This window comes from Notothenia coriiceps, unplaced genomic scaffold, assembly GCF_000735185.1.
Source record: "Notothenia coriiceps isolate Sejong01 unplaced genomic scaffold, NC01 NC01_scaffold00020839, whole genome shotgun sequence".
In the NCBI taxonomy this organism is placed as follows: domain Eukaryota; kingdom Metazoa; phylum Chordata; class Actinopteri; order Perciformes; family Nototheniidae; genus Notothenia; species Notothenia coriiceps.
In genome coordinates, this window is record NW_011353540.1 from 1 (window position 1) to 51,958 (window position 51,958).

At 40.4% G+C, this 51,958-nt stretch overlaps 1 protein-coding gene across 3 annotated transcripts; it reads right to left on the minus strand.

Annotated features, from left to right (window-relative positions):
• Positions 1 to 2,979: 2,979 nt before the first annotated feature.
• On the minus strand, positions 2,980 to 44,363 carry sobpa (sine oculis binding protein homolog (Drosophila) a). 3 transcript variants are annotated; one of them, XM_010779847.1, is made up of 8 exons: positions 44,044 to 44,363; positions 33,017 to 33,137; positions 31,874 to 32,083; positions 27,322 to 27,473; positions 25,737 to 25,760; positions 17,325 to 17,420; positions 10,672 to 12,718; positions 2,980 to 8,339 (listed from the first exon to the last, which is right to left on the minus strand). In XM_010779847.1, the coding sequence occupies exons 1-7, from the start codon at positions 44,137 to 44,139 to the stop codon at positions 10,673 to 10,675; spliced, it is 2,745 nt and encodes a 914-aa protein (XP_010778149.1). In that variant the 5' UTR covers positions 44,140 to 44,363; the 3' UTR covers positions 2,980 to 8,339; position 10,672. The 3 variants fall into 3 exon arrangements, with proteins under 3 accessions (XP_010778149.1, XP_010778150.1, XP_010778151.1); XM_010779848.1 differs by lacking the exon at positions 25,737 to 25,760; XM_010779849.1 differs by lacking the exons at positions 17,325 to 17,420; positions 25,737 to 25,760.
• Positions 44,364 to 51,958: the final 7,595 nt, after the last annotated feature.

Here is a 51,958-nt window from a genome sequence, read left to right on the forward strand (position 1 = left end):
TTTGTAAACATTGTCATATAACGAAAGGTTAAAATATCCAGCAGTATCTAAAGTATTTCAAATGAGCCCCACTTCTATCAGTTGTGATGAACACAATAATGCATCAATCCAGTAATTTACCGTACGTATGATATATGAAGGCTCCGTTAGCATCACAATCACTTTTGGTATTTTAAAGGTAGGGTGGGTAAGCATGGAGAAATCAGCTCGAGTGCGCTAGAATTTGAAAGTACGCAGCCGGAAGAAATCTGCCTCTTCCTTCAGACTTCCTTACAGAGCCCCTCCTCCAACACACACAAACACGCACATGACCAATGAGGGCACGAGATAAGTTTGTGCACAGATGGAAGGCTGACAGGCAGGTAGGCCATCCAGTTATTTTAGCCGGGCCTGCTCAGATGATTCGTGCTTTTTACAGTACTACGGCTTCCACAGATGACATTTTTTTATGTATTTTTTGTCAAAGCACTTCAGATATCCATTGCTATCGGGATGTTAAGAGCATTCCATGGAATATAACAAAAAGTGTTTCTGAAATAAATTACATACCCCACCTTTAATGTATATTATTCTGAAATAGGCTGTTATACAGAATGAGTACTTCACTTTTCTACTTTTCATACATTTTGATTCTAATGCTTTTTTTTTTTAACTTAAATTATATTTTGAATGTATGACTTTAATTTCTTTGCTATGGTATTGCTTCTTTTCCTTTAGTTAAATAACAGAATACTTTATTCAACATCTGCTGAGAAGGGGCTAGCCTTCTGTTTGACATCCTGTCACGGTGCAGGGTAACTTGCATTATTTGAATGTTCTCACACAGGGATCATTTTCCAAAACAGCAATCAGAGGTGAGAGAAAGACAGAAACAGCCCCCCCGCTGACTGTGCTCACGCCTCAGGAACATCTCTTTATTTTGCCCACTAGCTTTTTGTTAAATGTGTGTATTGGCTGGATCAGTCTAAATACATCACTTTACATTGAAACAAGTGTATGAGTTTAAACTTTCATTTTTATTTCTGTGCATGTGGGATTGCTCATACACTTGTAAAAGCATCTGTTTGTGTTAATAGGACTTTTTTGAAACATACATCTTGATGATAGTGACAGTGAGCCAGCATGCAGTGCCAGACATCTGAAACTGAAGCAGCTTAATGCAGCCATCATTCAAATGGATCACTATCACCAATGCCTTTACTATATGTCAACATGTTGTCTGTAAGGCCTATGGATATAACTCTGTTTTATCGTGTCTTCTTTTTTAATTCATTAAAATGTACGATGAGAATTGCAACAATAAAAAACTATTACTTTTAGCAGTGTATCAATTAAGTATTCCTAATATAGCAATATGATGATGAATGTTTTCCTGAAATCAATTCAATGTTTTGAGGGGAAAAAACAGCAGAATGACTGAAATAAGTTAAGGACTTTAAAGTTGTCTGATATTTGTTTGTTTTTTAAGAATAGGTGAAATTGCAATATCACCTTTTCTTTAATACATTTTCTTTTAAAACTGCCAATGTCACCCAACAAAAAGCTTTCAAAAACCTAGAAATTCTATAAAAATACATTGTAAGAAAATGCTCACCAAATTCCAGTGTGCATGCGATGAAGGTGGTAAGCAGTACCATGAAGAGCAATAATCCAAAGTAGATCTAATTATATTGGATGCACAGTTATAGTTGATTCAATGGTGTTTCCATATAAAGAACATTTCATTTCCATTCTTTTCATTACCTTCCTACTGAGGAGCGTGCCAATACTCTGAGGTGCCACTAGATGAAGCTAGAGACCATAACATCCAACTTCTCATTGAGCTGTGACCTGAAAGTCAGATTATATTATTATGAATATTTTTGTTGAATATATATACATATTAACAGGAACATTTTTGTGAATATACAAATATTATTATGAATAATGCCCCTTTTTATCTTGGAATAAAGCACAGAATGACCTGGAATGTTCAAAGCGGATTCATGTTGGAGAGTCTAGTCCAATTAAAAATAATGGGATAATAGCAATCCTGGTCGATGTAATTGCTCTTTAATCTTTCACTGAAATGGTTTTCAAACTGTGCCTTGTGTGCATTGTAACAGTGTGTTATAACGCACATTAACTGGATATTGTGCTCATTCATCTGTAGTGACTCACAGTTGTGGTTATGTTTGTATTTATTGTAAAAAAAAAATCATTCTGCCCTTTTCGCAAGGTTACTAATGAAAAATAACTTGATCTCAATGAGATGTCAACTTAGTCAAATAATTATATATATATATATATCATGCTCTGATTGTGTATGATGAAATTATTTCTTAACAATCGGGACATTTTATTGGTCCATATTAACCAATTCACATATAGTTTTGTTGTTACCACTTATAACTAATTACTTGACTCATAAGTGTGTTTTTATTTTCACTCCACTCCATCTTATCCATTAATATTTAAATGATATAACCAAAGCCTAAGTTATACATGATTCAATATTCTAAAATGTGTTTAAACACGTAATCTTGTGTGCATTAATTATAAATAACATTCACAAGCTGTTAGCGTCATTTTATTTGACGGGTCAATTCTGTGATATCCTAGAGTAACTCTTGCTTTTCATCTCAAACTCTATTGTATGAAAATATGCAGCACAGTATTTGATGTTGAGGGTATCTATGGATTACAACGCATTGTATTTATGAACTTCTCATGTTTCCATTGAGCTGCACTGCTTGTTCTTTTTTATTCAAAAGGATTACTGTCAAACATTTTGACTCTGAAAAGTGATATTTTACAATTTAAACGTAAGTTATGATTGTGATTTGTCACCGTTTTCACTGATCCTGAATGGCTCTCTGCTATGTTGCATTTGAACTGATACTTAAGTCATCCTTCACAGTATAAAGCTAATATCTTTTGCGTGCAGGATCCATAAAATGAGCAGATAGGAACAATTATGAAACAGATTTGTGTGTGCCTCTTGTTTATTTGTCTTCATGAGCAATTCACTGGATAAAACAAATACTGTTACAACACAAAAAATTATTATTTTCCAAAGCAACTTTGGCCACATGTTATGTACATGTTACAAGGTCATAATAAAAAGACAGAAGGTCATCTTCTCATATCACTGTTTTCTCCATTTTAATAATTAAAAAAGCTTTTCACTGTTCACCAGGCATTTACATTGGAATAGAATGCTCCGGTCAACTTCACTTTTTTTTATTATTTGCAAATGCAAAACTTGTAAACAATAAATAATACTATAAAATGTACACAAAAAGATTGACAGTCCACCACGAGTTAAAACGTTGAACAGATTGGATGGTTACGGACAGGAAGTTGGGAGGAGGGTTTCTTCTTAGCAAAAATGTGACGGTCCATCCAAGTTACAGAAAAAAAGCTGATCATCTATACATTTACACTAGCAAGATAACAAAGTTGTTGTTTCTGGTATATTTCATTTTGTACAAAGAAGGGAGTCTTCTTTACAAGCGAGCATCATTGTCTTAACTGTGGAGATTATACACGCAAGAGTTAAGGCAACTTCTCTGTTGTTTTTGAAAGGTAACATGAAGTCATGTCATGTTTTATTTTGTCTGTGGACCACTCGTCTACATTAGGGTTGGAGTAAGTTGTCATTGCATAATTCAGGCTGTTGACCAGGCCTGTAGTCCATCATCAAAAAAAGGAATGCAGGAGATTTGTCACGAGTCTGTTTGCCATCACAAAGACTGAATAAGTGGTCCAGAATTTTTCCACATGAGATTTAGGCTTTCATATCTTGAATATCTGTCTCAGACATGGACAGTGTATCGTTTGCAACGTCAACACAACATTGTGGAGATTAGAGTCAGACAGACCATGCATGTTGTTTTTTCTGTGTGTGTCTGAATGTGTGTGTAACGGTGTCAGGCAGGAGAAAAAGCAGAGATAGTAAAAGATTTTGGTTAGTTCCTCATCAACCTCTGGTAAAGACAATGACATAGGCCTACTTGGAGTTCTTAGAGACTAGAGGTAAGTTGTCATTTTAGCTTGATGTTGTGACTGTGAGAAGGGTCACAAAAAGGTAGGAAGGAACAATCAACATTTTTGCGAAATGTCTTTGTGAAGCTATAGCTAGCAGCCGGTTAGCTAAGCTTAGCATAAAGACTGGAAACAGACCAAATACACTTTAGTATTTTGTAGGATTTAGAGGTGCTGGTGGACCGATTTTTTTTAAACCTTTGGACAAAGCAAGGCTAGCTTCTTCCCCGTTACTATTATTTGCGTTGAGCTATGCTAACTAAAAGCTTGCTGAAGCTGGGACTACAGTTGGAGGCTTAAGTTTAGTCTGATGGTTGCATGAACAATGTCACAGGAAAAGGTAGCCAACATTTTTTAACATTTGCCCTCAGGGGAAGAAACATTTTGGGAAATCCGATTATGGAGCTACATCCAGCTTTAAGCATTAATACTTGAAAACAAACAGTTATATTGTGTTGATAAGTAAGACTTCGAGGTTGCTGGTAAGCAGATCTTTTAAACCTTTGTACAGAGCAAACCCATTTACTATCTCAATGCTGTGTTATGCTAAGCTAAGCCAGAGAGGTGACAATCTTTTGATTTAACTCTCAAATAGAAATATATCAAATAATCATATATTCTTTGCAATGACTTATGGCCATATGCTTCAGATATTTCATGTTGAAAGTATATATTCTGTCCCGGGTGGCACTTGATGACAGCTACGCGCGAGTCCAAAATGGATTCATCTTTCTTTGATTTACCGGTCGATATTCCTGTTTTGGAATATGCTAGCAGACAGTAAAGAGTTAGCTCGGAGCAGTTAGCTTACATCAGTAACCAAAGTAACTAACCAGAACATATAGGTCATTTTAAAAACTGTGTTCTCCTTACCTGACACAATTGCCTTCCTACTTATATTGAACCGAATGGTGCAGGCCCATACAGTAACTATGGACAGAGCTGTAGCAGTGGCTCAGATTTGTACATGGTTGGGGATACTGAGGTAATGCCCTCTGTTTTTTTGCATCCTGGGGGGACTTTACAATCTAAAAATCTACAGACTGCTGTACATTTGATAAAATATAAGATTTACAGAAAGTAACAATTGAAAAGATTTAAAAGTTGACGTATTAAAAAAGATTAGAAACCTCCTCTTTGTTTTTTGGTCAAAACAGTAAGCGGGATGTTTTGGGGCTGTGGCCTTGGCTTTGTATTACTCCCATATTACAGACAATAAAAACAACAGTGTCCAGTTACATTGTTGTTTCTGGATTCTGTACAAGAAAACTGCCCGCTATCTCTGAAATAATAACAGCAAGGGGTATCTCTACTTATGGACAAATACAGCAGAAGGTAGACGAGACAGAAACAAGCAGCTTAGAGAGAGCATTTTAACTGCCTTTGATTGCAAATAAATTAAACGGGGGCATGGAACTGCTTAAAGTGACACCAAAGCTGGGCCTTGGCAAGCATCAAGCTAAGCCTAAATGCCTGACTAACAGGCAACAGATAAAGTTGCACACTGCTTACTCTGAGTCAACACTTTATAATCTCAACTGTGTTCTCTGATTGCACCTGCCTCACAAACACGTACACACAGTTACATGTATGTGTGCATTGTGTGTAAGTGATATGATTGCTGCATGTATGCTTGTGACATGTAAGTATGAGTTAATGTTGGGCCTCACTTGGACACAGAACAAATCAGACAGAAAAAAACCAAAGGCTACTACAAAAACAGTCAGATGGGATGGGATTATATATTTTTACTTTTACCTGCAGAGCTATTCTTCACCATTTATTGACATCAGCTGTTAAGATGTCTGCCTTCTCTTTCTGTATTTATTTGGAGTGCAATCTGGTTCCATTATATTGAAGAGAAGGCAGGCGTCTCTACAGATGCTATCTCCAACACTAAAGGGATAAATAGTGCTACAAGTTAGAGATAAAATAGGTATTTTAGATTTTGGGGTGAAATGTCCTTTTAAAGATCATTCAAGTTGTTAAATTAATCCAGAGTTGTATTTCATCTTCCATGAAGTGTGACATACCTTTTTAATTGGTTAAATAAACCATGAAGAGACAAAAGAGGGTAATACTGTTTTTGACATCCACGTGTGTACTCTTTCTTTCGTTTTGAAAGTGCTTGTTATCTTGGCAACTATAAATTATCTGGTCAAATCTTCAGTTTGCAAATCCAATTTCCACTGAAAACTAGGCGACATGTTTTGTTTCATCCCACTGGAGGCCTTTGGCATATGATAATACCTTGTCTCGTACATTTACAATGTACCTCCTACATAAGGGTGTAAACTAAATGCTCATTTTTAGTTTGATGTCCCAGCTCACCGTCTTAAACTGCAGTGTAAGTGGATCCAATCAAACTGAACGTTGACAGTTGTATTTCATTCACTTAAAGGGGACATATCACGCTCATTTTTATGTTCATACTTTTACTATGGGTTTTGACTAGAACATGTTTACAAGCTTTAATGTTCAAAAACCCGTTATTTATCTCATTCTGCTTTCCTGAATATATGTTTATTCAACCTCTCCTTCAAATGATCCGTTTTAGCACCTGTCTCTTTAAGACCCGGAAAAGCCTGGTCTGCTGTGATTGGCCGGCAAGAAAGATAAATTGAATCTTTGCAAAGGCAGTTCTGGTGCCTTGAGAGGAGATGCTCAGATAGGGGGCATTATATTTTGAATGGCTTTGTTAAATCCCATTTTTTATGAACTTGACAGAAAACTGTCCTAATGTATGTTCACAAGCACAAAAAAAAGTGACTTTTTTATGATATGTCCCCTTTAAATTGCACAAAGACATACACAGAGCATGCTAAGGAAAACATTGGCTTTACAATTAAAACTTAAAACTAAAGATAATTGGCAAAAATTAAGAAACTTGGCAGGATTGATGGACAAGCAAGAAGCAATATTTTAAATATCTCTAAAATATTTAAAACATAACATTTGTCTTGAGTGTGTTTATTGTAGAAAAGAACGTGTGGTGTTACTTTAAGTCCCACAATAATTATTTATGAAAGAGCTGGCTTTCCTCTGCCCCCTCTAAATTCAGTGCAGTCAGTTTCAAACCAGCCCATTACAGGAACATCACTGGTAATGTATTGTAAAAAAGATGAAGTACTAGCCTGCGGTAGCAAGTAACCACTGCAGCTTGGCAGAGTTTTTATATTGCCATGCAAACCAGGTTCTTTTTCGAGGCGCATTAAGCCTTGAAACGTTCTAAAAACAGCAGGGGGGCCCATTACGGTTACTGGTATGGCGTACTGTTTAAGCACTCAGGCGAGATTCCAAAGGGCGTGAAAATGTCAATGGTAGGAATGCTTTTCATGGCAACTGTGTATCATTCTTTTGTTACAACATACAGTATATCAATTAAGTGGAGTTTAATACCAAACAAACTGATGCTACAGGACATATCAGAGATTGTATGATTCTGCTCACACACCATTCCTGGCTGGTGAAGGTTAATCATTTATCTTCCAGTATGCTCATTCAGAAGGAATAATTATCCACAAAATTTGTGATTTAATGTCCAAGGACACTTTTAAAGCCTTCTGATTGAAAGATCTCTTTTAATTGTCCTTCAGTCACATCCTATTAACCGTGTTTATGTTTCGCCCCTCAAAATCACCCAGAACACTTTGACAAGTACATTTTTGCTGGTTAGAATTTCTGTTATTTCTGCCATCTCTATGGCTCTATAATCTACACTTTGTAAAATCAGTATATACCTTAGTGACAAGGTGTGAGAGAAAAAAACAAACACTTACTGGATCAGAGATTTACTTGTGGTGTGGCACCATGTTGGATAAAATGGTAGAATTTTATTAAAAGAAGGTAGTCACTCTTTGGGGCTCCTTCATTAATCACTCTGGTGCGTTCTGTAGTTACAGATAATGTGAAGAGCTCTTGCTTTGATGGTGACGCTGGATTAGGTGTAAGGGGCAGTGTGGGCTGAGAGCCTCTAAATAAGGAGAGAAGCAGTGGGGTGAAGTCCTCTTGTTGCAGTAGTATACTGTCTGCAGTACAAAGTCTGTAGTTCATTCCGTCAGAGCGTCTGTCACACGGACCAAATGAGTCCAGAGCGCTCTGCTGTGATACTCATCAACATGTTTGGTTGGACTCTCATCAGTCGTCGAAGGCGATTTGTGGTGCTGGTAGACTGGGCGATGAACGAGGACGAGAAAAAAGTGTATGTGTGTGCGTGTACATGTGCGGTAGTGGCGCTGGGAGGGGTGGGGTTTGGAGGTGGGGGGTGGACAAGTGAGTGTCGTTGATGGCACTGTGGTCCTCAGAGCGTCCATCTGTGAAACACAGTGGGAGGAGAGTTAGACTGAGTCACCCACAAGGCTGGTTTTTCTTAAGTCGGTGCATGTGTCCAAGCACATTGCTCTTGAATGCAATTTTGTTTAATTAAAAACTTGAGGAGTGTATCATAACATGTGTACTGTATTGAATAAGACCCTTGACATGATAGATGTGCTAATCCCATACTGAAGTTCATATAAGCAACACAAAGAAAAAATAAAATATAATTTTTCTATAAAATGGGAATAACACTCTCACACAGCTAAACTGCAATTGCGATTATTTTTCAAGGGAAACACGCAAAACTACTTGTTTTTCTTTACACGATGAAACAACTTGGTTAGGTTTAGTATAACAACACATTTTGGCTTCAAATTAGTCTGTTTGATTTATCATTTTTAAGAGGCCCTATTATGCTTTTTTGGGTTTTCCCTTTCCTATAGTGTGTTATATAGGTTTTGGTCGGTAAAAGCTAAAATCCTAAATTCTCTCCAGAGGGAGTTTCTCTCCAACACAATCCCACCACTGCCTAAATTGCCTCCATCTCATTTGTTTACTTCCGTAACATAACTATGTAACACTCACACTTCTCTTGGCTAGCCTTCCAAAAATATTTACGTGATGGGCTAAGGGGCGGGACATCTCTCAGCAGTTGACCAATCACAACAGAGCCAGCTAACCAATCAGAGCAGACTGGGCTCTGGTTTCAGACAGAGGGTGAAAAGAGGTGCTGCAGCACAGGCAGTATGAGAAAAATAAAGAGCTTTTTGAACATTACAGCATGGAGACATGTCACAGTAGAGGCACAAAATACAAATATGAACTTTAAAATTAGCATAATAAGTCCTCTTTAAGTACAGACGTAAATTAAAATAAGTAAACTTGGACTTAGGATTTACTGGGGGACACAAACATGGTCCTTTTGTGGGAGGGTCCTCTGTTTTATCAATCCACCCATGCTCTGCAGACTTTGATAAGAAATGTATTTCTGATGTGTCAAATACACATTGGTGAAAAAATGTGTTTCTTTTGAAACGTAAATGACAATGAGGAGACCAAACTCACGAGGAACAGTGGAAAATGCAAATATTCAGAAGGGCTTCCTAATGTTCTGTTGATTCTCTACAGAGCGTGCAATCAGTATCAGCTTGAGGGCACTTTGGGGCAAATAAAGAATTGAATATTCAGTGCTCCTCTGGTGCCATACATTTGACATAGTGTTTTAGATCATTCATAACAAATGCCTTATATGGCAGAAGAGTGAATAAGGTGAGATAGAGCATATCTTTTTGCATTCGTTAATATCACTTATCAAATGTTGTGTATCTTCAGTTACCTGAAGGTCATGTTACATTTTGCTCAGCTGCTGGTTTGGTTTTAGCAGTACTTACTTACTGTGCATGGAGCTTGACTTCCGTCTTTTGTCGTTATTAATTACTCTAATTCAGAGCGCTCGCCTCGTGTTACCATAACTTCAATTGCTCTTGAATACAATCTCATTTAATTACCAATTCGAGGAGTGCATCATTAAATATTGAATTAATGTGTTGAATAAATCCTGTTTCATGATAGACTTCCCTATATTCTGAGGCTCATAATAATAATAATAATAATAAATTAATAACTTAAATGTATATAGCGCCTTTCAGGGGACCCGGGTCGCTTTACAGAAAAAACAGGAGTAAAACTCTGCCAGTAAAAGTAAAGCGACAAATAAAATGGGAGCACCTCTTTTCACCCTCTGTCTCAAACCACAGCCCAGTCTGTTCTGATTGGTTTGCTGGCCGATTAAGTACAATGTGTTGGAGCGCTAGCTAATAGAAGCGCAAATGATACGTAGTGATGTCACTATGTTCTGGAAGTAAACAAAGGAGTCCAATGGAGGCGTTTCAGGCAGGGGGGGAGTTCGTGGGAGAGAAACGCAACTTTAGGATTTTAGCCTTTGCAGACCATTTTCATGCATAAAAACCTATATAACACACTACAGGAGAGGGAAAACCCCAACAAACATAATAGGGCTTATTTAATTTCTAAAAGTGTATTTATTATTGCATATGTAATATTTTGATTTAGTGTCGGCTTCTAGTCATGTTTTCTACTGGACCTTGATCCTTTTATTCCCTGCACTACATCAGATGGTAAGATTTTGGAACTAAATGAGATCATTTTCTTCAACGACACACGCTGGGGAGACATTTGAAACAACACATTGTCTGATTATTTAAAGGGTACCCTACTGTGAATTCCAAAATGTCAATGAATATTTTTTGATAACAGACTGCACAATTACATAAGACTGCTTGTGGAAGCCCAGTGGAGTGAACCCACCTCATTTGTTTTGATTGCGGATTCGCAGACACCTCCTCTTTAGCGGCGGCTCCAGCTCGGGGCTCCCGTCCACTGATAAAGGGGCACTGATGGAGCAGGACAGGATGGCCGTCTTCTCAGCGCCGGGCTTTGGCACAGGCTGGATGACCACACAGCCTCCGGTGGACAGCAGCGGCAGGGAGTAGGCATGCTCACCCTCCTCTGCGTTGGAGTCAGGATCCGGCTTACCCTCCACCGTGTCCGTCATCTCGTCTTGCAATGAGCCCCGCTTCCCCGGCTCCCAATCTCCAACTCCAACCGAGCAATTGTTCTCTTTTAGTGCCTCAAGCTCTAGGTCACCGTTGGCTGGCTGTGCCTCCCCTTCTCCTGCAACACTGTCTCGCTCAGGGTAAGACTCGAAGGCAGGAGGGAGAAGCGGAAGCCACCCCGAACCATTGACTATGACATTACACAGGGCAGCAGGGTTAGTTTGGAGGTGGGGCGGGGTTTGGGATTGGGGTTGGGTCCGTGCTGTGCTTGGCAATGATGGTGGGGTATGGTTAGAGATACAGGGATTTAGCTGGCTCACTGATGGGTCATCATGGCAAGAAGGGCTGCTATAGCTGGAGGGAGGACCTGATGATTCCAGTGTGTTTGGTTGTGTGGCCCCTTCTAGCTCCATAGCACTGAGGAAGCCCTGTGAGAGGGCCCCTTCTCCCCCGTCACAACTCCCCTTCCCTTCCCAACTCAGCCCAGCAGCTGGTGGAGATCTTGAATCAGTCTCTGCCTCTACTTTGACCTGGACCCCTGGTAGCATCCTCTGAATGACCTGCTGTTGGTAAGTCCTCTGGCCCACAGTTAGATCAATCACCCCGTCCATGGGTCCGGGGCAGCTGGTTGGACACAGGTTGCCCGAATTGTCCTCTGCCTTCACAGTCAAGTCCACCATCCCTGTCCTGCTCCTCTCTGAGTGTGCAGGAGAGAGACGCTCTAGAACTGATGGCTCTACTTTCTGCTCCCCTCTGTGCCCTCCAGAGGAACCTGGAGAGTGGGGTCCCGAAGCTGAAAATTCGGATGACTCTGGAGCACTGCGGAAGGGGCCACTCCTCTCCGGCTTGTCCCAAGAAGCCTGAGGGTTGTAGGGAATAGGGATTGGAATAGGGATTGGGACTGGTAAGGGTACAATGACAGGGTAGGGGATCAACAGAGTTGCCGGGGGTACTAATGGGGACAAAGATGGCATGCCATAGTTCATCATTGGGGGCATAGGAATGCGTCCATTGGGCATCATATTGACTGGGGGAAAATGGGGGAGGCCTGGCATGGAGAAACCGGGGTAGGGTGGCATCATACCAGGGTTGGGGTTAGATGAGGGGTAAACATGTGGAGACATCTGAGGCCTGTGCATGGGGCTCGATGCTGGACCCATGGTCCTCGGAGGTGGACCAATACCAGGGATCATAGGGTTTGACAGGGGGCTATGGGGCCCACCTGGGTGGGCAGAGGGCCGAAGATATGGTGAACGCATCTGCTGCATCATTTGATGCTCCATGAACAGGGGCAGGGGCATGGGTCCTCGTGGTGTCATCACCATTGGAGGGCTACCAGGAGGAACCCCGACAGGGGGGTGCAAAGTGGGAACAGGCGGAGGGTGGAGCGTGGGGCTCTCGTGGAGTCTGGGTGTGGGGATCTTGGACGAGGACGACGGGGAGTAGACAGCTGCAGAGTCTGAGGGGGAGGTGGCAGAAGAAGTGGAAGGGGCCATTGCAGAGGTTGTTGATGGCCCCCCTGGCGAGGGAGCTTTACGCCGGAGGTCCGTTAACGGCGTTCCCCAAGATTCAGGAGTGAGCAGCTGTACCCCCCCGCCGCACTCCATCTTACCCTCACCTCCTCCCCCGTGTCCTGGGTTACAGAACCCTCCCGGCAGCGCAGCCTGGGTCTCCTTGTAGAAAATGTCCATCTTATATTGGTTCAGGCATTTGGCACTGCAGAACTGCAGCCTCCGCTCACCAGCACCAAAGTCCAGGTACTCCTTAGTGTGGCGGATATGTTTGCACCAGTCACACACCTGTAGCAGAAAACACACACAGGACACACACTGCATCAGCACCTGTCTCTCTGCAAACAAAATACAATTTAATCTCCTCTGAATTACAATGGTAAGCAAATGCTTAGCCTCCAAACCATCTGTAGATTACAAAAATATAAAATACTTTTAAACAAAACTAATGCTGTTTCAAAATACTTAGAATTTACAGTATGTCAAGAGCAAACACTTGTGGGTGTGTGTTTGTACATTTCTGAAAAATGTTCCTTACAGAGAGCTAAATGTGCAAAATACCATTCTGCTGCTAAGTGGTATTAAAGTGACTTTGTGTTTATCTTCCTGTCTTAACAAGGAATTCCCATTTACGCCTTATGTTGGCAATAAAAGCACTTCCAGTCTCATTTAACCACAACCCAAGCCCAACAAGACATAAAGGCATTTCAAAAAGTGAAAAGTCTGTAAGTGTATGGTATTGTGTTGTTGGTTAGCAATGTAACAATCTTTTAAATATAGTATAGTCTCAAAAAACCAGAATGCAATGCAGCCATCTTTTTGTAATCTCGTCATACATGTACTTAGAAGCTGTGTTAGAAAATGATAATTTGTTTACCTGCATAAAAAACAAGTCTGGACAACAGTAACAATACCTAACACCTAACAATATAACATTATGCAACACAATATCACAATGTATTCCTCAACAAATGAAACTGTCTTTTTTTACACTTCTAACTTTTTCTGCATCTACATTCCTGACAATTGTGTGATTAAAAGCTTATGAATGCCTTAATTTTCACTGCTCATCCAGCATAAAAGTAACTGGTTATTCTTGGAAAATTTTACTGTACGTTATACTAATAAAGTTCTGTAGCAGCATGTTATTTCTTAAACTATACCCAATAAGTCACATTCATGATTTCAAAACAGGATCATAAATTCAGTATCAAACTAGGTCTCTCATCTTACCTTGTGATTTAAGGCAGAATCTCTTCTGTATGCAGAGAGCAAACAAGAGGAGGCTAAATTGAAAAGTTGTCTTTCTGGTAGTGGCAAAGATCCCAAAACATCCGGCTGCACTGTTTCATCACTGTTATACACCTTTGCATTACAAAAAATGCACATTTTCCCTCGGGAGGCAAATGAATGTGACCCTGGTAGAGCAGATAAGAGTGGGCGAGCCCCGAACACGGCGTTACTCGTCAGGCCACACACAGCTCACTCTGTCAGCTCTAGGAGGAGTGGCAGGTCCTCGCCGGAGATAATTAAGGCATTAATCAGTTGTCAGACCCCTCAACGACATCCATCTATCACACGGACTATTAAGCCCCCCTGCTGAATCTTAATAAGTTGCAACTGGAAGGTGGATAAACTCCTTTTTTGCACACTGCATAGCAACATTGGTTAATTTGGCAGGATCCTGTCTGGCAGCAGCTGAAAGACAGTGGACTCACATGCGCTGTTCGGGCAGATGCACTGTAACACTGGCCAGGATTTCAAAGGCATACATAGCATGCTGTCCTGCAGCTGTTACGCATGTAAAACATCAGGTTCCTTGCTATATTATGTGTTAAAAATCTGATTGTCGGCTGGATTTAATCAGCTCTAAAAGTTAGTAAAAAGAGTGCTGCATTTGTTATAAGCCATTATGCAGTGTCACTCAGGACGGGTAACTTGCACAAATGCAATAGAATCTGACAGATGAAGGGAGCTCAGGGCAAGCAGCTGGAGAACATAAGGAATCAAAGACACATCAGAGACTGGACTACATAGCAACTGCTCAAACAGCACGCTCCAGCATCTCTTCTACACGTTTTAACTGCCCATTTAGTACTGGCTAATTCAATGAGCCATGACTGAGTAAAAGTCAAAAAGGGGCTCTCGCAAGTTGAGTTTGGCCCAGGATATTTTCAATAATAAATGTGCTGAAATCTTTCCTCGACTCAGAATGACAGATGGAGAGCACTTAACGACTTTCCGCACCGCAAGTGAAATTTCACTGCGCATTACGCTAATGGAGTTTTGCTTTCGCTCATGCGCTCTCTCCATCCACCACCACACAGATGTTTGCAGTCGAATGTAATTACGGTCATTTATTTTGATCGTGGCCAACGAAGCGGCATCGACGTTGCAGTTTAACCGGTTGCATTACAGCAATTATCGTGCTTGCAAACAAGTGCAACCACCAATCGTTTTTCTTCCTCTTCTCAAAGGACCAGTGACGACGCCGGTGACATTTAAGTTAATGCAACAGCTAGTTTTATTGTGGGTTTAAATAAACAATTAAGGTAAGATGATGATCTGAGACATTTTAGGGGTTAATGGATTGGATGAAAGAGTCTTAAATTGAATGAGCAGGTTCTAGACCAACAGGTTGCAGATGAGGATGAAAAAGTTTCCGGCACTGAAGATGTGCAGATGTTAAAGAGATTACAGAGGATGTGGACGATTTAGATAATGAAGAGGAAGAAGAGGAGGCGGTTGCTGAGGGTTAAGAGGCTGGAGGGTTTCAGGCGGCGCAGAGATTGTAAGGTTTCCCCAAGAGTGCCTGAAGTGGTTTTATATGTAGAATGAAGAGGTTTAAGCAACAGAAGTGCATAAAGGGAAAGGCTTGTATATCCCCCCTCCCAATTAAGGTTGATATGTGATTCTTTTGACCCTTCTCAGATTGATGCTATAATCACATAACACAGGGATTAAACCCCAGGAAAATGAAGCAGGTGCTTTGAGTGAGCCAGTCGCTTCTTTTTCAGTCAAATTGTCTCACACTCCAAAGAATCTGTGGCAAAGTATCCACTCTTGACAATTCTAGTCCGTCAATGATGGCAAACGGTAACACAGGGCTTGTGGATTGAGTCCAAACAAAACTAGATTATGTAGCGAGAGGCTGCCATCTTAAAGCACCTGGTCCATTGGAAAAAAAACTGAATAAAGCTTCCACTTACACAAGAAAATTAAAGTTTGGCAGAGCTTAACAGACCATCTGCAACATGTGGACTTACTATGATTAGCCAAGATATCAGTTTGCATTGTCCTCATTTATTGGAATATCTATCATGGTGGTTATAATTACCTGGCTTACAAAAAGGGGAAACATATCTGGTTTTCCAGTGTTTTTTTTTTTTTTTAATTGGCTACACTACCTGATGTCTTCATTAAAACCTGAGTTGAGCATGAAAAGTTTAAACTGCAGATAAAAGCCAAAGAAGAAGAAAGCTGCACTCCGTGTTAGGCCGTTCTTATCACAGGCAGCCATCACCATCGGTCATTATAGATGTGACATACAAAGGCCATTCTCACTCTGCCAAGTCAAGTTCTGTCGCGCTATATTTAAACAGCACACACTCACGCACGCAACGTGAGAAAAATATTTCCCCTGTAAGAAAGATAAAACAGACAGTGGATTGTGTTTGAATGTCACTGCAGCCGACAGACTAAATATTTGTGTTAGCGTGTGGCTGCCGTGTACATGTTTGCTTTTACATGTGGGACATCTTTACCCAAAGCAAACGTTTGACATTTTGGGAAATATGGAAATTCCTTTTCTTCTAGATCCGGTCTGTAGATGAGAAAATCAATAGCACTCTAAATATCTATATATGAGGCTACGGCCTATGTTAGTTTGTTTTTAGCATATTAGCATTGAGACTGAAAAGAGTTAGCCTGTCCAGATATGATCAAATCTGCTTACAAGCGCCTGTAAAGCTCACTTGCTGTTTGTCTGGCAATCAGAATCAGTTAGTTACATTTATTTGTCCGGTACCATACAGAAAAAACAACAAAACAAGGATATAAGCTACTTTAGATTTTGCGACTAGATTATTTATTTCTAAAGTCGCTGGCTTGCTGTTTCCCGCCATTTTCAGTCTTTGTTTAGTCAAGCTAACCTACTGCTGTCTGAAGCTTAATATTCAATTTACGTTTAGGTTACATATCCAGTACAAGCGCTATTTATCTTCTAATCTGACTTTGAACAACAGGAAATAATCGCAATTCCTAAAATGTCTTTGGGTCTTTTTCTGTAGATCTTGACACTATTTGTCAGATGTGATAACCCCCATTATTTTCAGAGTCTGAAACCAGAAAACACAAAACAATGCTAAAACATAAAAGTCTATTATATATACTTATCAAGAATCATCCCTGGGATATACATTTGAAGCACATGTTAGTGGTATAATATTCCATTGAATTTCCGTTGTGATGAAGGGTTCACCAACTTTTCTTTTTTTCTGCAATCTATGTAAAATATTACATTGCTCAAAAATACCTAAATAAATTGCATATCAATTAATTAAGATTCCTTGTATGATAACTACTAACTCCCAACACAAGTCACTGAATACAATGTATAATGAAAATGAGCAAAACAAATGATTACATATGAAAAAAGTTCAACTTAAATGTGTGCAAACTTTATGTAAAACATGAGTTGTGTACTGTGTGTTAATTCTTGGTCTGATTTGAATCTGATGGTCTACTTTTACAGATGTGCCTAAGATCTATTAACATGTCAAGAATAAATTAGTTGAAACTGATACACTTTTAACAAAGAACAACATCAAAACATATTTCTGCAGTAGCCATCAAGCTTAAACTCTATCTGGTGTTAAATGTTTATGGTCCTTACAAGCACATCGCTGTTTGTCTTGAAGACAAGCCTGGGCGTGTCCTGAGTAAAGCTGTGCTGGGGTAATTTCCCACCGAGGCCATCGTCGTCTCTTGCCTGGGGGGGAAGAAATAATGGCTGCTTTTTACGAATGGACAAAATAAACAGGTGAACAGAGGCAACAAGGAAACTCAGAAATGGAAAACAACAGTGAGAAAGATGAACAGAAATGGTGACTTTAAAATGGTTGAGCAGTCATTGGTTTGTGGTCAAACCAATCAACAGAGTTCTCTGAAACAAAAATGTGTGTGTGTGTGTGTGTGTGTGTGTGTGTGTGTGTGTGTGTGTGTGTGTGTGTGTGTGTGTGTGTGTGTGTGTGTGTGTGTGTGTGTGTGTGTGTGTGTGTATGCATGTGCAGGTTGAGGAGTGTGCAAGACATTTACTTTTTACATTCAAATTGCTGCCTACTTTCAAAGCTGTGTGTGTTCATTGAAACAGATTTATTTCAGATAAAAATGGAAAATTAAACACATATAAAATAAAAAATAAAAACGTAGTGATCACGCTAAGTGAACTACTCTTCAGTAATGCTTGTTTACGTGTCTTGTATTTCCCCCAAAAACTCAATTGGACGTTAGATCCATATTTAAATGTCCTGCAAACCAACAGTTACACTTTTCTAAGATAATATGTGATTGTTTTCTCACAAGTGGAATACGTCGTTCGTGTGAGACATTTCCAATATATCATATAACAGTTCAGAGGCTCCCTCCAACTCTGTGCTTCTAATAAATACCATAGACTGTATGTAAAGGTAAATATGGTCTAAAAGCCATGAATGAGTGTGAGATTGTACTGAAGTGTAGTTGTTTACATCCAGCTTTACCTTCTGTTACATGTCAAAATGTATTTGAAAAAGGTAGAAAAGAGAAAAGTTAAACATACTTCTCCTCGTCATACACTTCCATCATAATGTTCTACACCCTTTAAACCCTTTTTAACTTCTAACATTTGAATAAGCACTCTACAAAATGACAATGTGTCTGACTCAGTTGAATAGTCAGTACCTATCTGGTTGGTTTGGATGAATGTAACATTGTTGTAAAAGAATAACACACTGTGGTTGACTTGAATTGCCAAATGGGGAGTATTTGGCTGGAGTGGGAGAGAAACTCCCTCTGGAGGGAACCTTGGAATTGCAGCCTTTGCAGACCATTTACATGCACACAAACCCATATAACACACTACAGGAAAGGGAAACCCCCCAAAAGCATAATAGGGCCTCTTTAATACATTTTTGTTGAAATAAAAGTTGTAGCTTAACTAAGATAATGTATAATTTGCTTAAACAGTAGGTGTTGCTGGTTTAATTGTCCATGTTCTCATAATAGAATACTAAACTCTAAACATTCAAACAATCTGAAAAGGAGCCACCTTCTCTTGCGCTGTGAGACATTCATTACGCACAGTGTGAAAACTGTTATGCCAGGTGTGAGCAAGGAAGTTATTGGAGAAGCTTTGTCTGGCTCTACGCCAAATCACTCCATTGTGTTCCATTGAATGAAATACACTTACACACAACACATACCTCAGTGTGAGGTGATTGGTTCATACTTGATGGCCACGGGGCACTGAGGAACAGCTATCAGAAATTAACATCAATTTGACATGTTCATCGTGCTGTTTGCAGCCCAGAGCTGACACTTCATACTGAGCTCATGCCACTGACAGGTGAGTCTCTTTGAGTCTTTCTTTGTTATAATATTCACTATCAATTGCTCGCTGCAACCTTTCACTTGTAATTTGCCCTCAAGCTCTGTTCAATTCTCGATACCACCAAAAGACGATATAGTCTACATTTCTTTGTCCAACGACTGATTAAGTTAGCCTCTGCTAGCCTCTGCTTGCCTCTGCTTCCATCTGCTTCCATCTGCTTCCCTCTGCTTCCCTCTGCTTCCCTCACTTCCAGCTAGGGTGTCCCATTCCAAGCATGGCATAAATCAAATGTGGAGATTCACACATGAACATCACTGACATTTAAAATTGAAAAGGTTTTTTTTTTACTTTGTCACAAAAAAGGCAGAACCGAAGATTATGAAGTCATGTTATCTAGAAGCTGTCTAAATGAACAGTTAGTTTAGGCCGACCTATTTCAGCTATTGTCTTTCACCCTCACACACACAAGCACATACACACCATGTCTCCTCAGTTTGAGCACTCAAAGACAGGTAAACGCACATAAACATACATGAATCTGGGCATGGATTTGCGGACACACAAAGATGCACCATTGTGCTATTATTCTGTCTCCAGTTTGTGCTCTGACCCTCTGGCCCTGTGCCAGTTCATTTGCATATTGTACTAATGAGGTGTTGGCACTGTGAACACGGCGTGAGGCACACAGGGAGCCACACACAGATAAAGGAGATGGCAAAGACCGACCGACAGACCGACCGACAGACCGACCGACAGACCGACCGACCGACCGACCGACCGACCGACAGACAGACAGACAGACAGACAGACAGACAGACAGACAGACAGACAGACAGACGGGAAATTCTCGATTTGGCCATAACATTTCCTCTGAGATTCCTTATATGAACGTCAGAGCGGGGCACCGTCCGGAGTCCGCCTCACTCCCCTCCGGCGGCTCCTCCGTCCTGAGGGGAAGTCACACCAGCTGCCACCGCTCCAGCTTCCATCTGGGCACGGATACATGTCCAGGTGTGTGTGCCCGTCACCTGCCAAAAGAGTTGCTTTTCCCAAAGAAAGATGCTCATAGGCAGGCTTTCAAAATCCAAAGACAAACACAGCTGAGCTCAGCCCAGATCCTGAAACCAAGGTGCAGACCTGGCACTACGTGTATGACAGGCGAGAAAACAACAACCTTACTAAAAAGGACAAATGTGTCTCTACTTCCCATGTCTAAAAGCCATTACAAATTCAATTTGATTTTGGTTAAAGAAACAGTTACAATGCACTGCGTAGATGTTCACACATGCACAGGAAGATTACTAAGGCATGATCTATGAGTTGTTTGCACAGAAAAAACTGTGCTGTACTATGATAAATATATGTATGACTCTTTCTTTGTAAAACTGGTCAAATCAGACTACTAAATATGTTTTTGGTGTAGCAAAGTTTTTTTTTAATAGAAACCACAATGAAATATCGTCATCTTGGCATACTTTAGATTGCAAAGAGAATGTTAAGTCATTTGAGGCGGCTCTCAATCAAAACGAACAAAAGACGGAGTTTGGTTGTAGCTCCGTCATTCGGTCAGTTTCTCTCAGTTAGAGTTTATTCAATGTTTATGGTTCAGGAGGGTTTAATCAGTAGATGTCTCCCCTCCAAAAAAAACAGATGCATTAAACTGCTCAAGACACTGATTAAATTAGATTCACTTTAAAAGTGGTTGTTTCTGCGTTTTCTGCAGGTCAATGACTAACATTTGATCAGTTTGTTTCTCTGATCACTTTAGATCCAGATGCTGGATGACTAAATCCTTCAAGTGGCTTAAACTTTTAGGGGTTGTCTTTCCTGAAGTGTGTTATATAGGTTTTTGTGCATGTAAATGGTCTGCAAAGGCTACAATCCCTGTGTTCCCTCCAGAAGGAGTTTCTCTCCCAAAACTGGCAACCACTGAAGCACGTACAAAGGGGATATGAATGTATACAGGCGGCCAAATGAAAATGATCTGGGTTGGAAAATGGGCGAAAGCATTTGGGATAATGTAAATATACAACCCATGCATCATTTTCTTTAGAATTTAAAATCCAGAAATGTTACATATTCTATTATAAAAATGAAAACACACCTGCAAATTCAAATACGAGATGTAAGTTTTTACTGCACTTGTTGTCTTATTCTAGTTTATGACACCTATACGTTTAAGAAAAGACAAAGGAATGTGTTCATGTGCTTGGCTCCACTTTAACAATATCTACGCCTAGTTATCCGGGGGAACTTTCTGTCTTTATTTGCGCTGGATGGCTGGCAGCTATGAGATAATCACCTTCCTCTCTGTGCCCTGAAGCTGTGTCAGGCAGGCCTCAAGGCTGCTTCACCTGAGCGGCAATATGCAGACACATTTCTTCACACACAAACACACACAATTTTCCGCGAGCACATTCACACAAATACACAGTTACATACACATGCTCAGAGTCTTCTCTCTTATTCATTTTGCGTGCGTGCCCTCCTTGGGAGATGCAAAGTCAATTGTGGAGCCTTCAGGAGCAGGGAGGCAACCACGGGGCTGTGTGTGGAGGAGGTGAGTGTGTGTTTGTGTGTGTGTGGAAGACGTGATGTGACATTTCTGGGCTGACATGAAGCGGCACTCTGCCCCCTCGCGCCTGGAGGGAGCTCCCGGGGAAAGACACTGATGGAGGTCTGGGGTCTCCTGGGGGGAATTTCACGGTGTGAACAAAAAGCCCTGCGCTGCGGCAAAAACCGACACAAGCTAGCTGCTTTATGCTCTGCTGAACCTTGTGGAAGCAGTGGAGTGTATATTTTCATGACGTAGAAAGATATAAGGATGATATCTAAAATATTAACGGATTTTGGGATGTTTTTAAATCAAGAAAATGTGATAAATCACCCTGCAGATGACACATGATGAGGCACTGTTAACTCCATCAGTATTCAGAACCAGTTCCTCCTTTAGCCGCTTTTCAACCACAACATGCCAGCCTACAATCAACCAGTTTTTTTTCTCCTGAGGTTTTCAAGCCCAAAAACTCCTGAACGCAAACCAAACCGCAGAGAAAAGCAGATTGTCGGAGCTATTGCAACAGAAACAGGCAACATTTCATCACTTTTCTGTCACAGCAACAGCAGCATTTAAAATCCGACCCTAAATGATATGTGAACGTCCCTGCGGAGTATGAGGCCGTACCAAAGCATCCTCGCTCTAACCTACACCCTTTTTTTTTGCCGCTGAGCGTCACACTCACAGAGGGTAATTCATCACCGCTAATTGCCTAACTTAATCTTGGCACTGTGTCCAATGAGCAAGCATGTTTATCGGTGTATGTGTGGGCGTCAGGTAGCGAGAGAAACCGTACGTCTGCGTGTCAGTTGAACAGCTTCTGCCAACAGCTGAAAAGCAAAACTCCACCCTACATTTAATTCCTTTAATCCGCAAAAATGTCAAATATCGCGCTGTTGTACGTGTCAATTCTCACTTAAAATGTCACTGTTGGTGTCATTCCAACTCAAACTGGGATTTGCAATGCATACAAACCTGCAAAATAAGTTGAATCGCATTGCAAAAACTTGCAAAAGAGTGATGTGTCGGTATCGATAGTGCACAGTCAATAAGTAAATAAAAGTGAGCAGGCAGAGCGCTGTGACAGACAGAATAATTATGTAGTGTGAGCAGCGTGGAAGCAGCACCTTCCATACAAACTAATCCAAGAGCTTAAGGCTTACAGTAAACACGCACATAAGTGATTATCCTCGTTAAACTATCAATCATCTTTCGCCACACACAAACACACTCGCTATAATAAAGAGTTATGCAGCAGGGATGTGAGAAAGTAGCAACCAGAGTCACCCTAGGAGGGGATTGGCTTTCATGGATGAGGCAGCTGAAGATATTTCATGCAACTTAATGCCAGAGCCGCCCCCCTCCACCTCTTCCCCCACGTCTCTTCTCCACAGCACACACAGACATGAGATACTTCTCTTCAGCCATGACAATATTTTTTTTTACAGTTGGAAAAAAAGACAGAAAGCCTGCAGGCCGTGTTGTTGTGGCCAACCTTGTGGGTGCATGAGAAAAGAAACATGTGGGTATCACTTACACAAATGGCCCGCATGAATGTGCCCGAGCCAGACAAAATATAGAATCTGAGCCTCTGTGGCAGCGCAGGCCTTTCCTGTGTTTGTAATGTTTGAGCATTCTGCTGATGACGGGTGAAGGAAACATCCAACATGGCGGACTGGCTTCTAACAGCAATGCGTGTTAATGAAATGACTCCTTTATGTGTGGGTGATGTCCTCTGAATCTGTGCTAAAACATTGATTGTGTTAACTGTAGTTGCCCTTTTCTGTACTGCTGATGTGTAGATCAAGTAATGGTCCATGAATGAAACTCATAGGCTGTTCTAGGGGTGGGCGAGCAGGGGGGTTATTTTTTGATAATGTAATTTAATACAATGGTAACTTTTTGACTTCATACTGAAGTAAAATGTGACCAGCAAAATTGGTCTAGAACCACCTCTAAAAACGTAAAGCTGTCACAGGACACATTTATCAATACCATTAAATAAGACTGCATTAATGTCTCAATTTTTAGGGCAAAAGGTTCAAATCAATAAGGTCCATTTCCAGCCTAATGTTTAAAACCGCAATTTAATCTCTTAATCTGACACTGGAATAACTGAAAAATGAAAAATACTCACTTACCTTGAAATTTGAGTTAACAGATCATATATAACTAGGGCTCAAAAATGATCAAAGCCTGTTTCCACAATTTTGAGATTATTTTCAATAATTATGAAAATTAATTTAATAATTTACTTTTATCATTATAAAATATGTATGTTTTCTATGGCAGAAATGGGCTTCCATACAAATATGAACAAAGTGGGTTTAAAGTGCCATGACTGATAGCTAATTTAATGAAACACTAAGAACCAGCATATCTTTTGTATTTTTGGACTAACTTTTTTGCTGGAACACCATCAAAAATAGTGTGATGGCATGCTATCTATCGAACCTCATAAGGAACAATTTCCTCTACTACAGATATGATCTAACCTGTCTCTTTGAAATTCAGACTTTTATTCAACTATAAGTTGCACAAAGAGCTGTCTCCGCAGTGAGAGGACATCCTTTGAAAAGACTGTCTGAGGCTGATTAAGGGGAGAGCCACTTGAAAGAGCGTTGTTGCATCTTTAAACCTTAGTCAGTGTATTCCCTTCAGTAGTTTTAGTACCAACAGACAGGAGTATCAGCAGTAAGCTAACTAATGTACTGTGGTGGATGTTGGCAGAACCACAATGTATTATTTCCACCTCCATATATTATTTTAAGGTGAAGTGTACGCTTAGTTAGGAAATATTTTCAAAATAAATATTTAGTTGTGTCCATACAGTGAGACAGCTGAACTGTCTGTGATTCCAAGATGAAGTGAGGAACCGTTATTTACCAAAGGTGATTATCAGAGCACTTTACATTTACAAGTCATCTCTCACCTATTCACAACCCATTCATTCAGAGGTAAGGGGCTACCACCTATTTAAGTAAGCTAACATTCACACATCGTTTGCCACCCACCAGGAGCAACTTGGGTTAAGTAGCATGCCCAAGGATACATCGACGTGTTGACTGCAGCGCCCGGGATCTAACCCATAAACTGCCGATGGAAAAACGACAGCACTATCTCAGCGCCTAACCTCTCAGAACTAACTCACTTTAAAACACTAAAGTAACACAAAAGGACAAACAAACTGACTGATCGAGTCAGCGGTAGACCAGCAACTCCCATGTTCTTTGAGGTATAATTAGTGTTTTTGTCAATGGAGTCTTGCGGCTTTGAAGGAAGCACAGATAACGACTTCAGTTTCCTGTTGGAAATGGCTGTCTGGCAGCAAGGTAAGACGCTGAAAATATTTTTGATATAGCAAACTGGTATTTTTCTTTTTTTTGATGGGTCTTTCTCTCTAGTGTCTTTAATACGTTTTACTGTTGGCCCCAATTCACAGCAGTTTATTTCTTAGCTGCTTGCTGATACTTATGTTTGTTTTTACAAAATTTGGGCCTGCTGACCATTACTACTGACTGTAGATAATACACTTAGTATGGGTAAGCACCTCATATAAACCCACTTTAAAAAATCTAAATCTCCTTTTAACAACCTCCGTGATATAGATAGATCTCAGATTGATATGGAGCTGCCTTGTCAACTTTGTTGCGTGTCAAGTAGCATAGACTTTTTTTTCAGACCTTCTCTGAAGCTCAGAAAGAAAAAGTGTAATTCAAAAGCAGCGTTTTGATCCGATATGAAGCTCTAATAGCTCCTGCAACTGTCACACGTTCTCCCGTGAGGTTTCCACATGTCAGACTCTTCTTGTCATCACCACGACAAGACAGATCATTTGTCATCACTTCAACATTTAGTGCAATGAAAACTACAGACTTTTCTATCAAAGTAAATGGGCTAACATGTTAAGGTAGAAAATGAAAAACACATAGTATGAGCGACAATACAGTAGACGCAAGGCTCAGCTTGATTCTCATGCTTTGGGGAAAAGTGTCAAAAAAGAAAAAGAAATAGGATTTTACTAACTGAAATGAACAAATAAACTCTAAGTGCACCCCTACTTATTCCTGCTCCAGTGCAGTGCTTAAAAAGTGATTATGTTTAGATGAATAACTGACTTGAGGACAGACAAGCAGGAGAGTAAAACACGTCATACTCACAGCGTAATTCCTTATATATCCCAGCTTTGGTACAAGAAAGAAAGGAGATTGTTTAACTACAGTCATTGGGCGGGAAAATGAGAACACAATAACAGCTTTAAATGTTCCTTTTTGCTTGTTACACACCATGGCACACCAAGCCATTTAGCAGTCATCGGCCCGAAAGTGTTTTTGTTGTAAAATCCGTGGTTCATTCTCAGTGGTTTCTTGGTATTTATTATGTATCATGCATTTTGTATTCAAGCCAAATCTGAAATAGTAATGACAGGGTTTTTAAGTTAAAATGACCTTTTGAAGTGTTGACTCGGAATTAAGGAGGCAATTTTCTCTTGCTCTAATAAAGTGCCCACACATTTTTGTAGGCCAACCTGAAGTTAGCATCGCCCTGGTTCTCCTAACTAGAGGCCAATGGGATTTTCCATCAGATTTGTGAGTATTGCAGAAAATGAGCTATGTGTCAAACCAAGTTTTATGACACTTTACTGTATAATTTTTGTTCAGATTTCATAATCATATATATGATTTTTGAATGGGTAAATGCATTTATCTAAAGTAGAAAGTTACAATTTGACTATAAACAAAATACATTGCAGTCACATGTCGCTTCTGTTCGACGTAATGTATGGCAGTCTCTCTTGTTAACAAGGCTTTTTTTTTTTACACGTAAAAGCTTCAAAATTCACACTTTTTTTCCGCTTGTGTTAACCATACTATAGTAGTATAGTAATAGACATTTTATTTAAATGTTTTATATGTAAAATAAATGTGCAGTTTTGTGTTTGTAAATACTGTTAGTATCTCAGCTAGTACAACCATAGCATCGCGTTAGCTAACCGTCAGGCGTACATTTTCATTAGAGGGAGGAAGCACTTGTCTGTTGCTCTTCATTTGAAAATAATACGTACAATTGTTCCTCTCCCTCACAAAAAGATTAAAATTAATATAGAAGTTATAACAAAGTAGTTCTGACACCAAGTTTGCAAAGTCAAATAAAGAGTGTTACTGGCTGGTAGAATGCATGTGTTATGTTATTGTGTTCAGTACGACCATGAGTAACCTACAACAACCTGTCATATTTCAGACCCAAATTATTTTAGCTAACCAACTTCACACTGACTTCAACTTAATTTGTATATAAACTGTGTATAAAACGTTTAGCTCAATCGGGGTGCAGTGCATCTGTAAAGAATGCTTTACATTACTGTTTGCTTAGTGTTGTGAAATGTAGCTTTACTACCAGACGTGATGCTAAGCTATGCTAAATAACTCCCGCCTTAAGCTGCCTACTTGACACACAATGGTATCTATCTTTTCATTAAAGTCGGGAAAGTAAAGCTAGTTAGTGTACTTCCCAAACTGTCAAACTATTCCTTTATCATCATGTCCGATTCATGCTTTTCTCAACCATCGTTAACTACAATTATATGTGGAGGTATTTCATGTTTGCCGTGTGAGTGATTGGATCCATTCGGGACTCAGTGATGATGACCACATGTACTTGCCAGGAGATTTGTGACATACTATCTGCAAAGCCTATAAGAGAAGTTGTGAGTGTTCAAGTACTGGTTAAAGGAAGGAAATGTACCTTGTTTCTCTTGAAATAGGCTCTACGGCAGGCAGCAAAGCACTTCTCGCTGCAGAAACTCTTCAGCTCACTCCCCATGCTCAGAGAGTAGCGCTTGACGCCGACCTTCTGGCACCAGGCGCACAGGATCTGCATGTTGGATGCATCTTCATCTAGAAACAAACAAACAATGGTAAAAGTGAGGATAGATATTTTATTTGTATTTACTCCAAACATTCTCTTGCACTATTTTATCGGTTTTATTATGTCCTATATATATATATATATATATATATATATGTATTCATGTTGCACTGTTGTAGGAGCCTGTGACTTAAATTTTTCATTGCCATATCTATACTGTAGCTAATGTGCACGTGACAATAAAGCCTTGAATCTCTTGAATCTCTTGAATATGGCCTTATGTTAAGCATTCCTTTTTGCTTTAAGTGCAAGTCCATTGCAGATAATGTCCACAGGTATGCAACAACTGAATGTATTAAACACAAGGACGGCAGGGCTTGTTTAATCCGCTCAAGCCACAAAAATACTGTGGGATTCATGAGCTGGGGAATTTGGAAGATGCCTTTTTGTGGCTCTTCTATGGCGGCAATAAAGTTGAAGTGGTCACAATGAAGAACTTGGGTGACGCTAAAGATCAGCAGGTCTAGTCTGCGATGTGTGTTCTGAGTGGGTGTGATTTATTAATTATCAACGATGAGGGCACTTCGAGAGTAGAGAAAACGAAAAAAACGAGGGGGGCTGTGTATACAAGTATACTGAAAATATTTTTTTAATAGTAGTGTGTGGTATTAGTGGGTGTGTATTTGTATGGGGATTTTTTTCAGCAGGGCCCTGGCAGTTAAAGTAGACTGCAATATATTATCAATAAAAAGAATAAAATATTTGTTATTCAGTTTATAAACAGTATGCAAGTCAGTACATTTATTTCTCAGATATTGGTGGTTTGCCCGAATTCATGACCTGTGTGGAAGTGTGCCCTCAAAGAAGGCGTTCTAAATTTGATTTAAAGGTCAAAAACATCTCCTCTGACTTTAGATTTATGGTTAGCCCTGACACATTTCTGAATAAATCTTTAGTTGACCTCAACACATCTCTCGTTTCAACGGAATTCATTTGGTGCATAAAAAAAGTTTTCGGGAGAACAACAGAAAATAATCTATTGAAAGCTGAAGTAATGGCTTGAAACCTAGTTCCCCGTTTGGTTTAGAGGCCAGTGCAGTGCTGCTGTGTGGTCAGTGTGGGCAACAAATTATTAATTATTATATTAAACAGAGCCTCAGTGACAGTGAAATGCCTCCTCTGTGGTAAACTGTGACTGCCGGTGATGAGCTGCGGGCTTTTAGTGCCGTCGCTGTTGCAATAAGAGAGATCCTCCGAGATTCCCTCCAGTATTTCCCAATTATCACATTATGAATACGCGAGTGTGAGGGCGAAGAAACGCAGGCCCATTAGTCTTTCCCCCCCGCTCACCTCCTTATCGCACGCTGGCCAGGATTTTCACCTCTTGTTGAGCTTAACGGATCTGCGGGGCCATCAGATTTTAAGTAAAGACTAACTCACAATTAGGGGAATAACTCCCAGAGGCCCTAAAGATAGCACCGTAGACCTAACATGCATATTTTATGTCTTTCCTCTCCTTCCTATAGTCTCCCTGCCTTTTGGTATGTATCTGGATTGCTTCCTGAAAAACCTCCAGGGCTGACAGGGTGGGTGGATCGGGGTTTCTATATTTCTCAAAATATGTCGGTACCACGGCATGATGAACAGGATCGAAGGCCAACATAAAATCACAACATCCTCCATATTATCTCAACATTTTCATGCAAAGCGACATCTTGAGGTGGAGTTGTTTTTCGTCTTCCCACGACCTGGCATCTCGTAACAAGCTCAAAAACACTCACATCTGCATGAGCGGGGGGAAAGCCGGCAGTAATTATGCAGCCTCCGTGCTAAATGCCACCATCAACTGCGTACCTGCACCTCAAAAGGTCCTTTGTCGGATTTTTGCGGGGCACATGAATAATTCAGCATATGTCTGAGGGTGGAGAGGGGGGGTGAGTTGAAGGGGGCGGTGGCCGGGTGGCGAGTTGGTGCTGGGCTTTAAGTGGGACCGCACCATCTGCTTCCCCGCCTGGGCAGGGCCAGCGGGGACTCCTCTTGGGCGATGCCAAGGCGGTCGCTCCCTCCGCCGGGGCGTAGCAGCCTCCTGTGCCGCAGCAGACGCAGGGGATAATGAAGCCCTCTGTCTGGCCCAGGAACGAGGACGTTTCCTCAGAGAGTTAACGGGGTTATATTGACACTTGGGCAGGTGGAGGAAAACAAGGTGTACAGCAGGTAGCTAGCTCATTAGTCACCAGTCCCTGCCTGGTTTGGAGGCTCTCAGGGCGTCGCGCAGACAGCAAGTTGATGCATAAACATTCAGCTTTCTGCTAAGTGCTGAAGAATCAGCAAGTGGAAAACAGCTGTGGGTGAGATATTTGCCAGTTCTTTGTATTCTGACCGGAGAAATTATTGTGGGTGCTTTGTGGTTGGGCTGAAATTAAACCTTGATCTTTTTAGAAGTGTTAAATATAGCAATTTCAAAGCATTTTTTATGTTTTTTTCATGTTGGGCGACAGGTACAAACGCGCTTCAACAGCCCAAAACACTTCCATTAGGAGACAGGCGCTGCACTTTTACAAACGATGCAATTGCACCCATATACAGGGGTTTGGTCCCTGAGTGGCAGACCAAGGTACGAATCCGGCTCGGGATATGCCGCATGTCATCCCCTCTGACCACTACAATACAGACACAAGTTGCCCGAAAAAGGATGCGTATAAAAAAACACACATTTTCCAAAATCCATGCACCAACTTTACAACACAGCATTTAGAAAACATTCACCAACATGCGCAGCGTTTACTAAGTGCTGCATAAACGAAAATATGCAAACACAAAACGCTGCAAATAAAAAAACGATGCAAGAAGCTTAAAACCGAATGGCAACAGGGACAATAAAAAAGTGACAAAATACTTTTGGGGATTATAAAGTTGGCAGACAATCACTGGAAGCAAGGGTGTAACTTTGGTTTGAGAAGTGGGGGGGACACAAAACAGGGGGTCCTCCGCAATGAAACATTGTTCTCTATTTAATTCCATTTCCTGCCTTTCTACAAATATATATTAGGGACTATGGTGTTAACTAATCCAAGAAAAATGTGTAGTGTATATCATGAGTGTGCAAACTTATCTATCCATGAACCTGTTTTATTTGTGATGACCTCACATCCTATAGGGGGGTCCAGGGGCATGCACCCCCGGTAAGATTTTTTTCTTTAAATTGAAGTTAAAGGCATCAATCTAGTGCACAAATTAAGAGATTTATGGATACAGCTCTCAACACTCATATGAAACAGAACTGTATATATTTCAATACTCCAAAAACCATTAGAATATGCTCACAACCAATAACACATCATTGATATACTCCTCTCTCCTATCTTTATCTTACCTAGTCTGCATTCTTTCTTTTTATTTATGCGTATTTTACTAATCACTTCCCTTTCAAACTGTGTTTTTAATTTTTTACTGACATTGGAATTATTTTTTAACTTATTTTGAACAACTATATTAAATAGATGGAAGTATTTGTTTAGAACAAACCGTTTGAGACCCACTGAGATAACTTAGACTAAAGTTTACAATATAATCACTCAGCGAGTCCTTGACCTCCCTGAGCTGATGTTATCTCAGCCTCTCAGTCCGACAGGAGAGGACTCTCCCTCTCCTTATTGTTGAAACAGCTTCTAATCTCCGTTAGCTCCGAGCTAGCACCAGATGCTAACAACAACCCCCGTAACTCTCTCTGTCTCTCTCTCTGTCTCTCTCTCACAAACAAACTGCGTTACTGCCACACACACACGATGCTCCTCCGTGACGATGACCACTTGCGTAAAAAAAAGAAGAAAAAAACACATTTGAAAAGTGGGGGGAACACAAACGGGATTTTGAAAAGTGGGGGGGACATGTACCCCCTGTCCCCAGTGGAAATTACGCCCATGACTGGAAGCACACCTAAAATGTAAAGGTTTATTTTAACAATGTGATTGCATAATTCCTTCTGATATTATTGCAGATCTGCTGTAAGCTAGCAAGCTAACGTAGCTAAACTTGTCAATTTCTAATATTCTGACAAAACACTTACAACTATGAAATAGACTTACTCTGCCAACAGACACTTTATAATTCCAAAATATCAACAAGCGTCCCAACTGTGTCCCGTTACAGTTTTGAGCTTTTTGCAGCAATTTTTTTATTTGCAGCATTTTGTGTTGGCAGTGTTGTTGTGAAGTTGGTAAATATGTTTCTTCATTTGTCATTTGTTTTGGCAGATGTATGTTTTTATATTTGCATACATTTTAAAAGTGAAGAGCGTTAATTCTAATGGAAGTGTTTATGGCCGGTGGAGCTCGTTTACCCTTGTCGACCAAGGTCGTTTTTAGTTGACAAGGAGTTATATGTACTACTTCTCAACCTCAATATCTTTCCAAGTGTCAGTACTCCTTACCTGAGGGGGGCTTGATCAGTGGCGGGGGGATCATGGGGACAATGATGGGCATGTTGCCATGTTCCTTGGTGCCGGGCATGGAGGTGGAGGGGGTGGTGGAGGGCTCTGTGACTCCGTTCCTGGAGCCTGGCAGACAGTGGGAGCTGTTGGCTCCATCCGGAGAGCCTTCACCGCTCTCTGTTGAGGCTGGGATTTTTGGCAACAAGTTTTCTAGACAGGGGGAAATTGAGCAAAATAAGATAGCATCACTGAACAACTGATGAGATGCTGTGCAATAATCCGTAAATTGTGGAATAATGTAAAAGCCTAGTATGGCTTAATTTGACATAAAGGGTCATTTTGGTACACATAGTTGAGGCACAAGTGATAAAGCATGTTAGAAAAAATGTATTTTGAAAGCCCTACAGAAACATTGTGGGGGAAAAAAGCAACAATGAAGGTTAAAGACTAACTCGTTAATTTACAGTGTCACTCATTTGGACAAGAAGGTCGAATACAGACGTTTCCTTAAACTTGGGTTGATTAGGGCTGTTAACGCATTAACGCTCAAGATTATTCTGTCAACCTTAACACGTTGAAATTAATAACATTACTAAGTTTGACCACAACTGCTTCCAGTAGTCCCAGTGTGGATGTTTACCTCGTATAGCATGGAAGTGAAAAGGCAAAGAAAGTGGTGGGACTGTTTGAGTGTATGTCACTGATTGGAGCTCAAAATAAAGTTATCTGTTGGCTTAGATTTGTCAGGTGGACAACTGAGTGCTAATGTCGCTCTGTGTCTCCTGGGAGAGTAGCAACAGTTAACTGATTGCTAACAAGTGCACCATATCAACTTTATGAGATGACAGTATGTCAATGTTGTGTTTGCATTTTCATTGGTTTATAGAAAAGATGACATCATCATTTTCCAACTGAGCCCTGCCCACTTCAGTGCAATGAGGATACATATAAAGTGTTGTAACCTTAAATGTGACCTTTACAGTCCTTCTTACTATGCATTTCACGAAGTAAAAAGCTGTCATAATTACATTTGTAAGGACCTTTAACAAAATAACAAAGACGTTTCATATTCTCATTACGTAACAGATTTTCACGACCCATTAACAAGCACTTATTTCAATGTCTTTCATGATCTTTCCATACCTTTGAGGACAGAGATGTGCTGTGGCGTCTCTCCCATCTCCAGGTTGTCAGAGTCTCGCAGCTCCACCTTGTCGTAGCCGTACCAGCCCAGCAGCTCGTTCATGGTGTTCTCTGCAAAGCTCTGCAACACAAACACGAACCACTCAGACTAGCTTAGTTACAGAGGCAAACTTCTTCACAGTTGAATGAAGTAGAACGATAATGCAGGTTACTTGTAAAAGGAAGTGCAACGATCTGTTACTTTGTTGCATTTGCTGTTCACATTTCTTCAACTGATCATGCAGAGATATTGCAAACTCAAAACAAATGTTGAATAGAATATCACAATGTAGGTTTTTCTCAAGGTATTATTCATAAGTAGGTAAGACTACCTAATTGGGATTAACTCTGACTAAATGCTGCAGAGCCAAACGAATGGTCTTTATTGTAAATTGAAATAGGAGGAAGTAAACAGAGTGTAATAAAGACTGGTCACAGAAAAAAAAAACAGCTTATCACATACTGTAAGAGTCAAATAGAAACCAATTGAATTTGAAAAAGCACTTCATCTAATATGGCAGAGGGGTTTAATGTTTAATGTTTATTTATGGAATACGTTATCTTCATAGTTCTCATTGTGCCTTAACCCACTAGAAAAGCCAACTAAGTTATGGGTTTTAAGCCTTTATTTGTTTTATTCTTATCTAATTTCACATTATATGATACATTTTCAAATGTACAGGTTTTTACGAAATCAATTTATTTTCATTATTGTTTTTTATGTACAAAGCATAGTATGTTGTGCCGTTAGAAGGGCCTGGGTATTAAGATTTACTTACCAAAGAAATCACACGGCAGCTATTGTGCATATGAGAATATCATTATGCAGAATTAAATTATGGTTTATGCCTTCCTTTGTTGTTTTCATATAATTTTCTAATTCTATTGTTCTTGGCACAGCCCTGTTCTTGCCATTTGCTGTCTATTTTAAAGTTTGATTCCCAGTTTTATTTCTGCAATATTTACACTTGTTTTGATTTATTGTCTTTTTTTTCTACTTGATAAATAATTGTGTAAGACTATTCCTTAGTTCCCAAGCGCTTTTTAACATTTAACTGGTTATATATTAGAGTAGGGACGGTACTACGGTGACGACAGGTGCAAAAGAGCTACAACAGCCCAACATTTCCATCAGTAGAAATACGCTGCAGTTTCAAAAAAGATGCAAATAAAAAAACACAAAATGTGCCAAAACACAAATTAAGAGACATCTTCACCAACTTGACAACACATGTGCAGCGTTTAGAAAACATTGACCAACTTGACAAAGCATATGCAAATGTTTTAGGCCATTGTAGCACTTTTGCACCTGTTGGCCAATGTACACTACATGTAGTCTACATCTCCATCTTTGTGAACAACCAATCACAATACAGTAAAAACACTAATAAAGAGTCAAATACTTTGGGATTTCAGCTGTCACTGAGCAGTAAATGGCACTTCATAATTAAGAGCATATAGTCCAGGACACAGTCTTGTGACAAATGCCATGCAAGTTGCTTTGAGCCCGGCAGTAAAGTCCTCACATTCAGCAGCAGCACAGCAACGCAGAGTGCTCTGCAGGTAGTTAGTGCAGGCATGCAAAAGTAAATCCAACTATATGCAGGTGAAACATATTTCCTCCTCAACAGCCACAGTCAGTAAACACTGTACTCCTAAGGAAACCCTGCTAATGCATACAGTCCATTATCTATACACCTCTCCCATGGAATGTTCCCATATGCGTTAATTCACTGAACCAGAAACTTTGGTAAATGGTTTAAGCAATCATTTGACTCTCAAAAATGGAAACAAATTGAGGATGATCAGCTGCAATGATTTGGTCTGAGCGATAAAATATTACTCACAGGTCACTTAACTATCAGCTTAGAGATAACACTGCTCATCTGCGCTTTAAATAGTGTAACTCATATTGCTGCTCAACCGTTTTTCTGTAAATGTTTTTCTATGATGCCCATTTGGAAACTAATGGATAGGGATTGGGACGTGGATTGCTAAGAGGCGGGATATTTCTGACACATAAGAGATTGACCAATCACAACAAGGCCATCCAGCTAACCAATCAGAGCAGACTGGGTTCTGGTTTCAGACAGAGGGTGAAAAGAGGTGGTGCAGCACAGGCAGTATGAGAAAAATAAAGAGCTTTTTGAGCATTAAAGATGTAAACATGTCACAGCAGAGACACCACATACACATATGAACCCTTAATTAACATTATGTCCTTTTTAAATCAAAACAACTTTGGGTTTTGGACTGACGAAATGATACATTTAAAGACTTCAACTTTGAGAAACTGGGTTGGACATTTTTCACTATTTCTCACATTTCGTAGACAAAGCGATTAAATCGAGAAAAGAACCAGCAGATGAATTGATAAAGAAAATGATCGTTAGTTGCAGGCCATCATTGCACACAGTGTTTTCCCCCACGAGAGGATGAGAGAGAGAGTTCTGACTTGAGTGCAGATTCCTCTGGAGAGTGTGCTCTCACTGCTGGAGGCAGGACTGAAGTATTGATTCGTGATTTCCTGTGGGTGGAAAAGTGACCGAGTCTGAAACCAGAATTTAATTTGGGCAAATAAACTGAAACAGCAAGGTCTCAGTGGAGATGGGTTATGGTGTATTCTCCCAATGAAACACCTTATAGCTCTGGCCTGGTGGAACACCAACATGGAGACCATGGAGACAGGAGGGCCAACCGAATCAATTAGTGAATAAAATACAACTAACAGAAAGCCAGCGCAGTTTGGCTATTGTTTACAGAGGTATTATAGTAAAGGTGATTAATGGGGAATACACACACACACACACACACACACACACACACACACACACACACACACACATTAACACACAGTTTTTTGGACTGTCTTTGCATATTTGAGACATTGTAGTATAGTATGTTAGCAACAGAGGCAGATTTCCTCCTGCTTCATTGGCACATTCGCTCTGTTTACAGGCATTCATGATGTGTGGTATTTGCAATTAAGAGTAACTGCTCAAGGATCAGTTTTGCTTTGTTCATACAGAGCACACAGTTGCTTCTGCTTTTCTGTGCAGAAGTGAATTATCCACACCAAGTAAAAGGTCTAAATACTGGAATGAAGAATGACAGCAGTTATTGATCTGCCTGTTGTGAAATACCGCTGTGGTTGGGTTGTCAATGGGCAGACGTGGCACAAAGGTGGAGGGTTCACTTCAAGTCAATTACAGGTGAAGCAGTGTTGACAAGAAACACCGTGTATGAACATCTGGAAGTCCCATTGCAGAATCTAACACTGACAAGACATGCAGCTGTTATTAAAAGTAATTAAAGTCTAATCCACACACTTAGAATCTCAGGGTTTCTCTTACAAAGGTTGGTGGTGAAGCAGTGCAGGCTGTTAATGAGGACAGCTCCTGTTTGCTCATGTAAAGGGAGGCGTGTGGCGCAGTGGATAGAGCCTTGGTGTTGGGATCAGGGGGTCACAGGTTCAAACCCCACTGCAGTCAGCATGTTGTTGTGTCCCTGGGCAAGATACTTCACCCCAAATAGCTCCTGTGGGGATTGCCCACAGTATTGGGTATGTACGTCGCTTTGGATAAAAGCATCTAAGAAGTAACATGTAATGTAACAGTGCTTCTGCTTGAACAATGCTCAGTGACAGCAGTGCTCACTCTGCCTGAAGGTTCCTGGAAGTCAGATGTACTAACAAACCACTTCCTGATCTGCGCTAAAGCTACAGTGGAGGAAATAAGTATTTGATCCCTTGCAGATTTTGCAAGTTTAACCACTTACAAATAAATTAGCAGTCTATCATTTTAATGGTAAGTTTATTTTAACAGTGAGAGTAATAATACCAAAAAGAAAATCCAGAAATAGACATATAAAATAGAAAAATGTATTTGCATTTAACTGTGGGAAATAAGTATTTGATCCCCATGCACTTCATGTGTTAGTACTTGGTGGAGAAACCCTAGTTGGACAGCACAGAGGTCTGATGCTTCTTGTAGTAGGTCTGTGCACATCTCAGGAAGGATGTTGGTCCACTCCTCTCTGAAGATCCTCTCCAAATCCTTCAGGTGTTGAGGCTGATGCTTGGCATCTGGAAGCTTCAGCTCCCTCCACAGATTCTCTATGGGATTAATGTCCGGGGACTGGCTAGGAGACTCCCTCACCTGAATGTGCTTCTTCTTTAGCCACTCCTGTGTTGCCTTGGCCGTATGTTCAGGGTCATTGTCCTGCTGGATGACCCCTCCATGACCCATGTTCAGTGTCCTGGCTGAGGGAATGAGGCTATTGGCCAATATTTTACGGTACATGTCCTCGTCCTGTCCCCTTAACCGAGAAACACCCCCAAAGCATAATGTGTCCACCTCCATGCTGGACGGTGGCGATGGTGTTCTGGGGGTTATAGTCAGCATTTCTCTTTTTACTAAATGAACATCATGCTGCATTTAAAACGCTTTTAAAACTAGTGATTGAGAATATAAAACTGTCAATAAAATGTTAACTGAGGTAAAAAAGTTGTGAATATAAAGATATTTCTAACTATGGTGAGTCGTTAGCAGAGTCCCAGGTTGGAATCCGAGCTGCGGCACTTGGCTGCACCTTGCCGTCACTCACTCCACCTTCAGTGTCTATCTTAGGGTGCCCTTAAAAAGGCAAACATTCCTTGAAAAGTTTAAAAAACATAACTTAAGAACATGAATGATATCTTAACTCAAGAAGTTTTCTAATATAGTCCCTGTTGGATTGTTCTCAACAATTAACCAGAATGTAACCGTGCTCTGGCGGACTCAAAGTAAACACTGGCAACCACAACTGTAGCAATTATCCCAACTTGAAGGATGAAACCCTGTGTAGAAAAAGTCAAGAAGAAAAACCTTTTGAACAAATGAGTTGGAGCATAACCCGACTGGATGTCCTCCTGTGGCTGTAAAACAACCGCATCACAGAGACAAAAAAACACAGCATCTCTCTGTCTCCCTTTCCTCCCTGCCGTCCTGTCCTCTGTGTCACGCTACTACTTTGAGAAAGTGGGAGTAATATTAAGAGTGGAATCTAATCCTGGTTGGCGACTCATCAAAGCAGCGGCATCAGCTCTGGCTCTGGCTGAGCTGGGGAGGTGAAGGCTACCGAGGTCTATATGCCACACTAAATGTATAGCCTTTTGATTTGGTTTCACACATACAAACTTTTTTATATCAGTGTTTATTCATCCCAAAAGCCTCAGCGGAACAAAGGTCAGCTGGGAGTGCAGTTTTTGCTTTAGGTTGCCAAAATGTTGTTATTATTTATGGAGTTACAAGGGTTTGAAAAAGGCAACATTTGATCAAATGCACGCCTCCAGGACTTATTATATTGTTGCCCTTTTTACCCTGACCTTTTGTTTGCTGCCAAACTTTCAGTCCATGTCAGGGTTATTTAAAAAACAAAAAGGCAGCGGCACCACACGATCTGCTCTGGGTGCTCATTGTCCCCAGAGAATGAGAACTATTAAGTGATCCCCACAACTTTTTCTATAGAACCATCATCACATCAACTTGTCCACTTTACACAACACAACAGCAACAACAACAACAATGTAATAGACTGACAAGCATAAAAGCTCATTAATGCTGCCAAGAAGACAAACACTTTCCATTTAGTGTCACCATCAGATTAGAAATAAATCTATGTGTTTTGATTGAGTATTCTCCATCCATCCATCTTCTACTGCTTATCCGGGGTCGGGTCGCAAGGGGAGCAGTTCCCTTCCCTGGTCACACTCACTAGCTCTGACTGAGGGATTCCAAGGTGCTCCCCCACCTGGTCTGGGTCTGCCCCTCGGTCTCCTCCCAGCTGGACATGCCTGGCACACCTCACTAGGTGTACCAAACCACCTCAACTGACTTCTTTCTACGCAAAGAAGTAGAGGTTCTACTCCGAGTACCTTCTTTTATTTACACATGCTTATTTAAACATCAAGGACATTGTGGTCTTCGCTCTAAGAACACCTTGTAGTAAACTTAATAGTCTTTAAAGGGAATACTTCACCCCCAAAATGAGCTTTTGTTAATCAATGACTCACTCACTTGTTCTTGTAGGACTCACGTAGAACGAAGATTCGGAAAACTGAGCAACTTGTTTTTAAATTGAAGTGAATGGAGGCTGCGTTAAACAACTGCAAACAAACAACGTAAAACATCTGTTTACAAACTCTCACACAACTATTCTGCATACACTGTCTCACACTTGTACAGGCGTGTTACTCGTCTTGTTGGGGGTTTTACGTTCACCATGGAACCATGCGAGACAAACAACGTCTTCTTAAAGAAATCAAGGTGACAGGTGGAAAAAATACCCTTGACATAATGAAATGCTGTGTTTAAAGCACCCTGTGTAACTTCTGAAAGAAGACATATCCTACTCTTGCTGTAAATATAGAGAATATACTTGAAATATGTCCATATTATTTCCTCTAAATGAATATATTATTCTAAGAGAAGCCTACTTGTCATACTGTTGGAAGGAGGCAAAGCTAAAGAGTGTGAAAGCAGCATACCATATATTAGCCTCTCAGTAGAGTGGTGCAGGTATGAGTCCTAAAACCTTTCTTCTGGTTCGCTCAATCAAAGTCTAGGATTTGTTGAATGGATTTTGGTTAGGTTTGTTGTTGACACATGCTTAAGAGATTGTTGTTTTTTGTTCTACAACATAAAATGTCAGTAAACACCACGCTGTTGAATGTCAGAAGCTTCTAGGTTTACTAAAAAATAAACCACTAAACGTCATTGGAGTGAACACAAGTCCGTCTTCAGCTTAGCCGAGCTCAGCATTTCAACTGTGATGTCGTTCATTTATAGCCTAACATTAGGTTCTTACTTCTACTTAAAAAATGATAAAGCGTTGTAAATATGTGGAGACTGAGAGTATCTTGTTCAACAAGACGTGTAGATAAACATGTGTTGGCCACAAAGCTTATTTTCTGCTATAATTCAAACTATAATGGAAGAATTGGCTTTCTGTATGTGATCCCTGCAGCACTCTATATTCTCACAGTGTGATATTTGAAGATTATTGTGCTCAATTAGGACCGTTTGTGCCATCAGCTTTGAAATCGTTCTGCTAAAGCATGTGTGCACTGAGGGTTTGACCTCTAATATGACAATATTTGTTAGCATTTATACAAACTTTAAACAAGACGAAACCATCAGCAGAAAAACACCCACTTTTTCCTCGTTAAAAACAAGATGGTGGTTTAACAGAGCCTGTGCAGGACGATGATACTTTCACAACAGATTCACGAGCTGATACTTCTCTGCAAGCAGTGGACACTGATAAAAATACATTTAAATTCTCCACAGTCTTCCCCTCAGTTTCCCTCCAGTAAGACCCAGTGGTGGCCAGCAGGGCTTGTGGGAATGATGATGGTGGGAACTGGATACCTTGTGGCCAGAAACCAGAGCAGGTCACTGTACACCGTGATAAAATTCCCGAATCCACACGCCAAGTTTCCCCTTTGCCTCCTCCTTCTCCACTTTTCCACTCCTCTCCTCCTCTGCCTCTCCCTCTCTCCTCTGCTTTCATTCCCCTCTACTTTTCTTGATATCTGATCTGGCGGAGACACTCAGGTTACAGTTTTTACAGCTAAGCCAGCCCTGCGCTGTATACATTCCTTTCTCCACTGTTTCTTAGCCCACTCTCTGCAGTCCTCTCATATCCCCTCCATGCCCACTCCTCCGTGTCCTTGATTACTCACCGGAGCTTATTTTACCGTGGCACACATTAAGCAGCCAGATGAAGGAAACACTGTCGGACTGTATGATCCCTCACAAGGGCACATTGTGTGTCTGTCTGTGTGTTTTGGTCTGAAATATTGAGGATGAGAGGAAAACTGGGTCCTTTTGTTCTGAACACTTGATAGAGCAGAATCGAAGAGTTTTCTGCAGGAAATCAATACGCTTAACTTATTTGGCTATTATTATGGCACATACTGTTAATAAGGTGCCGCTTGTATGTCACACTAACAATGAAGGTATTGAAAGGGAAGCTGCAGCTGTTTTTCATCCATCAGTGGATCGCTGTTTTCCTAAATTAAATCTGTGGACAGCCGCTTGTGTGTGTGTGTGTGTGTGTGTGTGTGTGTGTGTGTGTGTGTGTGTGTGTGTGTGTGTGTGTGTGTGTGTGTGTGTGTGTGTGCGCAATAGGAGATGATATTCAAGGTTGCGTAATGAGCTACAATCAAACTTGTTTAGCATTTGAAAGTGTTTTGAGTTTTGACACCTTAACCACATCTGCTCCTTCATTCAGTCGCTTCTCCACGGTATTGGCGGAGATAAAGGACTTGTTGTGGGAGAGGTGTTTTTCCCTACAGCCTAACAATAAAACTGTGTTTTTTACTGACATGTCTATGGGAAAATCCACAAGCTACTGATTTTTCATTTGGTAAGAGATATCTGAGTAAGTGAGAATGTGAAAATGCAATGTCAACATTATTCGGTCAAAATATTTGAGATTCGGAACGTTATTCTGATAATATAAAATATGCTCAAAACTTCTTAATTTGGCATATTGGAACCACAGCAGCTTTGAAAATGTTAAGAAAAAAATATTTTTGCATCACATCTTTTTAACAGAACATCATTTTAAAGAAAATAAATTAACGACAAAAATATAAATGTAAAAATAGCAATATTGTATGAGTCTTTTTTACATGTTATTCCTGCACTGAAAAAACAGGCTGTGTTTTTTTCAAATGTTTTATGATAACAGCTACTACAAAGCTTTTTAAAGTCCCTCGTGTGAGGGTATTCACAAATATCCAGATTTAAATTCAATTATATCATAATCTATTATAATATCCTAGATCGTCCCGTCCCTAGGTGTATATTCATATCTCATCTCACAGCCATGACTGATAACAGTCACTACATTGTGCTTACAAATAAAAATGACATATTAGGCTGCTTTCATCAAATTAAATGTTTAACCGACACGTTAAAAATATTGCGAAATCTGTCATTTCATTGAACCCTGAATGATGACCCACGTCAAACAGCATCTATCATAAACCCGCAAATAAAACATCATATCTGACTGACTTCCCATAATTACTCGGTCTATCTGATAAATTACAACAGGAGACATTTTAATAGATTTTCACAGTCCAAATAGATTTATGGTAATATTTAGCTCTGAAAAGAATTAGAAAATAAAAACGTGGACAGACATTACATTACATTACATTACATTGCATTGCATTTAGCTGAAGCTTTTATCCAAAGCGACTTACAATAAGTCAGACAGATGTGTTTAAATGATGCTCATAAAGACTCGGCTCCACTGAGAATACCACAAGTGCTCCCTGATAAGAAATAAGGAAATGTCTCCTTTGAGAGACCCTGACCGACTCCATTCCCCTCCCTCAACCACCACTACCCAGCATCCCCACCTCCTGTCATCAGGAGCAGACATCACAGGATTTCCTCTAAAACTGAGGATCGTGGCCTTTTTTTTGTAGTTATCAGGAAAAATGTCCAGTTTGTGCCGTTATTGGAAGAAGCTCCCTTTTTGTATTGGCAAGTCTGAATGCATACAAAGTGGAACACTCACATTAAATACCTCAAAATCAGTAGATCACACTGCAACAAAAAAAAGATTCAAATCATCTTAGAATGTCACTGCATTATCCCTTGTTTCTCTGTTAACCACCAACAAAGCATCTGTTGTCATAACAAAAAAAATAAAATGTGTTTTACAGTAAGTGGTGGCACGTGAACGCGCCTTGGTATTTTGGAGAGGTCTAAATGCAAAAAAAAAAGGCTTCTTTATCACAGGGTTGTTTCAGGACTCGCTCAGAGCCACCACCCTCGCGCCTCTCTCTGACAGCCAAAAAAACATCATTTCCACAATAATTCTCCCCAACGTGATCACCTGCAGGTCCACCCGTAAGAGAGCAGATGTGTCTCTGCCTAAATGTGTACAAACAATGAGGAGATGAAGACAAAGCGGACACACATCCTTCCTCTCTCTCTCACACACACACACACACACACACACACACACACACACACACACACACACACACACACACACACACACACACACACACACACACACACACACACACACACACACTCCTGCCATTGTCTCCCACCTGGCTCCCCTTCCCAATTCGACCCGAATGGTCTGCTGTCTGTTTTTGGAGACACATTCATTTTCTCTCTTGTGCAGCTTTTTAAAGCAGCATCTCTCTCACACACACACACACACACACACACACACACACACACACACACACACACACACACACACACACACACACACACACACACACACACACACACACACAGCACTTTCTTTCTCCACAATGAACCGCACAGCTCAGAGCTCAAAAATCACAATATGCACCAAAAAGAAAAAAAGAAACAAGGTGAGGGTGAATATTGGGGATAGGCCGAACACTGGAGACAATGTGCTCCTTTCGAGTGCGTAAAGCTCACAGCCGCACATCTGGATCACTACGCCTCTGGCCACACACACACACACGCATAAACAAAAACACACACGCATCGTGGAAATGCGAGCGTCCCCCCCCCATTGATGTATCCTAATTATGCACATTGGTCTGCTCTCCTTTGCGCCGTAGTGTAACAGTATTAATAGTAATAGTAGAGGCACTGTTGACGCCTTCACTGACGCACTGGATTTTCCATTAACTCCATGAAAGGCAGGCAGGGCAACACAAACGGATAAATGATGACATGAGGGCGACACACTGTATTCCTCATTGATTCCAAACTTACTACAGGAGCGCTGAATGGGTGCCGCATCCATTGTGCGAGGCGGTAAATACTGCCGCTGCTCATGCTGCCATTCAGCGTCACAATAGAACTTGGGTATGAAAAAATTAATCATAAATCAAAGTTTCACTATCATGCAGCCTATTGCACTTGAGTGTATTTCCACAGAGGAGCAAGCACTCCACGCGTAATCACATGCAAGTGTGCACAGAGCCTGTTTACCTTCATCTCCTCATTTATTTCCCTTTTCACCGGGTGCGCTGGCTTTCGGCTTCTTTTATTTTCCGGAGGTCTGCCCTCTTTTTCCATCTCTGCCATGTTCCCTCTGAGATACTTCTGTCAATATTTGCGGTTGAGGAGGGGGGGTGAGGAGGGGGGTGAGAGAAGAGAGGCAGCTGTTTACAGTCTCCAGACGGCGGATGTCTTGCAGCTTTTCAGCGGCCCGCGTGACGCTGCTGTTGATGCCGGCGAGGGCTTGAGGTGCCCGGCTAAGTCAGCCATCTTCTGCCCGTATCCTCAACGGTCCGTGCGCCAGTGGTGAGCCGCCTCTGTGAGTCAAAGGAGAGGTTGAGTGAGGGGAAAAAACGAGACAGGGGGAGGGGCGTGCGCTGAAACATTATATGACGCGTTGGTGATCAGAGGGGGGCTATTTCTTCTCGCTTTCCCATGGACTGCAATCAGAGCAGTCACATCCACTTAACGCTGCTGCCTATGGTGGGGGGCTGTAAGCAGCAAACAGGTGCCCACACACTCTGCAGTCCCATATTGTTCTTCAGGGGAGGCTAACAACCCTATGCTGTTGGTTAGAATACAATCTGGTGTTTTCATTAGTTTCTTTACAGGTTTAGACACAAACTCAAATTGGAGGTTCCAGAGCATGAGTTTTAACCAAAGGAACTGTGCAGAACCTTTATACTTCATCTCCGAAATGGTCATTTGTACATCAGCTTCTCACCCGGTTCTACCTTGATGTTTTGATCAAACTTTACTTTTCTCTCGTGTCTCCACGTGATTTAAGAATTTAAAAAAAAACAAGACATTTCTTGTGTAATGAAAATAATGGGGGGCTGCGTTTAACAGACACATTTATATAAAATCTGCAATCTGTTTTCAAACTCTGACATAATCCAAATATAATTTATCCAGTTGTATGCTCAGTGCTTTCCAAAGTGCTTTTACTAAATTCTTAGTCTTTGAAATATTTCTGAACCGTCCAAACTCTGCAAGTTAAGGTTTTACTGAAAATGCAGTTGACTGGATAAAGGATGATCCAGCCCAGTGTGAGAGTTTGTTAATGGGTATCACAATAGTTTATAGTGGCCCCCATCTGAATTCATTGAAGAATTTGCTCTCGTTTTTCGGTTCTTCCTTCATTAAAAGGGAGAATATATTTATTTAAGATTTCAAGTGAGCAAAGTAATTGATTAAGAACTGATCATTTTGAGGGTAAAGTATTTGCAGCAAGAAGCTCAATATACAACGGAAACGTGGATACTAAAAAGGGATGCTCACAGCGACCGGAACTCTTGTTGATATCCGGGGATAATGAATTGGGCTCACTGTCGCAGTCACCGGAAAAAATGACCTAAAATGTAAGTTTTACTGGCTTATTTTAACAATGTGGTCGCATAAGTCCTTCCGATATTATTGCAGATGTGCTGTGAGTTAGCGAGCTAACATAGTTAACCTAGCCATTTCTAATATATTGAGAAAACACAATTATGAAACAGACTAACTCATACTAACATTACTTCTAATGTAAATGTTTTGGGGCATCGTAAAAGTATACCTTTAAAAAGACACATCAGTAGGTCAGTGAATTTTGCAGGGATTAAAAGCCAAGCGTTGTTTGTAAGAAATAAATGTTTTGGGGAAAAATCAGGAGCACCTTGAGCAGTGCTTGATGATGGCAGACATTGCACAGAACATTGTGTCCAATTAGAACACAACTGCAGTCTAAAAACAAACCCTTCATCATAGTGAGGTAAAAGGTTAAACACTCTCTCATAGGAACAAAGGGAACATTTTAGCATCATGCATCAAATATTAAAAGTTGCCATTTAGCCTCAGAGTCTCTTCTTCTGCATCAGGTTGTTCCATCAGGCAACAACATGCATGGCACACATTTTTCTAGGTGTCTAAATATTTGCAGGAATCTCAAGGTTCAGTTATCAGACTTTTAAGGGACTATACATTTGCCTTTGTAACAAAGGTCTCACATACTGTTGGTCAGATTTAAACCCAAGACATCACATTTTCAGCCTTGAAGTGGTTTTGTAATTTGCAACACATTTCCAAAGAACTGCTCCCTCAAGTCCAACGGTTTATACCAGAACCCCGAAATATCAAGTAAGACCGATAGCTGAAGAAATACAAATTGGTACCATGAAAGTCACGTTTCTTTTAAAAAAACCTTATCCCAACAAATATGTATGTATGTAATGTAGATACTTACAGTGCGTCTACAAATGTTTTATTGATCCAGGTTTCCACATATCTCTTCCATGGAAAAACCTCCAATCAACCAATGCACGCTATAGCACTTCTCACAGCAGACACTTCAGAAAGCACAGGTGTGATTGTTAATGCAGAGCCCTTGTTAACAAAATGCGTTCCACCTGTGTGTTTCCTGCTAAAACAAGTCTAATAGCTGCTGCGGTGTGGTGTGGTGCGGTGCGGTGCCCCCACAAATAGAATCAAATTCTGTGGGGAACACTGCATAGGCATTATGTGTTTGACCATAATGTGACAGTTTTACAAGATGATGGTTTACAGTGGGTTTTCTCAGCTAGGGCCACTCATAGGGTCATTATTGGTTGCATTATTGGTATATAAAACAGTTGCAAGATCCCGAATGAAACAATCTATAGGGAATAAATAAACCTGTTTCATGTGTGTGCTACATGCTGTGCTCCGGCAGGTGACAAAACACACTGCCGGGGGGATGCTGCTCATGGCATTGTGACACCCATTTGAGCCGGGAAATCGGCGGAAACAGAGCTCAGTGAACCGTGGTGCAGGGTCAGGGGGAGATGACTTGTGTGGTGGCCTACGGGGCTGCTCCTGTCATGCCTTGCAAACCAGCAGCTCACCTGCACCGTAACACTCAATATGTGTGTCGAGTTTGCTGCAATGTGTTGCTATACCTAAATGGGTGTAGCATGTTATTTGGCTCTAAATCAGGATGGATTTCTAACTTGTTCATATTCAGTTTTCTTTTAGCGTTTAGTGCAATAATATATTGTATGTGTGTTTGTTTTGTGAGTCTTTTCAGCAAGTTGTCCTTGACAGACTTTCTTTCCAGTTTATTAATAAGCAGATGGAAGCGGCTTCAATGAAAGCATTGTTAAACCTAACGCTGCTGGGGCACTACTCCATCAAATCGTGGAACTGTTATATGGTATTACATGAACTGAAACATGAGTGGGATTTTTCCCCCCTAAACAATCAAACACTTTGGCTTAGCTTAATTTCATCCAGAATTCATATCATTTTAAATCTCCACATTGGAGTTACATAAGATCCAATTTGTGGTTTCTGTCACTGGCCACAACATAAACATAACAGGACAGGACTTCAGATTCTATCCAAAAGTGTTTCCACATTGGTGTAAAGTATTTCTTTGATTTTCAGTCATTGGACTTAATATGAAACATGCACACAATATGTCAGTGATGTTTCCGTGTCAAATAAATGAAGATTACAGTGTAAGGCAGAACTGCCTGTTAATCTGTCAAGAAGAAGAAGATAAAGGATTAAATCCATGACATTACATTAAGGGGTCTCTTTAACAGTAAGTGATGTTCTCTAATGGTCAAACGTTAATGCATGATCAGATCACAGATCCGTTCTTCCCTCATGCAACAAACAAAAACATCCACAGCAAATGGAAAACAGATGGGCATCCGATTACTGACATAGGTGTTGTGTAAGACTGTCGAGGCTACGGCTTGAACTGAACTCTTATACTCTATCCCCATCTTGGACAGATTAACTTAACACAAAAAGTAAGGCAATTTGTGTTTGGTAGATTATTTCTATTTTGTAACAATGCTTTTTGGCAATAAATCTTATACCGTTGGAAAGCCAACAATTGATTTATTAACAATTGATTCATTTAACAAGCAGCCTCAGTAGCGTGTGGAAGAACCAAACACAGCCACAACAGCCTCTCCTCCTCATGCTGTCACCAGCCTGATCACACTCTGCTGTGGGATGGCATGCCATTCTTCAACCAGCATTTGTCCCAGGTCAGCCAGCGTGGTTGTGCAGTTGTGTTGGTCACTCTGCACCGACAGCAGGGCCAAGCTGACCCAAAATGGGGTTCAATAGGGTTGAGGTCAGGACTGCAGGCAGGCCATCCTCTCCACTACTCTATCGCTGCAGCAATCAGCAAAGTGTTCTCTGCGTCTGCTCCACACTGTGACCCTATGATCCATGTGCCATAGGCAGAATCTGGACTCATCGTTGAACATAATGTTCCTCCACATGTTGAGGTTCCAGTGCAAACGGGCCTGAGGGTAAAGGGCAGTCATTGCCGGCTCCTGGCGGTCGTACGAGACCGGAGAGTGGCTGCCTTTTGGCATTGGCAGAGGATATTTGTCACATTTTCATGGGCGCACCCCACATACTCTGCTCTGCTGCTCATCCCACAAATGCTTGTTCCTCACAAATGTGGTACCATTGGAATGGTAAGAGAACAGGCTTTCCAACGGTATAAGGTTTATTGCCAAAACGCATTGTTACAACATAGAAATCATCTACCAAACACAGTTTTGTGTTAAGTTGATGTTAACTTTTTTCAATCAGTTTACATTTAGCTAATCTTAGATTATTGAGCCTTATCTTTCTTAAATTTAGAAAAATACAAGTAATAATCTTTCTGCCGGCCCCAAAATATGATGGGTTTGAATCTTTCAGTTCATCTCTGGGGTGTTACTGTTTTGTTGTTATGGCAAATTAACTAAAATATATATAGGCATCAATTAAATATGTTTGAATGTTACACAGAATTAAGTGATATTTCTTTTAATGAACTCAGTTACAGGTTAAAACCAGAGGTCGAAAAAGTACTCAGATTGTTGGAAGTAATAATGCCACAGTTTAAAAAAACTTAGCTTGATTGCTGCTTAAAAATAAACAAGAGCAAAACTATAAAAAGTATTAACATTAAAATGTATGGTAAAATAGTCTACAAAAAGAAAAGGAAACTTCATTCAGCCCATTTTAGAATAATACATATTATTGTTGACTATTATTGATGCATTTATGTGTTCACTACTTTAACGTTTAAGCTGGTAAAGCCAAGGAGGAGTGGCTTTTTTCTGTATATATATATATGCTGTTGGGTAGCTTGTGAATTTCACCAAGGGATCAATAAAGTTTATATTTATTTATATTTAGTTTTTATTTATTAATAATAATACATATTTTGAGCAGATAGCAATAAATATGTATCTACACAGTAACTATAAAGATGTCAGATAAATGTAGTAGAATAAAAAGTTGAATATATTGATAAATGTCGAGTTGAAGAATAAAGTAGTAGAACAATTGAAATACTAAAGTTAAGTACCTCGTAATTGTGCTTCAAAGTAGCCTTCAGTACTTAAAACTAAAAAGTAACTCTTGCGTGGGTGATTCACCAATATGGACTATGTATGAATATTATAATAATATATTTCAAAAATGGTAATACATTTGGTCATAGTCATAACCCATGTTAATTTCACATTGTTGAGGTTGTTGATTAGATTTGTTGGCAAAGAAGAAGAAATGGCGCGCTTTGTATTTCCTAAATTACATAGTTCGGTGGAAAGAAAACAGGTGTGGACAAACTGTAAAATGTTACATTTCACCAAACAAAAGTGACACTTTGTACATTTAATACTTGACGAAAAGGCACGTGGACACACCTTAAAAATGGCTTCATGTCACGTTCTTTCAGAGTGTAACTTTGACAAAAAACGAATGAATATAAAAGTGTCTCATTCTCTTACGGAGCTGGCAGGAAGTGCTCTCCATATCACAATTTAGCAACAAACGTCATTACGTTGGACAGCGGCGCAACGTATTACGCGTTCAAAGATGGCAGCCTTCAGTGACAGGTCGTGTGTTATGAAGCACAGCTAGTTATTGACACAGTAACAGTATGTTTTATCAGTCAGAACAGCAAATTATACGTTTTAATTCATAATAATAACACGGTGCTGTTTAAGAGCATGCCACTACGTTAGAGGAAGAGTCAGGCTATACAACTTAAAGATGGTGGAAGGTAACTGAATTTTACTTTATGCAACTGTCTCACTACCAAGTACATTAGAGTAAGAGAGAAAATGTTTCCTGCTACATGGTCACGACTGTCCCGCATGGCTCTGTCCAGCCGAGGACGGAGGACTCTGAGTCTGTTCTCCAGCTCAGCACCCTCCAACTGGAGCAAAGCGGTCGCAGACGCAGAGAAGATCGTCGGATATCCAACCTCCTTCATGAGCCTCCGCTGCCTGCTCAGTGATGAACTCAGTAATGTGGCCATACAGGTGAAGAGACTGGTCGGGACTCAACACCCTTTACTCCACACTGCAAGGTAACACTACACATGATCTGGGTTTCCTTTAAGCTCCGACTCAGGGCTTGTTTTTTCCATGGAGTAAACGCCTAACCTAACTTCTTTCAATGATCTGCCAAAATAACACGACTCTGTCTTTCAGCAAAGCTTAAAATAAATACAATGAACATTTATAGTGAAACTGTTTAAATGACTATTTTTCGGCATGAATATAATCCACCAATTGGCAGTCAGTTTTGATTAAATGACTACCTTTCCTCTAAATTAAAGAGAAATACAAGTCCAGTACTTCATTATGGAGCTCACTGTAATTGTGTGCCTCAATCATATGTTTCTCTTATGAGAGTTTTGCATGGATGATTACACTCAAATTGTTGATTAACTACTGTTTTATTAAAAAAAACAAATACATTTGGCAGCACTCATCATTTTGGAATTACATTACTGTACAAACACATGACATCACCTACAGATCCATACTAGTATCCTCTTTCGTCGCTGCAGACTTATGGGTAAACAACAATCGTTTGTAATCAATACATCTATTTTGTTAAGTGAAGCAACAGCCATTGTCAGTGGTTGCTGCCTTTATTGACAGCCATCAGATGCTAAACTATTAGTAATATTTTTGTGACAACAGCTTATAAACAAATGTGCATCATATCATACACAAACTGAATTTTCACCACAAACGTCATCATTTCGTAACAGCCCCCTTAGACAGATTCTAAACTGGGATTGAGGATAAAAACGTATATTATTATAAAAGATGATTTTCCTCTTATCATCCTTCTTTGTAGTTTTAAAGATTATTGTTTGCTGATCTTTGATCTTTGAAACCCTTAATTGATTTGACAAACTCAAGCTACATTTTAATAGATTTTATAACTACATGACAGTCAAGGGATTGAAAAACATTTGCTATCCTTTCTTTCTGTTATTGGGAATACACAAAATGCTGTTTTGATCCCGATTGAATGTTCTCACGTTTTATTTTCATTTATGTTCCTGACTGATGTGCTTATCTGTACGAAGGCTTATGTTACTTGCTGATTTGTTTACAAAAAACAGGGCAGTGTTTACACTCAGAGGCCACTTGTTGAGTTTGTGGGCTCCAACTGCAGAGGTCTCCCCTGTGCTTCAAGCTTTATCTTGGGACAACCAGGAGAAGCTGGTCAGCAGGATTTAGTGACCTTGAAAGGTTGTGTGTTGTTAAAGGTCAGAGAGATAGGTTGTGAGTGATACTGTAATACAGGACATGATTACACTGATCAGAAACCATGTCACTGTTGTATCTGTTAGAAAGGGTAGCTAGTAGGGGTGTAACGGTATCCGTATTCGTCCCGTACCGTCACGGTTCGGACGTCACGGTTCGGCACATGCAGTCACACGACGAATACGCCTTTTTAAAAAGTCTGTCATTCAGGGCAGTATCCATTAAACTATTTATAATCCAGGGTGAGGTATTGCGCCTAAAAGCTGTTTGCCAGCCGCCCTTAAACAACAAATGAAGAACAAGAAGAAACACAACAACAAAACAAACAAAATACAAGAAGAAGAAAAGTTAATATG

Bases quoted from the DNA above. Each gene is read 5' to 3' on its own strand.
- sobpa (XM_010779847.1), bottom strand. From the start codon at position 44,139: ATGGCAGAGATGGAAAAAGAGGGCAGACCTCCGGAAAATAAAAGAAGC. The intron at 27,474-31,873 runs GTAAGGAGTACT...GTTTGTTTCTAG, and splicing joins ACTGATCAAGCCCCCCTCAG to ATGAAGATGCATCCAACATG. The intron at 17,421-25,736 runs GTGAGTATGACG...CTTCCCCCCCAG, and splicing joins GATATATAAGGAATTACGCT to GCAAGAGACGACGATGGCCT.